Genomic DNA, 72,089 nt, shown 5'->3' on the forward strand with positions numbered 1-72,089 from the left:
CCTGGGACAGCATGTTTTATTCAATTTATAAGTTTTAAATTCATATTTCTCCTACTTAAATTTTTTTCTGTGTAAACATTTCCCTCTAATGTCTAAATTTGTCAGTAGTAGAGCTCTCTATCTTTTGCAACTCCTCCCACAATTATTAGCAGAATTCTAAGCAAATAAAAGACCTGGAATTGTTGAATATGTAGCAAAATGCAATTCTGAATGAGATGCACATTAATGCCACTAAATATCAAGACAGCAAGAATAAAAGTTAAAATTTTTGATAATCAATCAGTGCTATTTCCCCCCACCACATTCCTTGCCCTATTCTCTCCTGTTTTTTGTCTGTTTTTAGTTTCATCTCATTTTTTAAATTTTAAGTTCCAGGATACATGTGCAGGACGTCCAGGTCTGTCACATAAACATGTGACGTGGTGGTTTGCTGTACCTATCAACCCATCACCTAGGTATTAAGCCCAGCATGTATTAGCTATTTTTCCTAATGCTCTCCCTCCCCCTACTCTATCCCCCAACAGGCCCCAGAGTGTATTGTTTTCCTCCCTGTGTCCATCTGTTCTCATTGTGTGGCTCCTACTTACAAGTGAGAACAAGTAGTGTTTGGTTTTCTGTTCCTGCATTCGTTTGCTGAGGATAATGGCTTTTAGCTCCATTCACGACCCTGCAAAGGACAGGATCTCGTTACTTTTTATGGCTGCATAGTATTTCATGGTGTATATGTATATATTCCATGGCGCATCCAGTCTATCACTGATGGGCATTTGGATTGACTCTATGTCTTTGCTTTTGTAAATAGTGCTGCAATCAACATACGTGTCCATGTATCTTTGTAATAGAATGATTTATATACTTTTGGGTATATGCCTAGTAATGCTATTGCTGGGTCAAATAGTATTTCTGGTTCTAGATTTTGAGGAATTGGCACAGCATCTTCCACAATAGTTGAACTAATTTACATTCCCACCAACAGTGTAAAATTGTTCCTATTTCTCTGCAGCATCTGATGTTCACTAGCATCTATTGTTTCTTGACTTTTTCATAATCACCATTCCGACTGGCATGAGATGGTATCTCATTGTGGCTTTGATTTGCATTTCTCTAATGATCAATGATGCTGAGCTTTTTTTCATGTTTGTTGGCTGCATGGCTGTCTGCTTTTGAGAAGTGTCTGTTCATGTCTGTTGCCCACTTTTTAATGGGGTTGTTTTTTCTTGTAAATTTGTTTAAGTTCCCTGTAGATTCTAGATATTAGACCTCTGTCAGATGAATAGTTTGCAAAAAATTTTTTCCACTCTGTAGGTTGCCTGTTTGCTCTGATGAGAGTTTCTTTTGCTGTGCAGAAGCTCTTTAGTTTAATTAGATCCTATTTGTCAATTTTTGCTTTTGTTGAAATTGCTTTTGGCATTTTGTCATGAAATATTTGTCCCTGCCTATGTCCTTAATGGTGTCGCCTAGATTTTCTTTTAGGGTTTTTATAGTTTGGGGTTTTACATTTAAGTTTTTAATCCATTCTGTTAATTTTTGTAAAAGGCGAAAGGAAGGGATTCAGTTTCAAATTTTTACATATAGCTAGCCAGGTTTCCCAGCATCACTTATTAGAAAGGGAATCGTGTCCCCATTGCCTGTTTTTATCAGGTCTGTTGAAGAGCAGATGGTTGTAGATGTGTAGTCTTCTTTCTGAGTTATCTCTGTTAGTCTATGTGTCTGTTACTGTATCAGTACCATGCTGTTTTGGTTATTGTAGCCTTGCAATATAGTTTGAAGTCTGATAACGAGCTTTGTTCTTTTTACTTAGGATTGCCTTGACTATACGGGGTCTTCTTTGATTGCATATGAAATATAATTTTTTTTCTAATTCTGTGAAGAGTGTCAATGGTAGTTCGATGGGAATAGCATTGAATCTGTATATTACTTTAGGCAGTATGGCCATTTTCGCAATATTGATTCTTCCTATCTATGAGCATGGAATGTTTTTCCATTTGTTTGTGTCCTCTCTGATTTCCTTGAGCAGTGGTTGGTAGTTCTCCTTGAGGAGATCCTTCACTTCCCTTGTTGGCTGTATTTCTAGGTATTTTATTCTTTTTGTAGCAATTGTGAATGGGAGTTTATTCATGATTTGGCTCTCTGCTTGTCTCTTCTTGATGTATTGGAATGCTTGTGACATTTGCACATAGATTTTATATCCTGAGACTTTGCCGAAGTTGCTTATCAGCTTAAAAAGCTTTGGGACTGAGACAATGGGGTTTTCTAGATATAAGATCATGCCATCTGCAAATGAAGACAATTTAATTTCTTCTTTTCACATTTGAATACCCTTTGTTTCTTCCTCTTGCCTGATTGCCCTGGCCAGAATTTCCAATACTATGCTGAATAGGAGTGGTGAGAGAGGGCATCCTTGTCTTGTGCCAGTTTCCAAGGGGAATGCTTCCAGCTTTTGCCCATTCTGTATGATATTGGCTGTCTACTCCTTCACTCTTGATGTCAAGGGAGGAATAGAGAACTGAAAAACTCCTTAACAGTTTTTCTAAAATTTTCTTTTTCAAAAAACCTTAAACTCTTAGGGTAATTTAGATGTTTTAAGCATTTGGGATACAGATATATCTGAAATACAGAAGTATATTTTGTACAAAACACACACACAAAGAGAGGCATTCCCAGTTCTATCTAACTTGATGGAGAAACATTCCCATAGCTCATACTAGAAAAAGGAGGGGGAGAGGAGAGAACAGAAGAGTGTGAATAAACAAAATGAACTTTTGCTAAGACCACTCCTGAGGGTCACGTCAAGGCCAGATCCTAAAGAAGGAATGGCTGTATTATTCATAGTCAGATGGAACCACTAACATAGTGTCCTATGTTCAAGGAGCTGCATAAAAGTTGCAAAGATAATAAACGGAAACAAATGGTCAAAGCAAGCAAAGTAATGTTAACCTGGTTGGATAAGGGAATAAACTATAGGCCAAGTAGGCCAACAGGTGGCATTTCAACAACTGAGATTGCATTTATGTTTTTTCACAGGCCAACTGTGGTAGTTTTTAGGGTTGCTTCATAAAAAAGGAAGGTATCTTTATCTCACCTTAGGCCAACAAATGCTTATCTAAGTATTCACTGGAAAAGCATTCTCTAAATTATAACTCAATCAAATCAAACCACCTATATTCATTTGTATTCTTCACAGAATCAGATCAGATGACTCACTAATAAACTAGTACCTCCTCTTCCATGAGGCAAGGATTCCCTCCTATAATATTCTTAACAAATTTTCATCCATTCTCTCCCAAAACAGTGTCAGTGATGGGGAGCTCACTGCCCTATTTGGCTGCAAACATCATGATTCTTCCTCATATTATAACAAAAATTACCTTTCCATAACTTTCCAGTCCAGGGGGCACTTAAGAAAGCAGAGTGCTGACCTGACCTGAATCCACAGCATATTGCACAGAGAAGGCACTCAGTAATTATTTATTAAACAAAGGAACAAATAAGCAGTAATTGACCTCATTTGAGCCTCTAGAGCCACACAGAACAAACTTATTCTTCTACATAATAATCCTTTAAGTAATGGAAAAGAAAGCCATAAATGTTCACCCTCTCCTTCAAATCTGGTTAGACCTTATTGGGGAATGAATCTCAACACTTCAGAATTAAATTTTCTTAGGCACTTCTACTTCCTCCAAGCTTCTTTGCTAAAGAGCTAATAATTTGTGGGCAAACAATTAAGCACCCTTCTAGAAATATGGTTAAATTAAAAAAAATTCTGCAGTACATGATTATACCTCTCTTCAGTTTATCCTTTTTATTAATAAATTATTAATTCAGATTTTTATATATTAGCATATGTAATGGGGAGACAAAAGTATACATTTATATATAAAATATGGGGCCGGGCACAGTGGCTCATGCCTGTAATCCCAGCACTTTGGAAAGCAGAGGCGGCAGGATCACGAGGTCAGGAGACAGAGACCACCCTGGCTAACACAGTGAGACCCCGTCTCTACTAAAAAAAAAAAAAAAAAAATTAGCCAGGCGTGATGCGCATGCCTGTAGTCCCAGCTACTCGGGAGGCTGAGAGGAGAATTGCTTGAACCCAGGAAGCAGAGGGTTGCAGTGAGCCAAGATCAAGCCATTGCACTCCAGCCTGGGCAAAGAACAAGACTCCATCTCAAAATAAAAAAATAAAATAAAATATGAACAAAAATAAAATTATAAATATACATAAATTACATATTAATTATATATTACATAGTATGCTATTATATGAATATTTAAATTATAAATATAAATGTATACAAAATTATATAAATGAGATATTAATCTAAATTCTGTTAACAAAATAAAAATTTTGAATGACTTAAAGTCAGATTCCAAATAATTACAGTAACCTCAACCTCTTAATATTTTTTATTGGTGATGAACATTTTGAATCAGATCCTTTTCAAAGTAAAACAACCCCGAGAATTATTTAAGACATTGATTTTACAGATAAAAACAGGGCTCATGGAGGTTTTCTGACACCAAGATTAAAAATATTCAGTAACAAACTGTAACTCAACTCTAAGTCTCCCGAGTACCTGGCCATTTGTATTCCTCCTCTGATATTAAATACGTATTGAAATGCAAATATACTTGCAAAATAGAATTTGGTAAATAGAAAATGTAGCAGGCCATAGGACTAGTTGCAAGAAGAATGAACAACTGAAAAGTAAGTTATTTATTCATCCTACTTAATGCGAAAATCATGGGAAACAGCAAGTTGTGTAATGTGGCATTTTCAGCAATCATCTCTAAAAAGTTATCATTTGTCTTAGCAGAGTGAGACGAAGCACTATACACAATCATACTGTAGAAAGAGAAGAATTTCTCACCTGCCAATGATGAAAATATAAGCACAGAGATAACAGAAAAGAAGATATTTTGTGAACATCTATAATAAAATATTCAGTAGCAGTGCATTAATCAATACCAATTGGAGATAGTGAGCAAGTAATGCATACTTTATTTAACTGCTTAACATTTGACTCCAACTACCATAGATTCTTACAGTTAAATAAACTTGGTGCACTGCACAGATCATATATATAATATTTCCTTGCATGTGCAGTAGACTGTTTCAAGTTAATGCATTTGCAGGCAACAATCCTTTATATTTTGCTCTTGCTTGTTACAAGCCAATTCTAGGGCATCCATATTCAGCAATCAAAAGGGAGAACAAAATATGGACAATTCTAATCTCCCTCAAAGCAGTTCAGTAAATATTAATGTTTATTAATGAATTTAAAAAGAGAACATTTGCCTGAACTGCTGATTGTTTAATTTTACAGTTTGAGGTGCAAAAAAGGGGCCCCATTCATATCTCTCAGTGCAAGGCTCAAGCACTCATGTACATGTAAGTTCCAACTCCCTCCCCTTTATGCATCCAGGGATTCCTGTGTACTATATGCTTATTGGAGAATGTGCAAGTGTTGGGGGGAGAGGATGGAAAAGAATGAGGTGGGGATGATGGGGAGAGATGGCACCCCACAAGGATGTATTGAAGAGGAATGCCTGCTAAGCAGGAGCTTTGTTTGGGGTTATGTCTCAAATGTGATTACTCAACAAAATATTCTACTCTGTAAATAAAGGCAATCAGGTTCCACTTGCTCTAGTCAATGAAAAAGACTTCCCTTCAAAATTTTGACCCGTGGGTTTAAAAACTCTTTTGATTTTTGGACTCTGCCACTCTATATAAAGCTACCCCAGGGCAGGGATCAGAAGAAGTTACTGTTTCTGTTTCTGTTGGCTATGGTGCAGAAATGGGACATGAAACTGAACCACCTATGAAATGAAAGCTAGGGAGAGGCAGCAAGAATTGAGCTTTCTCCCAGAGATGTGGGGCTTGTAGAGCAATAGCACCACTATCGGTAAAACTAACTGAAATATCTGAGTCCCAGAGATTGAGCCTGGGTCTTCTATTCTTACTGATTCCTAGAACATTTCTAGATATAGCAGTCCTTTAAAGAAGGAGGTTATAGATATTAGTGTCATTTGTCAAATATTTCTGCTTCTGTGCCACTGGCGACATGATAGGACAGTATTTTCTGCCTCTTTTGTGGTGTGGAGGCACCACATGACTAGTTTTGGTCAATGAGATGGAATGAGAGTGATGTGTATCAGTGCTAGGAAAAAAGCATTCATTTGGCAGTGCAGTGCCCTTAGAGTTCTTTTTCTTCCTGCCAAGATGACCAGGAACATCCTAGAATGGATAGACATGTAGGAAAAACAAGGGAGAAAAATTGTGTTATCACTGTAAGACATGGGGGCTCTTTGTTACTGCTGCATGACATAGCCTTCCCTTATTGAGGGATTTTTTTTTTTTTTATTGTAAACTCACTTGAGAGTGCTCCATACCTCAGAAGACTTATGCACCAAGAGACTAACCATTTCTTCGAATTCACACACACAGCCATTTCCTAGATTCAAGGCAACATATTGAGGGCTCAGGACAGCTTTTTAACACGTGTCACCACTCTCCTTAAAAGCACCTACTCTCCTTAATCTTAATTCCAGACTCAGAGTTAGGACTACCCCATGGGTCCAATCTTTCCCTTTGCTCATGGTTACATCATTTCAGGGAACTCACTGTGCCTCCCCACAGTAGGACTTTTTCAGAAACTCCCTTAAACATAATGATGGAGGGGCAGAGCTAGATGGCTGAATAGAAGGCTCCACCAATTGTCCTTCCAACCCTGGGCAAGGACACCAATTTAACAACTACCCACACACAAAAAAGAATTTTCATAAGAGCCAAAAATCAGATGGGCACTCACAGCACCTGGATTTAACTTCATAGCTCAGAAAGAGGCAAAGAAGAGGGTAGAAAAGGCAGTCTTGAATTGTTGATGCCACCCCTCTCCCATCCCCTGATAGTGACCACGTGGCACACAAAGAGAATCTGTCTGCTTGGGGGAAGGAGAGCACAGTGATTGTGAGACAATGCATTGAACTCAGTGCTGAACTGTCACAGCAAAAAGCAAAATGTGGCTGAACTCAGCAGACTCATGTCCACAGAGGGAATATTTAAACTGGCCCTAGCCAGAGGGGTATCACTCATCCTGGCAATCAGAACTTCAGTTCTTGCAAGCCTCACCACCGTGGGATAAAGCACTCTGAGGCTCTAAATAAACTTGAAAGTGTGGGTCAAAGGATCAATTAAGAAAGAAGTTAAAAAATTTCTTGAAACAAATGATAACAGAAACACAACATACCCATACCTATGGGATACAGCAAAAGCAGAACTAAGCGGGAATTTTATAGCTGTAAGTGCCTACATCAAAAAAGAAGAAAACTTCAGATAAACAATCTAATGATGCATCTTAAAGAACTAGAAAAGCAAGAGTAAACCAAACCCAAAAATAGTAGAGGAAAATAAATAATAAAGATCAGAGCAGAAATAAATGAAATTGAAATGAAGAAAACAACAGAAGATCAATGAAACAAAGTTGATTTTTCAAAAAGATTTAAAATATTGACAAACTTTTAGCCAAACTAAGAAAAAAAAGGAGAAGACACAAATACATAAAAGCAGAGTCCCTTCAGTAAGCGGTGCTGGGAAAACTGGATATCCATGTGCAGAAGAATGAAACTAGACTCCTATCTCTTGTCATACACAAAAATCAAATCAAAATGAATTTAAGATGAAAAGAGAGACATTACAACTGATACCACAGAAATTCAAAGGTTCATTAGAGACTACTATAACTACATGCCAATACATTGGAAAATATAGAAGAAATAAATAATTCCTAGACACATACAACCTAACAAAATTGAACCCTGAAAAAATTCGAAACCTGAACAGATGAATAACAAGTAATGAGATCAAAGCTGTAATAAAATGTCTCCCAGCAAATAAAAGTCTGGGATGCAATGGCTTCACTGCTGAATTCTACAAAACATTTAAAGAAGAACTATTATCAATTTTACTCAAACTATTCCAAAAAATAAGGAGGAAGGAATATTTTCAAACTCATTCTACAAGACCAGTCGTACCCTGATATCAAAAACAAAGACCTATCCATAAAAGGAAACTACATGCTAATATCACTGAATATTGATGCAAATATCCTCAACAAAGTACTAGCAAATGAAATTAACAATAAATTAAAAAGATCATTCATCATGACCAAGTGGGTTTTATCCCAGGGTTGTTAGGATGGTTCAGCATATGTAAATCAACTAATGTGATACATCATGTCAACAGAATAAAGGACAAAAATCATATGATCATTTTATTGATGCTGGAAAAGCATTTGATAAAATTCAACATACCTTCATAATAAAAACCCTCAAAAAACTGGGTATAGAAGGAACATACCTCAACATAATAAAAGCCATATATAACAGACCCATAGCTAATATCATACTGAAGTAGGAAAAAAACTGAAAGCCTTTTCTCTAACATTAAGAACATGACAAGGATACCCCCTTTTCATCACTGTTATTCAACATAGTACTAGAAGTTCCAGCTGGAACAATCAGACAAGAGAAAGAAATAAAGGGCATCCAAATTAGAAAGGAAAAAGTCAAATTATCCTTGTTTACATACGATATGATCTTATATTTAGAAAAACCCAAAGTCTCCAGCAGAAAAAAAACTATTAGAACTGATAAATGAATTTAGTAAAGTTGCAGGGTATGAAATCAACACAGAAAAATCAGTAGTATTTCCATATGCCAACAACAAACAATCTGAAAAATAAATCAAGAAAGAAATTCCACTTACAGCTATGAATGAAATTAAAGTTGTAGGAATTATTATGCTAAGAAATGAAAGATCTCTACAAAGGAAATATAAAACATTGATGCAAGAAATCAAAGAAGACACACACAAAAGGGAAAAATATTTCATTATCGTGGATTAGAAGAACGAATATTGTTAAAATATCCATAATACCCAAATAAATCTATAAATTTGATGTGATCCCTATCAAAATGCCAATGGCATTCTTCATTGAAATAGGAAAAAAAAATCATAAAATTTATACCAAACCACAAAAGACCCAGAATAGCCCATCTATTCTAAGCAAAAAGAATAAAATTGGAGGAATCACACTACCTGACATTCAGTTATACCAGAGAGTTATACTAACCAAAACAGTGTGGTATTGGCATAAAAAGAGACATAGATCAGTGGAATAGAATAGAGAGCCTAGAGATAAGTCAATGCATCTACAGTGAACTCTTTTTTGACTAAGTTGCCAAGAACATACAGTAGTGAAAGAAGAGTCCCTTCAGTAAGCGGTGCTGGGAAAACTGGATATCCATGTGCAGAAGAATGAAACTAGACTCCTATCTCTTGTCATATACAAAAATAAAATCAAAATGGATTTAAGACTTAAATCTAAGACCTCGAACTATGAAACTACTAAAAGAAAACAGAGGGGAGAATTTCCAGGACATTGGACAGGGCAAAAATGTCTTCAGTAATACCCCACAAGCACAGGCAATTAAAGCAAAAATGGATATCTGAGGTCACAAGTTTAAAAGCTTCTGCAGAGCAAAGGAAACAATAAACAAAGTGAAGAGACAACCCACAGGATGAGAGAAAATATTTGCAAACTACCCATGTGATAAAGGATTAATAACTAGGATATATAAGTAAAGAAACTCTACAGGAAAAGAAATCTAATAATCTGGTTAAAAATGAGTGAAAGATTTGGAAAGACATTTCTCAAAAGAAGACATACAAATGGCAAACAGGTATATGAAAAGATGCTCAAAATAATTGATCATCAGAGAAATGCAAAGTTAAAACTACAATGAGATATCACCTTACCCCAGTTAAAATGCCTTACATCCAAAAGAGGCAATAACAAATGCTGGTGAGGATGTGGAGAAAAGGGAACCCTTATAGACATTTGGTGAGAATGTATATTAGTGCAACTGAGAGGTGACAACGAGTTAGCAGCCCTCATTCTCGGCACCTCCTCAGCCTGGGCATCCACTCTGGCCGAGCTTGAACAGCCCTTCAGCCTGCCGCTGTACTGTGGGAGCCCCTCTCTGGGCTGGCCAAGGCTGGAACCAGCTCCCTCTGCTTGTGGGGAGGTGTGGAGGGATAGGCGCCCGCGGGAACCGGGGCTATGCCCTGCGCTCACAGGCCAGCATGAGTTCCGGGGGTGCGCAGGTGCAGGCTCCGCAGTCCCCACACTGGGAGCGGCCAGCAGGCACCGCTGGCCCAGGGCAGTGAGGGGCTTGGCACCAGGCCAGCAGTTGCGGAGTTTGCGCCAGGTCCCCCAGGACTGCTGGCGCTGGGCTCAAATTCTCACCATGCCTCAGTTGCCTCCCAGCAGGGCAGCGCTCAGGACCTGCAGTCCGCCGGCCCAAGTCCCCCGACTCCATCGTGAGCTCCCCAGCGCCCCAGCCTCCCTGATGGGCACTGCCCCCTGCTCCTTGGCGCCTGGTCCTATGGACCTCCCAAGGGCTGAGGAGTGCCCGCAGGGCTCGGGACTGGTGGGCAGCTCTGCCTGCAGCACTGGTGTGGGATCCACTGGGTGAGGCCAGCTGGGCTCCTGAGTCTGGTGTGGACTTGGGGAACTTTTATGTCTAGCTAAGGGATCCCAAACGCATGAGTCAGCACTCTGTGTCTAGCTCAGGGTTTGTAAATACACTAATCAGTACTCTGTATCTAGCTAACCTAGTGGGGACTTGGAGTACTTTTATGTCTAGCTCTCTGTGTCTAGCTAAAGGATTGTAAACACACCAATCAACACTCTGTGTCTAGCTCAGGGTTTGTAAATACACCAATCAGCACCCTGTGTCTACCTCAGGGTTTGCAAATATACGAATCAGTACTATGTATCTATCTAACCTAGTGGGGACTTGGAGAACTTTTATGTCTAACTAGAGGTTTGTAAATGCACCAATCAGCACCCTGTCAAAACAAACCAATCAGCTCTCTATAAAACGGACCAATCAGCTCTCTGTAAAATGGACCAGTCAGCAGAATGTGGGTGGGGCCAGATAAGGGAATAAAAGCAGGCTGCCTGAGCCTACTAGCAGACATCCTCTTGGGTCCCCTTCCACACTGTGGAAGCTTTGTTCTTTCACTCTTCGCAATAAATCTTGCTGCTGCTCACTCTTTGGGTACACACTGCTTTTATGAGCTGTAACACTCACTGTGAAGGTCTGCCCCTTCACTTCTGAAGCCAGCGAGACCACGAACCCACTGGGAAGAACGAACAACTCCAGACCATGAACCCACCAAAAGGAAGAAGCTCCAGACACATCTGAACGTCGGAAGGAACAAACTCCAGACACACCATCTCTAAGAATTGTAACACTCACTGCGAGGGTCTGTGGCTTCATTTTTGAAGTCAGCGAGACCAAGAACCCACCAATTCCAGACATACAACCACTATGAAGAACAGCTTGGAAGTATCTCAAAAACCTAAAAATAGAGCTACCATATGATCCAGCAATCCCACTCATAGGTATACATCCAAAAGAAAGGAAATTAATACATGCAAGAGATAGCTTCACTACCAAGTTTATTGCAGCACTACTCACAATGATCAGGAGTTGGGAACAACCTAAGTGATCAGCAGATGAATGGGTAATGCAAAAGTGTTATGTATACACAATAGAGTACTAGCCAGTAATAATAATAAAAATAAAAAGCAAGATCCTGTAATTTGCAACAACATGGATGGAACCAGAGGTTATTATGTTAAGCAAAATAAGCCAGGCACAGAAAGCCAAACTTTGCATGTTCTCACTTGTTTCTGGGAGCTAAAAGTTAAAATAATTACACTCACAGAGACAAAACACAATTGCATTGTTTGTAACATAAAGGATAAGTGCTTGAGGTGATGGGTACCCCCCCCACACCAAAAAATAATAATAATAATAATAATAATACTGATGGATCTCCCTTAGCTCTGCGAGAGCTCTAACTACATTTACAAGAGTTAGTTTCCATCAGTCTAGAGAAAAATACTCTTTTCCCTCATGTAGTGTTCCTACCAGGTAAATGTTAGAAAAACTAAGGGATCTGTACCAATAAAAATTTCTAGTTCAATCATCTATAGCTGTTTTCTCTAGCTATACAAGAACACCTCCTTATGTTCAAGCGAGAAAAAAAATTTATGATAGAATACTTAGTAAAGTTTTAATTATGTATGACCCTACCTTTTTTCTAGTTCATTTTTATGCACAAATTTCACCCTAAACTTGACTAAACATATAAGGATATTAAAGTTGTTTGTAGAGGTATCTGCACATGTGCATGTGTGCATGGTGCATTTTCTGGCTCTTGGTCTTCCCTACACAATGATACCATGCACAATTACGAAATTAAAAGGGTATGAAAAATTGCATATTTTTTTCAAGTCAAGAGGCAGCAAAAACCTGACATGAACTGATACGAGGCTATTTATGGTGTTTTTATCTTAATAAGAAATATGAATATTCATATTTTACTGCAGAAATAGTAATTAATCTAGCTACAGAGCCCACTGGGAACATTGTGTAATATATAGTTCTGAACTGCATTACCTTTTAAGAATCTGAAACCCAGCTGGTCCTAAGTTACAGATAATGGGTTGTAGGCCTCTATATCCTCTGACAACTCGCATCCATCAGGCCGTTTTCACATCAACAGCAGTTATCTATTAAATCTGGTACACCCATTAAATCTGACTACGACTGCATACGTGTACTCTGTAAGTCTGACTATTAAAATTCCTGAGATAATTAATCCACTGCATGTGAGCCCTGATACATCCATTTCACAAGCAGAAGGACTTCAGGTTGTATGGGTATGATAGGCAGAATAATGATCTCCAAAAGATGTCCATGTCCTAATACTCAGAACCTGTAAATATGTTACCTTAAATGGCAAAAGAAACTTCACACATGTGACTAAGGGATTCTGAGATGGAAAATTACCCTGGATTATCCATTGGTCCAATATAATCATAAGGGTCCTTATAGGAGGGAGTCAGGAGAGTCAGGAGAGTCAGTCGGAGAATGAGATGTAAGGACAGAAGCAGAAGTCAGAGAGACAGATTTGAAGATGCTACACAGCTGGCTTTAAATATAAAGGAAGAATTCGCAAGTCAAGGTACGTAGGCAGCCTCTAAGAGCTTGAAAAGGCAGGGAAACAAATTCTTCCCTAGAGCCTCTAGAAAGAACGCAGGCCAGCCAACACCTTCATTTTAGCCCAGTTATACTAGTTTTAGAATTTTGGCCCCTAGAACTGTAAGAGAATAAATTTGTGTTGTTTTAAGCTATTAAATTTGTGATAATTTTTATTAATAGGAAATTAATAGAGTAGAACAGTTAGGATACAAATACCAACATTAACCCTTAAGATTTAGCCAATCTAAGTCAATAACAGACTTTTTCCCCGAGGCATAAAAAAATAGTTCTCTCTAGAATTTACAGGCCCTTCTTCTGATTTGAAAGGGGGAGAAAAAACACATCAGAAACAACATGAAAGTTTCTTCATTCTTTTCTTTTCTTGACTGGAAACTTGAAAATCAAGGTTTACATGAAATCAGAAATGTTTTACACTTTTTATTACTTGATAATTCAATCTATAGTCATAATACTATAGAGGATCTAATAATTCAGAAGCTCAAGGATAATTATATTAGAATACTGAAAATCACAAATAAATATAGGAAATACAATAAAGGCACTATTATACTATCTTCTAACAACTGTAAATGGTTTACAATTGTCTCAGGTAATACTTCTATGATTACAAAATAAAACCACAGCTCTTTCTGTTTTAGATTCTCCGTAAATTCTGAGAATATTATACTTAAACAGTATGATATTCCAGATAGCTTCGGCCATGGGGAATAGGTGTCTCGTTTATGTGTTCATCCATGCAAGTCTCTGTGGTTGCCTGAACCATTGCTTTGTTTCAGCTCCTGGTTTCTACAAATATCTGACGAAGGAAAGGCTGATGTCTCAGAATTATGATAGTTTGTAAGAACTCATTCTCCCAGGATTCAAAAGCAAGTTTTTTAAAAAAATCTCCCATAGATTTTAAACAACTGTATTTAAAACTACACAAAAGGAAAATGATTTGGTTAATACAATTCACTTTAATCTTCCAACTTTCTTCATCATTCAGCTTACAATTGGTAATTTGAGGGGAATTGTCTTCTTTCTTAAAAAATAAAAAGAACTCTCAGGCTTAGTGAGCAAAAGCAACAAGACATGGAAGTCACAAACTTGATCTACCTCTTGGTATTCTCTCTGATTTCTATGTCCTGGGTTGCTTCGTTCCCTTCAGCACTGACAAACCCAGCTAGTATTCCAAAGGGGAGCTTTGTTAGATGCTATATTCAGCTGCTCAGGCTACGATAACAAAGTACCACAGACTTGGTGGCTTAAACAAGAAAATTTTATTTTTCACAGTTCCGAAGACGTCTAAGAGGTTAAGGTGTCAACAGGTCTGGTTTCTCCTGAGGCCTCTCTCCTTGGCTAACAGATGGTCACTTTCTATGTTTTTTCTGTGCATACACATCCCTCTTTGTATGTCCAAATTTCCTCTTCTTATAAGAACACCAATCAGATTAGAATAGGGCCCATCTTAATGGCCTATTTTACCTTAACCATCTCTTTAAAGACTCCAAATATAGTCACACTCTGAGGTACTAGGGGTAAGAGCTTCAACATAGGAATTTGGGGAGGGTGGCACAATTCTGCCGCTAACGGATGCTGAAGCAGAAACGGAAAAAGAAAGTAAAAATGGGTCAAAGAGATAAAACAATTCAACTTAGACAAATGTAAATTATTTTCATTGTTGCTTAATTGTTTTTCCCTAACTGGCCCTTAAAACCTGGCTTATCCCATACTCCTGACACAGAGAAAAGAGAATTTCAATATCTTAGCTTCCAAGGGTCAGTTCAGAGACACCAGCTTCACACCATAAATCTTTCTTCACAAATCCCAGGAGGCCTCACACAGAGAGTATCTCTAGGACCTAGCAGCATTTCAGTCACTGTGATGCCTCCATAATCCAAGAATCCAAGAAGGATTCTAACACTAATGCCCAATAAATGTCCTCCCACCATTAATTTCTGGTTTCAGGGACAAGTCTCTCTCCTAAGTAAACAGCAGGTCTATAAGGACTTTATCCTCAGGGTGTGACTCAGCCTACTTTGTGGAGAAATGTGTCTTATTGCAATACCAGGCTGGGTAATACAGCAAAAATCCCTTAATCATACAACAAAAAGTATGCATATCAGAGAATTGTACAGGTGCAGACACAAGCACAAGCAAGGCAGCAGCTTGACTGTCATCATAATAATTCAAATACAAAAACTGAAAATTCACTATTACGAGAATGTGCTGTAAAACTAGTCGCTATGAAGTAGAATTCAACATAAGATGGCTCTCTTCAAATCTATTCCAAAACCTTTAGTTACAGAGAAAACCATTAGAAAGTGGTGACTTCATGCCAGAATTCTAAGTTCATTTCTAACTTCCTCAACTGGAGTTATGGTGAGATCATTATATATAGACAATGAGAATCCATAATTCATAATCACAGCAGGTTCCTGCCAATGCCATCATGTGTTTGTTATTTGGTTTATTTGTATCACCTTACATGATATTTGACAGCGCATTTAAATAATACAAAACATAATATTTGCAAATATCATTTTCTTTAGTTATTTCTTTATAACATCAAAATAATCAAAACACCAATATTAAACAATGTTCCCTTTTGTCTGTTTCTCTTTAGCGTGTTCAAAAGAAACAAAGGAAAAATCTCTTTTTAAATTATAAAGATTCTCCTAATCAATTAGGTATAAAACTGTAAACATAATATAATGAACAAATTTCTGTAGGCATTAAACTCTGTTTTTTAAAATCTCACACTTAATAGGTTTTTTTTTTTTTTTCTTTGAGACGGAGGTTTGCTGGACTTCAGTGGCGCAATATCGGCTCACTGCAACCTCCGCCTTCCAGTTTCAAGTGATTCTCCTGCCTCAGTCTCCCGAGTAGCTGGGATTACAGGCGCCACCACCATACCCAGCTAATTTTTGGATTTTAGTAGAGGCGGGGTTTCACCACATTGACCAGGCTGGTCTTGAACTCTTGACCTCATGATCTGCCCTCCTCGGCCTCCCAAAGTGCTGGGAATACAGGCATGAGCCTCTGTGCCCAGCCGCTTAATAGAATTTATATAGATTTTTAGAACAAAGAAGACATCCAAATGGGACTGAAAAAAAAAATGTCTAAAATATTGTGAATTTTTCAGTGATAATTTTCTTAAACTCAGCCTATATCCATGCCATAGAATTAGAGAATCCCAAGAGCTGGAAAGCAACTTAGTTCCAGTCTAATCTCAACACAATAGGAAAATCCCTACTATGGAATCCCTAATACATTTTATTCTGCAGCTACCTGAATGTCACCAGTGCTGCAGAGCTTGCTTATTTACAAGCAACCTGCTACATCACTAGAAGATAAATATTAGGAAGAAAAATAATTTTTGTTGAATACTTACTATATGCTACAGTAGGCTTCAAACATATTTCAGTTTTGCAAGTCAGAAAGAGATATTTGATGACAACGTGAGAAATAAAGACTTTCAAGTTCAGTTAGGAGACTAATTCCAAAGCACACATGATGAAGAATGTTTGAACCAAGTATATTAACAAGAGAGATAAAAAGTGTGTGGTAGATATGGAAGGCAGTTTAAATAGAATTAGCAGGATTTGGTGGGGTTTCCATTCAGTACAAAATAACTCTGAGCAATTTTACTTTTAAAAACATGTCTGAGTTTGAGAGAATTGCTCTGGATATCCAACTAACTCCAGCCATAAGTTAACAACAATGACTGTAATAATTACACTAGACAACATTTATTGAATGTCTATTACACGCCAAGCACTCTTCTAATCACCTTTTGTGTGTTTTAAAATTGAATCCTCACAACAACTCTATGAGATAAGTCTATTATATCCTTTGTAGGCCAAGGGAATTGACATACTGAGAGGTAAATAACTTTTGAGACTACTCAATAAGTGGTAAAGTCAGAATTCAAAGCTAGGTAATCGAATTCTGCAGTCTAAGCTATAGCTGAGGACCAGGGTGAAGGAGGCTATTTCAGACAGACAAGGATAAAAAATAAAGATTGTACTGAAGAATACATTTAATTCTCATTTCCCCTCCTCTCTATATTTTTTATTCTTTTTTCTCTCCAGTTCATTGTCTGTCAGGACACAGAATGACAGTCTCTTTCTTACGCATCTGAATGACTGGTTTATATCTAAAGACTTCTCCTTAGGGAAGACTGTCTCAAAAGAAACATTACAATGTATTTTCATGAGAATGCAACAGGCATAAGTGATTATATGCTGTGAAGACTTAATAATTTCAAAGCAAAATGCTATCATTCAAATGAAGTTTTTTTAAATATTGTTAGACATTAACATTTAAGTGATAGATTTCTGATGCTCTTATTTTTTCCATTTGTTCATTATGATTTAAGTTATTTAGGTTTGGGTTATTAAGACATATACTTCTAAGAAATACTGCACTTATTCAAATAAATATATTCATTGTTCCCATGGTACTTCATAAAAGTCAAAGAATTATTGAGATATAAATGATCTTATAGATTATCAAATGTTCCCTAGTTATGTGGCAAACAAAGAACTGAGCAGTTATATATCAAGGGCTTTGTGCAAATTTCCAAAGAACAGCAGAGGTAGAACAAGAACCTAGACCCTTCAACCAGCAACCTGTGTTGAGAAAGGAGTCTTAAAATGTCATCTATAATGTTCTTGGCCAAGTGCTTTCCCTGCCCATGCTTCAACATCCCTGGTTAGGAACTTTTCACCTTCCATAGGGGTAAAGTGCCAGCCTAATAAAATAGGCTCCAGGTGGACCTTTCTAACCTCTCTGGCAAACTACTCACCTTTTGAGTTCTGATTGTCCATTTCAGCAAGCACTTATTAGATACCTATAAAGATAACAGAAATGTATGGGGATGAAAACTGTGCTCCTGCTTTGGGTACTTGATGAAACAGATGTATAATGTGGTGTGTAAAGTGCTATACTGGGTCCATGTGGAAATTATTATAGCAGTGACTAGAGGTTTAGAAAGCTCCCCCAGTCCCCTGGGTTAGTATTTGAGAGTGAAATCTTCCCTCTTGTTTATTCCTTCTAATTAAGGGACTTGACCTTAGACCAGTGAGGCTGTGTTTATGACTTAAGTTGGGTAACATTGAGGAATGTGAGATGAGGACAGATGTTTCCCAAGGAATCTCTGAATAAAGGAAAGTCAAGATCTTCCCCCAATGTAATGGAACTTCCATTTCAATCCCATTTAAGTCCCTTCCCAATATCTATCAGAATTATAACTGATGATAATGAAAAATCCTGAATGAAAGCTGCCTATAAATGTACAATCCTGGATTTCCTAAAGTACTAAGACAAAATTCAGAGAAATGAAAAAGTCATAGGTTACAGAAGTTGCTTGTATGTCTTGGCAAAAGGTCTAGACAAGATTCAAAAACTAACATATGTTTAATGTTTGTATTTTAGCAGATTCAGGCAATAGACTTCCAACTACTAAAAATGTCTTGCCATACGCTATATAAAAAGCCAAGTTTTTGTAATCAGTTGAGCTGGATTTTAATCCCAGATCTACCTACAACTATTATATAACCTTGGGATAGTTTTTAAATCTATCTAAACCCCAAGTTTTATTCTTATCTGTAAAATGAAAATAATAATATAAAAATCACCCATTGTTTTAAGATTAAAATAAGTAGTATATGTAAAATTGCTGACACTGGGGTGGTAAATTAAAATTATTTCTTTTTTTGTTTCCCCAACCCCTCCTCCCTTGCTTCAATGGTGAAAGATCTTACTTATGTTTGCTTTTGACTTAACCAATACAGAAGATAACTTCATTCCTAGAATGTACAACCTCCAACACACAACAAGGATCATGCATCCTTGTAACGACACACCACTAACCAGAGACACACATTGCAAGGAAGATTTACAAAATTCAGGTCATGGTCCTCTGCCCCTAGAGGCTCAGATCCTGATCCCTAGGGCCTCCTCCAGCCAGCATTAGCAGTAAATATAAGGCTTTTCACAACTACCTTAGAACTTAAGGTCCAGCAGCACGTATCAGGCTAACGCTAACCTCAGAAAGTGTTACAGCGTCTCTATTCATTTCCATTACACGTTTCTCTTGGAAAACTCATGGTTAGTCAAATACATCTTGCTCTGATTCTGGATACCCTTATTGAACACACAGCAGCTCCCTCAAGTATCCACATCCATGAAATACTATGGGCACCCCTCTCCACCTCGTTAACTGAGCCTGTCACTGATCATCTTCCTCTCAAAACCTTCCATTATGCTTTCTGGAGGACTTATTCTATGGTCATTATTTACACTTTAGTGAATGTTGCTTTCACCTTCTGGGCTTATATGCAACCTGGGGGCTCTGCTTCACAACAGCATTGCTAAGTGGAAGCTGCTTCTCCATATCCATGTCTCTCTTTGGGAAATGGTTGTAGAGGCTCTTTTCTCTCCTCCTGGGTTCCTATGCAGGTCCACATAGGAATGTGTGACCCTAAGAAGAGTTATTTAATCTTGGCAAGACTCAGATTCCTCATTTGTGACGTGGAAAAGATTATGGTAGCTATCTCTGAGATTACTCTTACAATGCAATGAAATCATGTATGTAAAGCAATTTGATCAACAAATGACATTTAGTAAGTACTCAAATTATGGCTATTATTCTCATCATTCAGATTATCTTTGTCATTATAATTACCATCTAATCTTTCATTGCTTTTTAAAGGCATAGTTTTGGCATAGCTGTAATATATTTGTATATCTCTAAATTCCCCAGGGGAAAATACTCAATATACAGAAGGAATTGAATCATTTAATCTCCTTATTTTCAGATATTTTCCAATAGCAACAACCAATTCTTGTATTCTCTGGATACCAACTGGGTGTTCAACAATTCAGTTCAATTTGGCATTAGCTACCTGGAATTAGCATAGACCCTATAGACTAAGGGTTCAGTCCTGCAAGACTGCTTTCGCCACTCAGATTCCAGTCAAAAATCCCAGGTCTCTCAAAAATCCTGGACCTTCTGCATGTCTGAACAGCTGCCTATACTTATGGGGTTCACACAAGCCCCACCCCCTCAAGTTCACTAATTTTCTAGAATGGTTCACAGAACTCAGGAAGGCACTTTAGTTACATTTACTGGTTTATTATAAAGAATACAAATGAAAAACCACATAAAGAGGTACATAGGACAAGGTCCAAAAAGATCTCTCTCGAGTGCATTAGCTTCTGTCCTGTGGAGTTAGGGTGCATCACCCTCCCAACACATGAACACATTCACAAATATGAGAGCACTCTGAATCCCATCATTTAGAGGATTTTATGGAGGTATCATCATGTAGTCAGGACCTGTTATTAACACAATCTCCAGCTTTGCTCTCCTCCAAGAAGTTAGAGAGGGATAGGGCTGAAAGTTCTAGGCTTTATAGCTGAATTATAGCTTTGAAGCCTGGGGCTTTCAGCCCTACCCCTCTCTGACCAGCCCCTATCCTGAAGTTATTGAGGGTCCCACCAAGAGTTACCTAATTAGAACAAAAGATGCTCCTATAACCTGGGAAATTCCAAGGGACTTAGGAGCTCTGTGTCAGGAATGAGGGACAGAGACAAAATATTAGAAAAAAAAGACATTCCTATCACCCCTATCACAAGGGTCTTAGGAGATCTATGTTAGGAACTGGAAACGAGGACCAAATATGTATTTCTTATTATGCCAGATTTATGAAAGCCATAGGGAGGGATCCAGAGGAAGTTCCACAGGATTTTTGCAAAATATTATAAACTTTATTTATGAAGGAAAGGAAGAAAATAATATGCTTCAGTTGGGATAAAAGTGTTTATCACCAGAGAATGCATGTGATGTGGTAGAGGAAAATGTCTAACTCTCTTTCTGGGGGTTGCAAATACGATTAAATTTACCATCATCTTATAAAGCCAGAAGACAAGTACATTAGTGAAATGATGACAGGTATACCCTGCCCTGGGATTTATGCTCTATGATACAATCTTCCCATGAAAAACATACTGAAAAACAATAGATAAAAGCAGCAATCAGAGCACAGTGTGTGCTTGGAGAACAGGTAAGCAAACAAAACAGCAGCCTTAGTGGAGTGGGTTTTGTTTCAGCCTCCTTAGGCGTCCCGTGCCATCGTGTCCAGCTGAAAGCCTTTCACATGATCCACCCTGACTGTGGTGTGTGCATCTGCTAGTGTGTTTGCATGTCAGTTTTTTTCCAAGCTCAACACTTTATTAGTAACTTTATCTAATTATTTCCTTGATCATAACAACATTTATCATGCTCAAGTGGAGAAAACTCTAAAAATGAATTAGCAAAAAGTCTACCAGAATGTCTGTTGCAGAATAAAACTCCATTAAAACAAAACAAGACAAAATAAAACAGCTAGAGAATCATTAAACTTAAACTGGATCTGGAAAATAGCAGGTAAATGAAATGAATTCACTGAGACTATGAGGTAACTAAGCGGAAAGACAAGACATCCAGTGCAATCTACTTCGCTACTCCACAGTGGTCAACAGAAAAATGCCAAGGTGAATTTTATTATTAAAAATCATCAATAGCCCAAAGGGTACAATTTTATATTCAGTATTAACTGAGTTTTATAGACTATGCATCTTCATTTGGTTTATTTCAGAATCATTTTTAAAATTTTCAACTAATCTAAGTTATAAGCATCTTGAAGGTAGGAACTGTTACCCTTATTATTAAGAACTATAATAATACCCTTATTATTTAATGTGTCCTGCATGCACAAAAGGCTACATTAAAAAATGCTCTTTATTTCATACAGTCAACAGAGAGGAAAAAATATAACATATAACATGTGGCTTTTTAGAGATTCTCAGGGCTACTATGTATTATAACATATACCGAAAAGTTCCACATCCTGGGAAAGCCCTTTCTTCTAACCCAAGGAAGCTGAGATTAGTTGGTCATCCTATAAGACGATGAGGTGTATATTATTATTCAACACTCTATTCACTTGCTGACCTTTAAAAAATGGTTCTTTATTGCCCTTAAGCATCCAGTTTTGTAATTTGCTTTTCTGTAAATTAATTTTAGGTATCTTCCCACTGGATCCTAAAAAATTAATGTTAAGAAAAAAGAATTCAAAAAATTTAGGTATCTAATATTCTGAGAAAGATTCATTGTACATGTGTTTAACCCCTGATAGAATTCTGCCTTGTTCAAAATGTTCAGTTTTATTTCAGATGACTTTTCTAATCATTTTCCTCCACAGAATTTTAGAGCTATAAAGAAGAAACGAGTAAGTTCCATCATTTCGAGTCAAATTTAGGTATTTACATAACACAGAATATGTTTCAAAAAGTGCCAAGCTCTGTCTTCCCAAGAAAGAACTTACAAATTAAGATATTCCCTTCAAAAACACCATTAACCACACTTGATAAAATAAATCTATTTCCATAGCTTCTACAGCCAATCATAAAGATGGAGGAGTTTAGGTTAAATAGCCCCCCGGTAACAGACACTGTGAGGCTAGGAAATTAGAAATGTATTAACATTCCATTGCAGAAAAAAAAATGTTTGGTCAACCAAGTATGCAAACAATATTTATGTCAATGTTGTTACAAAATTACATGATTATTAATGATTATTGCTTATAAGCAGTTTTTTCTTCCTAATTTTGATGTCTAAAGTTGATCGTCAAGTTCCTTTAGCTACCATTCATCAGATTTAAGATTTCAGTAGCTTGACATAAAATCTTTTTTTTTTTTTTTTTTTTTGAGACGGAGTCTCGCTCTGTCACCCAGGCTGGAGTGCTGTGGCCGGATCTCAGCTCACTGCAAGCTCCGCATCCCGGGTTCACGCCATTCTGCCTCAGCCTCCCCAGTAGCCGGGACTACAGGCGCCGCCACCTCGCCCGGCTAGTTTTTTGTATTTTTTAGTAGAGACGGGGTTTCACCGTGTTAGCCAGGATGGTCTCGATCTCCTGACCTCGTGATCCGCCCGTCTCGGCCTCCCAAAGTGCTGGGATTACAGTCTAGAGCCACCATGCCCAGCGACATAAAATCTTAAAACATAGAAAAGTGCTAAATTTTAAAGTACTTTATCCAAAATATTCAAAATTGAATTGAATATTTGCCATTTTTTCTGGTCATTCCCACCCAAAGGGTCCTGGAAAAATAGTTATCTCAAAGTCAGGCATCTTAAGATTTGAGTTTCCAACCTCTGAGTATAGAATCATTATCACCTGCCAATATTCTAATTCTTTACTATATTGATAACATGATCTTTGCCAGTTACTGAAGGTAAATTTTAGTAGCTTTGGTGGTTCAAAAGGGAAATTATGACCAATAAGCATGCTAACTAGCTCAATCGTTAAAGTCATAACATTAGTAACTGACCAATATACATTTTAAGAATGCAGGTTCTAAAGCCTGATTGCCTAGGTTGGAATCTTGCTTTGATGACTTACATTCTGTATGACATTGGAAAGTGAATTAAACTCTCTATACCTATTCCTCTTACCTGTAAAATAGGGCTGGCCGAGCACAGTGGCTCACGCCTCTAATCTCAGTACTTTGAGAGGCTGAGGCTGTCGGATCATGAGTAAGGAGATTGAGACCATCATGGCTAACATGGTAAAACTCCATCTCTACTAAAAACACAAAAAATTAGCCAGGCATGGTGGCATGCGCCTGTAGTCCCAAGTACTTGGGAGGCTGAGGCAAGAGAATCGCTTGAACCCAGGAGTTGGAGGTTGTAGTGAGGCAAGATTGCGCCACTTCACTCCAGCCTGGACAACAGAGTGAGACTTCATCTAAAAAAAAAAAAAAAAAAAAAAAAAAAAAAAAAACAGATGAGGGCTAATAGCAGGTCTTATCTCAAAGGGTACTGTGAGGGATACTTTAGTTAATACCTATAAAACTCTTAGAAGGATTCATAGTAGGCTCTTGGCAAACGTTTTATTATTTGTTATTATCATTATTATGTTTATGAAATATTTCAAGTTTTGTCTTAATGATTAAATTATATTTTCTTAGTAGTGAAAAGAGAGCAGGTTGATTACAAAAATTAGTTAAAATGTATGTTTTTCATTAGAAAAGTAATACAAACTTCAGTTACAGTTTGGTTAAGGATTAAATATTTATATATTTAATGCACCTTAGTCATGGTAGACACTGAAAATCAGAAAAAGATCACTGTATTAATATTCCAAAACTAGTACAGTTAACTATCTTAAAGTTAGGATTTTAAAATTCCAGTGTGAGTAGATAATTTATAGGAATCAAATGTCCAAGTCAATTTAAAATTCACCTTCACATAGAAATTATTCATATTTTACAAATTTTCCAGTTTAGAATCAATTCTGCTAAAACAAGCAAACAAAAACACATCTACATATAAAACACTGTTTTTAAATTCAGATATGCACCAGAAGTCAACAGATTAGAAGGATTTTTCAGATTATGCTGAATAGTTCTGACTACCTACCTTTTCCTATAGAATATATTTACCAATTAAAAGTAATGGCAAAAACCGCGATTACTTTTGCACCAACCTAATAATTCCTTTTTATAATGACATAAGCATGGAGAATATCTTCTGAGTGTAAATTATTTGGAAGAAAGATGGGCAGATATTCTTGAAGAAAACGATGTTACTTGATGCATATACTAAAATATGGGGCTAATTGGCCCTTTTCTCTCAAAAGCAAATAAATTAGTTGATCACATTTAGTATTTATTGAGTAGATAAGTGCACTTACGTTTTCATGAAATCTTTTAAAAATAGTAAGAGGACTTTGCTAAAAGATAGTGACATAGTTCGGGTATTTGTCCTTGTCCAAATCTCATGTTGAAATGTAATCCCTCAATGCTGGAGGTGGGACCTGGTGCAGGGTGGGGGAGTAGATTATAGGGGCAGATCCCACATGGCTTCGTGCTGTCCTCGCGATAGTGAGTTCTCAGGAGATATGGTCATTTAAAAGTGTGGTACCTTCCCCTCACCCTCTCTTGCTCTAGCTTCTGCCATGTGAGAAAACTGCTCCCCCTTCACCTTCCGCCATGATTATAAGCTTCCTAGACAGCCTACAGAACCATGAGTCAATTAAACCTCTTTTCTTAAAAATTACCCATCTCCAGTCTCAGGTATTTCTTTTGTTTTGTTTTGAAGTGGAGTCTTGCTGTGTCACCCAGGCTAGAGTGCAGTGGTTTGATCCTGGCTCACTGCAACCTCTGCCTCCCAGCTTCAAGCAATTCCCCGGCTTCAGTCTCCCAAGTAGCTGAGACCATAGGTGTGCACCACCATGCCAGGTTAGTTTTTGTATTTTTAGTAGAAATGGGGTTTCACCACATTGGCCAGGCTGATCTCAAACTTCTGACCTCAAGTGATCTGCCCGCCTCGGCCTCCCGAAGTGTTGGGATTACAGGCGTGGTCCAATATAGGTATTACCTTTTCCCCTGGTGTTTCTGTCAGGTGAACTGGGACTGAGAACCCTCAGGAAAAAAAGCCACTGATTAGGCAGGTGACAATGAAAAATTATTACTGGGAAAATTCCAACTAATAAGAATTAATAATACTCAGGGATAATGTTAAAGGTTGAGAGGAAATTACATACATACACACTTTGGTAATTATATCAGTCACCTATTCCAACAGTACACTCCTAAAAAAGCCCATCCAAAACCCAATGGCTTACAACACAGGGATGTATTCCCACACTCATGTGTCTGAGGATCAATAGTGATTCCAATGAAGAGGGCTGGGCTCAGCCAAGTGGACAGCTGTGCTTCAGGCTGTGGGTCAGTTAGCCTTTGTCCTAGGCTATGGGCTGGACTCAGATCTATATTACATACATGATCTACCTGAGGGTCTTATAAGGGTCTATAGAGCATAAAATAGGGCAGAAACTTCTAAAGTCCCTGCTTGGGTCATATCTGCTAACATTTCATTGGTCAAAGCAAATAATATGACCAACCCCAACATCAATGGAGCAGGTCAACATACTCCTGGGTCTTGCCAGCCTCCTACCTGGGTCTTGCCAGCCTCCCTTACTCTAGGGGCTGGTCCGTGATTTCCATATCTTTGACAAATTGCTAGAATTCTCTGGAATCATAGTATTGACAACAAACTGGTTCAAAGCCAAGTCTCCTTTTCAAATCACCAAACTTAACCTCATGATTCCAACTGATGGCAACTCCTGGGATACCAAAGCTGGGTTATGATAAACCTCTTCCCCTCAGTGCTTGTTGTCTTCTCTCAATAGGCCTGTTGCTGAGTTGCCAGAGTACTTGGTGGCTGAGGACTTGTGGGTTAGAAGATTATAATTTGGTCTCCAAATTTGGGACAAGGTACACCTGGAAATGTATTACCTTCTTAGGCACTTTCTTAACCAACTTGGAATTTCATTTTCTTTACATGTACCTAATTATGGTAAAGTTAATATGTAAAATTATATATTTGTCTTTGTACTGTTTGGATTAAGGTGAGTGAGTAGGCAGCTGTGAGACTTTAGGCTTTAAGTCACTGGCTAAAGATCACAAGTTAATCAAAAGAAAGATGAAGTAAAGCCAGATTCTTTTCACTTTCATTTCATTGAGCCTCTACCCCTGCATTTCTCTGCAGATCAGTATAATCTGTTAAGGACTGAATGTCTGTGTCTCCCCTGATATTTATATGTTAAAATTCTAACCCCCAATATGATAGTATTTTGATGTTGATCCTTTGAGAGGTAATAAGATCATGAGTGGGATTAGTGCCCTTGTATAAGGGATTCTGAAGAACTCTCTCACTGTCATCCTGCCCTATGAGGAAGCAATGAGAAATCAGCGGTCTGCAACCCAGAAGAGGGTCCTCACTAGTAGGCAACCATGTTGACACCCTAATCTCAGACTTTCAGTCTCCAAAACTGTAAGAAATACATTTCTGTTGTTTATGAGACACCCAGACTATGCTACTTTGTAATAGCAGCCCAAACTAAGAGTTTGCTATGGTTAAATCTGAAAAGTTGCCTATTTCCCTCACAAGTGTTACTTACTTAGCTCATTCAATGAAACACAAGAGATTAAAGATCTGTTTATCAACTTTTTAATCACCTAATAAAATATATAGTCTTTAATATCTTATTATATTCATTGGTGTGCATTTGAATGAATAAAATTAAGTATTTAATCTTAGTCTCCTGTTCCTTTATTGTTCCTCTCTGTAACATGAATTTTCATCTTCACTGACTTGTTTCCGCAAATATAACAAATGCCTTCATGCCTGCAAAGATTTTCTAATTTTAAATAAGATAAATCATTAGACTTAAAAGTCTATACTCTGATATATTTCATTAGTTAATTTATTCATGTAACAGCTACTGTCACTTTTTATGAATAAGCTTATGCTGGGCAACCAGAGAGGTAACATTGAACACTGAGATAATGGCTTTTAGTCTTAGAATCAGAGTCCCATCTATTTGATGAGATATCCTCAATACTGATCCAATTTGAAAAACTTATAATATTATTATGTTTATACATGTATGATTACATTTATACATTTTGATATCTGGACATCCTATTTGTCTCTTGTAGTTTAACTGACATTCAGTATTACCTACAGACATTCTATCACCCTGATCAAGTTTTGTTTTAACTGTACTAGAAAAAGCAATTCATTTCACTTCTTACCACTGTCATATTGAAATATTGTCTTTATCTGAAGTATCTTTAATAAAGCTAAAGGACCAATTATATGTGGAAAAATATGCTCATAAATACATTAGTCACAACATTTTATTCTGAATGCTTAACCTATTTTTTCATCCATGGAAGATCAGAAAATCTGATGACTATTACTCCTCTTAAATTAAAAAAAAATATGTTTAAAATAGTCTTTGAAAATGTCTGTTCTTAGCCAGGTGTGGTAGAGGGCCCAGGTAACCACAACTACTCGGGAGGCTGGGAAATGGAGGTTGCAGTGAACCAAGATCGTGCCATTGCACTCCAGCCTGGGTGATACAGCGAGACTACATCTCAAAAAAAAAAAAAAAAGAAAAGAAAAGAAAAAAGAAAGTGTCTGCTCCTCTGGGGAGTCACTAAAATTCATATGTACCCTATTAGGAACAAATGTGAAAAACAAATAAAAATTTCAATCTGTATGGTTTTTATAACAGAAATGCTTAACATAGATCAACCTTCTTTTATTTTCTACCTTCATATAATCTAACCACTGTGGTTTTAGAGCTTGATATTTTTCCCTTATAATAAATATTTCTTATAATACTGAATAAATAATTGCTGGGGCTAAGTTTATATATACTTGTAAAATAAGCAATTGCATTATGAACTATAGAAGTATTTCTCTCATTCTTATTTTCATTTTTAAGTTCTTAAAGCAAACATTGATACTTTTGCATCCTCAATTATTACATTATATAATATGAAGTTAAACAAATGAAATTCTTTACATGTCACCAATTTCTTCTACAAAAATGGAAATTTTAATGTCTCAACCTAACAGTTTCTCTTCTTCTTCTTCAACCTATCTGCTTCTCTTCCTTCATGGCCAGGGACTGTACTTTATTTGTATTTGAATAAGCTGAATGCCCACAAGTATCTTTCTGCACCTGAAAAACTAGATTTGGCTCGAGGTTTCTTTCTACATCCTCCAGTGCCTTTGGCAAGACTATAACTATCCAGAATGGGTAACTCTAGCGGTAACTTCAACTTGCTACCAAAGAATCCTTGTGGGGATAAAATGAGAAAATATATTTGAAATCCTGAATGCAGTTCCTGTCACATAGTAAGGCTGTAATATATTAGTACTTATTACTAATATTGTTATTACAAAAATAGGGGCATATGCCAGGTATAAGTGACAACTTATATGGAGTTCTACCAAGAGTGATAAGAGGAATATATTAGCTAAGGCTTCCAGGAAATATCTCAAAAGACTGAAGAGTTTTCATGGTTACATGGGCTAAGGATTAGTGGAGAAGGGCTATAGCACATAGCTGATCAGACTAGAATGCAAAGAGAGGCCCTATAGATGAAGGGGAAAGGATTGACTTAGATTTCAAAGCAGCCAATCCTGTTTATACAACAGATTCACACTTTCAACAGTTCTTGGTACATTTGGAAAGAAACACCTGTGAGTCTCATATGATCATTCCTTATCTGTAATAAACAGAGTGGTGTTAGGATTCACTGAAACGCTCTCATCCTTTGACCTAGCACCATATGCATCCAGAGAGAGATCTTATGTTTGTCTCTCCAGATTTCAAATATAATTTGTTAATATTCCTATACACCTTAAAAATCATGCAGTGTAAATTGTGCATTAGATTAAAAGAATTGTTCAATGCTACATTTTCAATAAATTTTTTTTCCTCATACTATTATGCCATTTACTTTGAGGTCCTCTAAATTGGTCTTAAGGGTGAGGAATTAAAGACAAATTATTTCTGAGAAGGATCCTTCAATCACTGAAACATTTCTTGTCACATTAAAACAGACCAAAAAGGGAATAATTTAATTTTAAAAAATGAATTTTCATAGCACTTACTATGTGCCAGGACTATGCTAAGTACAGTGGGTGTAGGAGTTTGATAAGACTATGTATAAAAAGTACTACATGCCAGGACTATACTGTGCTAAGTAAATATTCTTCTAAATAGTCTTGTACTATGCTAAGTACAGTCTTGGCACATAGTAATTTTTGTATACTTTGTGGGCTATCATTATTCCCATTTTACAGATGCAGAAACTGAAGGTTATCCCAATTTAGGTAATATGCCCAATGTCCTACTGTGAGTAAATAAAAGAACCAGATTTAATCCTAGGTTTGTCTGGCTTTTGGTTCTGGGATTGAGCAACTGATACGAGTGAGCAGCTGGGAGCTCTGTTACCAACCTGCACATTTACCACAGCTGAACTTTAGCTTAGGCTAAAAGTATTCACCAAGGAATAGCTATGTAAGCATTCAAAATTCCCCCATTCTTCATTCTGTGTGAACAATAAAAACATGTTAGTTTTATTTGTACATTTGTCATCTTGAAATGTGCCATAAGTGAAAGCAGATATGACACTGGGTCATTTCCAGGAAATGTAAGAGTATATAATTTACATACATTTATGTATTTATTTTATAGCTTGGCATTAGTAACTCAGATAAATTAGACATGTTTTATTTAAACAAACGAATCCCAGATTTCAGTAAAAACTGAACAAAATCCAAATTACTAAACCTGCTAATAGTTAAATATTGTCTCTTTAAAGTCAGAGGCTATTTCTCATTCATATGTGTATTCATACATCTGGCACAAGCCCTAAGGAATGGCACTTGATAAAGGTCATTGAGTTTAGTTTATTTAAAGGAATGCTGAAGAGACATGCATGAAATGTGGGTGTTTGGGCTCTAAAGGCTTTAACAAAATACACCACAATGAACAGACTTGCCAAAAGCAGTTAAAGATTGAAATTGAAGCTGTGTTTTTAAACATCCCGCATTCTTAGTTTACTTGATTAGAAATAATAACATATAACTTTGTGTTTACCTACTGTGTGCTAGAGAATATGCTAAATGAGGTTTATATGGAATATGGCATTTACTTTTCATTCTCATTTTACCGATAAGAAAGTTTAAGTTCAGAGTTTTAGTAACATGGCCAGTGAGTAGTGAAGACAGAATTTTTAAAACCCAGCAACTTTGCTATTTATTATTAACTACTCTAAATTTATGCCATAAAGCCTTTTTAGAAGCATCAATAATCTATATGTTTTCTCACTTATAAAATTACAGAGTGCTTTATTATAGTTCTGTTCATCCATAGCTAAAATCTGTATTTGTCTGGCATCATAAAAATACCTGACTATCACAAGGGACTTGTCTTAAAGATTTCCCTTAAGTGGTTATATTGTTACCTTTTTTTCTATTTCTCTATTTGTATAATAGTTTAATAACAGAGATAGGAGAGAAAAGGAAAGAAGTGAGGAAATGTTTCTATTATCAAAGTATTTCTTCAATTACCAGCTTTCTTCTTCACAACTACATAAATGACATTTTAATACCCTAATTAATATCCATTTTTAACTCTATGCCATGTTTTTATTGTCATCCTCTCATTAAAAATCTAATGAGCATTAGCATACTGACAAGGATAATAAATGCCAACAATTCATATTCAGTTATTAAAGCTAATGGTTTTCCCATTGGAATGTAATATATGCTTCAAGCTTTTTTGACAAAAGCTCAATGATACTTTTATCTCCCGTCGACCAATTGCACATTTAATTTAATACCTATTAAATGCAAACAGCAACCCAGAAATTACATTAGAGTTGTTACCCGAGCCATCCAGAGCCAGCAACTAGCAAGTGAAGATTAGGTAAAGGACTAATGTTAGTCACAGAACAGAAATGATAAGCAAACTCCTGCCTCAGCAAAGTGGCTTATTTAAAAAGAAGAAATAAGTCATATGACAGGCTCTAAGTACAACAGCAGGACAGAAATTGCTGCTTCTCACACAATGCAGAAAAAAATATTCTTCAAAACACTCTTGTTTCTATGAACCCTTCCAATTAGCAAATCTTAGCTCTAAATTCTATTTTGTCTAGTTTTCCAAAAACTACAACTTTTTTCCCTTGGCAATACCTGTTCTCCAAGTTGTTAGCTTGACACTTTCTTTTAAAAGGAAGAGGATGGTTTAAAAAAATAAGTATTAAAAACTGCAGAAATTGATTTGGACAAAATAGAAAGCCTTTGTGTCTAAGAGCTTGTTGGACCTGAAATTAGGAAAGGTGTCATGAATATATTACTTAATGACATAGATATATATTCTCTCTCTGAAAGGTGAATTATGCTAAATCTAAACCATGTCACATAACCATTTAAATACTACAATATAGCCATTGGTTTGGAGTTTGCACATCCAAACTGTACAAAGTATAAATTCTGTATTGATTTTAAATTCATTTTATACTTTTTCTTCAAAATGTTTTGTTTCCTTTGAAATGAGCAATATCATCATCAATAAAGCCTAAATGTCCCTTTTAGACTAATGATTTAAAAATACCAAGGAAACCTCAAAATTCTTTTTCTAAATATTTTAAACATCTCCTGATTTTACAAATCAATATATACAAGTATAAGAATATGAATTCAGGAAAAGTAAGATTTTGTTAACTTTTTTATTTCAAAAGAATCAATGTATCAAACAAAAATCACTATTATCACAAGTATGAGACACTAGTCAAAGAATTAAGATTGCTAAAATTTGAGGTAAGTAAATTTAGAGGTGAAGGTTATTAAGACAATGTAGTCAGATCTCTAGCCTTTTTCACACATCTTATAATGCCAAGATTGCAAGGCCCTGACTACTCTTTTACCCAATCCATTACTCAGAGTTGTTATGCAGCCGATAACTGTAAGAGATGAAATAATGTCTTCTTTTCCACAACTCTGACAAAGAACAGGCTTGCTTACTCTTGCTACAGAAGTGGTGGATTCCCCAATCCCTGTATTCCTCAGTTGCAATACAAACCGACTTGAGTGCAGATCAGACATCTCAACCAATTGCATTGCCCCCGTGGGCTCGCAGCTGAAGGGGAACCAGAACAAATACATTGATGCTCATGTGCCATATGTAATCAATTCTTTGGTCTCTGACCCTAGAGTCTCATATCTTCCACTGGCACCCAGGAAACATTAGTAATCTTATTTAGCAGCTTCTAAAAAGGACAAGATCAAATGTAAGACCTGACGAAGGTAAGGTTAATTAACCTCTCTAAGCTTCACTTTCCTCATCTGTAAAAAAACGAGACAGAATAATGCCTATCTTGAGAATGTTTAAGAGGATTAGATGATACTGTGCCTATGAAGTTTCTAGTACAAAGAAAATGCTCAGCAAACATTTGCTTCTCCTGAAGTACTGCCACATAAGGGAATATTTAAAACCATGTCAGAAGGTTTATTAAGTTTATTCTAGGCATTTAAAAATTCCTCACATTTATTGAAATCTACCTTTCAGTCCTTAGAAAATTTTTGTAGAAATATAACACAGAATTGCCTTATGACACTATACTGAACTCCACTTGATCTCATTGTAGTATTTATTTAATATACAGCTAATTTCTATTTGTTAATATTTTATTTTAAAATTTTTATCCCATCCTAAACTATATTCGTATGTAGTTTTCTATTTTTCTGCTATTAGGTTTCATATAATAAACTGAAGATTCTCCGTTAATTCTATATATTTTAGAAGACTTAAACATCAGAATTATCTCATGTTTCTAAAACGTACATTAGGGAGAACCCTAATCTTCTAAATCTTTCTGAGATGAGCACTTTTATAGGAGACAGTTCTTAGACAAATTTTTCAATGTCCTTCACTGTTACTGGTCTAGTCTGGATTTCTATAAAGACAAACATTGCCAGTTGCTTAACACACATTCCCTTTCTCACTATCACTACAGAGGCTGAAAAGGATATATATTTTTCTACCCTCTCTTGCAGTTCAATGGGGCCATGCTGTCCCAGTTACAGTTGATACACTGAAAAGGAAAGTCTGATGTTTGTAATGGCAGATTGAAGGTAGCTGAAGGAGAACCTCCTCTCACTAGCTGCTTTATTGACCTTATTACTGGCCCATTACCATAGCTCCAGCCTTGCCTTTCCACCTTCACTGCCAAAGGAAGCTTCAGGATGAATGTCCACCAACTCCACCACCATGTGCTAGGCTCCAGGGAAGCCCTCGGGTCTTTCATTTGCTACCTGCTTCATCAACGCCTCACTCCCAGTCTTTGCTGGTCTGACATCAGTGGTTCATTCCTCTCTTGTGGAAACCTAGATATTTACTTTTTATGGTATTTTCCTTTACCTCAGTCCAAGCTTATCATCACTATACTTTTCACAAATTACTCAAGGCTTCACTATACTTTCTGTATATTCCTCAGAATCACTTCTGTTTAAAGCACAGACAGCGATTTTAATACACACATGTGCATGTGCATGTGCACATATGACTTTCGGTCATTTCAATAGGATTAGAGGAAATATAAATTGTTACAAATAACTAGACTGAAACAAAGATGCTCACCACATATTCTGTAAGATCTGGATAATATCAACCTCAAAAGGTTAAAAAAGATCAAAGGGGTCAATGATAATCTGGGGTCACTGAAACTGCTCGAAAACTATTTACAGAGATTTACACTCAAGGTAATCTCAGTTTGCCAGAAAACTAAGGATGTTTCCCATGAGAAAAACACACTGTGGAAGAAGTAACAGGCCCCATTAGATGACCTCATTGAACCTGAAGAATAATAGAGAAAGAAATAAAAAATAAGCTGAAGATTTCAGTCTTACAGCACACTTTACAGAAATGAGCAAGTTTAGTGGGAGGAGAAACCTGAAGTGAGACATAAAAGGCAATTTTTAAAGGCTTTTAGAGTTTTGTGTTTCATATGAAGACAATACTAAGAGAGAAAATACCCTGTTGATGGATGGAGACACAGGACCAAACTCGTGGTCTAGCACTACAGACCTGAGAGGAAGTCATCAACCCAGATGTATCCTCTGAAGCCGGCCGAGTAGACTGCTTCTCTGAGAGGAGAGAGCAGAGAGGGACATAAGACCAAGACATGACTTCACAGTTAGAATCTCAAGGCAGAGTATTAAGCATAAAAGAAACCTGGAACATTAACACTATTCACTTTTCTTTAAATTGTCATTTGTGGTCATAAATGAAATTTTATCCTCTCCATTTTCATTCCATTTTTTTCAAATTAACTCTTGCTTTGTTGTTCTATGACCATATTTACAACGGTCCACAATAACTTCATGAAATTTCAAGATTTTAGTGATATTTTCTGTTACACGGAAACTGAAATTTTTATCAATTGTTTTCAGTTCCATGACATTCATAACAAAATTATATAAAATTCAAAGCTGACCTTTTCTACTAACTGCAATCTAAGCTACCTACTTTAACATGCAATATCATTAGCTAGTTTGTGATACTTGGGACAATTTTTAATCTAATTTTTGATGTTTCCAGCCAAATCCATTTAATTAATTTGGTTAAGAAAATTTCATGAGACCTTTCCTATACAGGTATTTTACTAAAAATCAATATCCTCAAATACATTTTCTTCACTTATCAATGATAATATTCTGTCATCCAAATACTTTGTTTAAATAATGATTTACTCTTGCTAGCCACCTTTTCTCAACTCTTCTGAGATTTTAGAAGACAACAATCACAATATTATTTTGAATATGTTATGTCCTATTAAAGAAACCAGATAAAATTTAAAAATATATTTACATATATAGATGGAAAAAATCAATAAGTAAGCAATATAGTTTAAAGAAAATTAGAGTATAATTGTGACAGGAAAATACATTTTTAAGTCAAAGAAAATCCTCTTTTATCAATCCAAAATGAACACACCTTAAGTACATCCCAGAGAATTCTGGCTGAGATGATTGTGTTCAAAAGCCCAATATGTTTGTAAAATCTATATGCCTTCAGCAAAAATAGAACAGAGAAAAGACTTGGCATTAAAGAATGACTAAAGCACTCTAAGGTCACGCTGCTAAAACCAATGCCTAGAATTGAAACTCTCTCCTTGAAATCTCAAAATCAAATTACTGCACTTCATAGCAACAGGCTCAGAAGAAATCATTCAGTAGGGAAACACAAGACAAATCTCCCCAAAGGCAGGCTAGGATTTAAAATAAAGTGCTGAAAAAGTAAGAAATCCAACTCCATCAGCCAGGAGCAGGGGGGAGTGGGGGGAGGGGGGAAGATTACCTCCTGAAACAATGAAAGGAAACATACCAGTTGTACTTAAAAGAAAGCAAAAAGTAAGTTTTATATCAGTGACATGGAAAAATTTTTTAATAAAAGGAGATGGATACTTGCTGTTGTGAGGATTTTAGGAAAAATAAATCCTTAAGCAAACAAAATATGCTGAAGATGTGTGATCATCTACCCTTAATTCTACTGGCCTTTGTCATGCGTGTATCATGAGAAAAAACAGTTTTCATGTAATGTGGGAATATGTCCAGCACTATGCTACATACTGGGCTATAATGATGCCCTTTAAGTGCATCAGAGTTCAGAGAAGGGGACAGTTAAATAATTTTGCTTGGTCTAATCATGCTACAGTAATAGGAGGTGGCATAGAAATTAGCAAATGGGACCAGCCGAGTTGTTGGAAAAAGCTGTTTAGACTGGGAAGCAGAAGTTAGGGTGAGAAAGAGCAGAAGGTAATTAGGTGAAAAGGGGGTAATTAGTCAAGAAAGAGGACACAGCCCAGGAAGATCCAGAAGCAAGAGACCACAGAAGGCTCACCAGAGTGGAAAGAGTTCAGCATTTCTAGGGAGCAGAAATTGTTGGAGAGTAGTTTTTAAAAATGAAAAAACAGTCCTCTGGAAGTGACATTCCTGTGCTTTGCAGAATTTTCAAACTGTCACATCCATTATTTTTGTGTTGGTAAAAATGCAGCCAATATTATTTAGCATTGGGACCTTTTTAAATATATTCTGAAAACAGACATTCAAGACAACCTGAAAATATTTGATTCAGGCAAAAGGTAATAAAGAAATTTTTTAAAAAAGAAAAAATGGATGTGTGCTATAAGCATAGTTAATCAATGAGAAACCAAAATAAAAATGAAAAAATAATTGCCCACTCAAGTCCCATCAAGAACCAGAGTAAAGGAAAGACAAGTATACAAATTAAATTTGTGAACGTAAATTTTGTGAATAAAATTAATTTAGGAGAAGGAAATTTTCATAACTAAGATTTTAATATTTATATAGATATAGATAATATAGTTAAATGAAAGTGCCTCAAGAAAAATAAGTAAAGGCATATATAACAGAGGAAAGGGTCCTGACAAGAAATATCAAGAAACAGAAATAATACATAAATATGTTATTTGGGTTTATATTAGTGATGAGTTAGTTATCACCTATTAAATGCAGGTCCGTTCTTTATCATCAGCTTATTTTCTGAGCTCTTACTTGTGCCCAAGTACTTTTTCTTCATAAACTAATTTAATTTTTAAAATAACTCTCTGCTATAAAATTACTATACCAGTGTTATAGATAAATAAAATGAGGCTTAAAGAAGCTATATAAGTAGCATCAGCTCACCCAGGTGTTTCTGACACCTAAGTCCGTGTAAGGTACTTATCCCTGCTATTAAGGAATGCATGACTGAGAAGAGAAACTAACAAGATTATCTGAAGGTTTGGCCTAAATACTTATATAAAACATTCCAGAAAGAGAAAAGAACATACATGTTCAGGAAGTCTTTTGGGGACATTCTTGACTGATTAGTTCAATTTATCATTCTTTGCTAAGACCTGGATTTAATTCTTGCTCAATCCAATCATCTTCACAGTTCACAGATTCTAACCCCGGTCAGCTGTCTTATACATATATACTATATCCACGAGAGAAGCTGGGTGACAGAGTGAATGCCAATGAGTGAATACTAAGCAGCAATTTTTCCATTTCAGTTCACAGCCCTGGAGGGAGGTCAAAAGCCTTGGTGTACAGAGATAACTGTGGCAATCATGATCACCAGTTCACCTTAGATGAACATTAAGGTTCCTAGTTCTCAACCCTCACCATGTATTATAATGTAATCGTCTTGTGGTTTCCTAAGACATATCAAAAGATTCTGATTCAATTAATCTAGTGTGGCCCAAGCACTGATATTTTTAAAATCTCCCCATGATGTTAAATTGCATCCAGGGTTGAGAACCACTGAAGCAAGCCAATCAAGATAGTTATATTGCCATTGCTAATGATTGCTTTAGGAATAAACATGAGGTTCAATTGGCCAATGGAACATGAGAGAAAGTATTCTGGAGCAATTCTGGGAAATTTTTCCTAGCTTTGGAAACAGAAACCAATGGAAAGATGCACTCCTCTTCTTTTGAACATTATCATGTCTGGAATTAATCTTTGGAATATATACCAGGCATCTTGTGACCTTAACAGAAACCAAATTTAAGATAGAGTCAATGTTGAGGACACCAGAATGGAAAAATGAAAGGAAACAGCGTCCTGATGACATTATTGATGTCTGAGATCCATCATGCCTTCAGACTTCCAATCATGAGAAGGAAGAGGTTTTCTTGTTTAATACTTTTTGAATCAGAGTTATCTATTGTTGTTACCCAAATCTCCCTTACTGATTTAGCACATGACAATAATCATTATATGTTATATTTCTGTGACCAAATAATTCTAAAAGTATATTAAAAGCTTACTTCAGTTTTTAATATTATTGCTCGAGATTAATTATGTCATTGTTACCTACAGATTTCTAGCCATTTGAATTTAGAAATGTGTCAGAATTTCTTCTATTTAGAAATTTCCTCACAATTCAGGACCTAAAAATTAGAGATAAGTCATTTTGTTTCTGAGTTTATTCTACTATGCTTATGTAGCCCAGTCTAATTTCTAAAGCTATCATGACTACAAGTAGTTCTAAGAATCTCCTAACAATAAATAATCTTGCCTCATCATCATTCATTTCTTTAGGTAGTTGGTCAACAAACACTTATTAAGCATTTTCTACAGACCAGAAACTACGATCCTGCTGGGATATATAGATTTTAAAACATGTTACCTGCTCTCAAGAAGATCCCAGTCTAGTAAGAGAAACAATATAGAACAGATCGTTAAAATACCACTTGATTAAATTATCTTGGAGACTAGTAAGATGATTTTTGAAAAAAAAAAAAAAAAAAAGTCAAGTTCAGTTTTTAAGCAGAGAAACAAATCTTATTAATTCATACTTTTATTAAATTTCCAAATATTTTTGTATATTAAAATAACTACAATATCTCCTAGGGTAACAGGAGAATTATAAAAAGTGAAAATGAAGTAGTCAAAAGGAATAAAAACAGAAATAAGATACCTCAATTGTAAAGCTAAGAATCTAATTTTAAAACAATATAAAAATCCTGAAACTGTGATATATGGATTTTTTAAAAACATTGAGGGAAGTTGTTCCTAAAACTTAATGTTTTACACAACTGTTTTATTTGAAGTAGAGGGCATTAATGAAACTGCCTATTCAGAAAGTCATAAATAAGAGCAAAATATCCTTCTATCCTTAGGTATTAATTTTCCACATCAATCATCTTTGTTCTGTCAGAAAGCTAGCATTGCTCTATAATATTTTCCAATTTCCCAGAAAACTTGGTTTGCATAATATGACTTCAGGAACAACTGTCAAAAAGAAAACCAATTTGATTACACCCTAGATTTCTAAGACTGACTAAACAAGCACTTTATAGAAAGAGCTCAATTTATAAATCTCGGATGTTTTCCACAAAATATTGACCATGGGAAAGAAATAATAAACCGTATTTGGTTTTTAGATGCAGGTACTCTTTGATATGCAATTTTAGATCCTAATATAGGAATCAAAAATCCTCTTCTGTCAGCTCATAAAAACATGTCATCAGACACTTGAGTAGGATATATGTTTTAACAGCAAGTAATATCCCAAATATCCTGCTCAATTTCAAAGTTCTACATGATTCTAAAAAATCACATCTTGGGTATACATCTGTTTGATTATTCTAATCATGAAAAATACTCTAATAGTTGTAAATTAAATTGATTGGTTGCCATTTCAAAAAGTTATTGTATTTACAAAACACTTTTGCCTAAGGAGTATGTGTCCTCATAGTAAATTTGATTATTAAATGTTACCTGATATTCTTTTGTGGGAATGTGATCCACCAAGCACAAATTCTTTTCCTGAAATACATTCTACTTCCTAAAATTATAAGTCTGAACGTTTAGAAAGACCAGAAAAGGACTTATACTTTGGACCTGATAAAGATGATTTGCAATTATCCCAGTCTATCTTCTGAGTGCCCAGATTGATATTCAGGTCTTGAAGAATCCAGCACAGCTGCAAGCTAGACTATTGAAGTTGTCCTAAATTTCCTTTATCTGGAAGATTCAATTAAGGTTTATGACAAATCCATTAAATGCAGGAAATAAACTTCATTCTGGAGCTTTCAAAAAAGGAACAGAGGATAAGCTAGGTAAGGAAGCCTTGGTCATGCCTGACACTAGTCAGATTTCATTGTCAGGTGATGGTCTTAGGAGGTATATGGACTCAAGCACTGATTGACAGCTCATTCGTGGACCTTTCAGTGTGGGTATATTACAAATGCTAGAGCTCCCAACAATGATGGATATAACTCTATCACCAAATTACTACTCATGAGTTCTGTATATTTTCGATCTTTCAAAGTAGGAACACGTAGTAGTTTCCTTTATGCTGCACAGAGACTACGTGTGCTATTAATTTTCATGATAGAAAGAAAATAGAATTTGCCCTGTGTTTGCCTTTGAAGATTCTTGATGTCAACTAATTCACATTTTAAAAGCTTTTGACACTCAATAATATTTTGTCATAAATATTTTCCTATGAAACCAAAGTTTTGATATATTTAGTCTTATCAAAAAAATATATTTAATAGCCCATGAAACTTTATCTCTGGTGAATAAACCATTTTAAGTATACAGTCTGCCTTTGAAGTGTAAAAACAGCTCAAACATTATCCCTCCAACACATTTATGTACACACACACACATTTGTTGCCAAGGAACTCTAAGAGTCTAGAATTAAAACTATGGAGCTAACAGATCTTCAAATGTTCCCTTTGAACACTGAAGCTGGCCAAAGAAAATTACTTTGATTTTTATATTGTTTATAAATTCATATTTATAAAAAAAATACTTGCCAAAAAAATCAAAGTAGTTTTATACTTTATTATGTTCGTCTTTTTGGTGTCCCTGTGACATTTGTAGAATTGATTTATAGAAAATGAATCATAAGAAGAGAAAGTTAAAAATTCTTTAAGAAGTTAAATAAACTAAGACTCATACTATCTGAATAATGGTCAACACTGCCATCAACAGCTAATGACTTCTACACACATACTACATCCAACTATTCAGGAGGCTGAGGCAGGAGAATGGCGTGAACCCGGGAGGCGGAGCTTGCAGTGAGCCCAGATGGCGCCGCTGCACTCCAGTCTGGGCGACAAGGTGGAGACTCCCTCTCAAAAAAATAAAATTAAATTAAATTAAATAAATAAATAAATAAATAAATAAAAAGTAAACTGAAAGATAGAGACTTCTCTGATACCCCAGCTTGAAAAAGCAAGCACAAAATGCTCCATTTCTTGAAAAGTTTAGAATATCGAGATTTTTCTAGGCATACACAGGAAAACTTGTTATTTTCCAGTGATGGTTACATATAATATGACTTGTAAACTAAATTTGAACCAAATGACCAAATGAATAATTAAAAAGTGAGAAAGAGAAAATAAGTGAATGAAAAAGAAGCCAAGAATGGGGCTGGATATCCAACTTTAACATCTAATTCCCTTGTTAATTAATGAATTGATTAAAAACTTTGCATATGTTCATTTTATATTTGTATGAAAGTCATGATTTTGCTCTTTTGAAAATTATTCTCTGGCAGTTTTGGAGGACCCACTGAGCTGCTCAAGATGCCTAAGGTATTCATTAATCTGCATTGTTCAAACTCTTTTTTAACATTGTCTTAGCCAGGAATGCATTTTCCTGGCTCTAAGAGTGAATACCAAGAACCAGTAGAATATTAAAGTTACTGACTCTAGTTTTTCATCTGATCGTGAATTTATTGTGGGTTTTTTGCTGTTTCTGATTTGCAAAAGGATGTTAATTTTTCCGCAATGCTGGTAGCATAGATTGAGAATTTGGTGACCTCTGTCAAGTTCATAATAGAAATTCTATTCTTTCAGCTGAAAGATGACAGAAGCTGGTGGTTAGATGTTTTTGTTTATCTACTGGCCAGTTCGTGAGTGCAAATTAATTAAGAAAATATTTAGTGACCATTGGCAAGGAGAACAACTCTGAAATACAGATTGATGAACTTCAGACCTGTAGTTGACATCATAGATCAAAACCTGTTTGCCCCTATGTGCCCATAAATGAGATAAGCTTTTAACTTTGAGAGGTATTAATAAATTTGATTGTAAAGCACCTTATTCAAAAAAAAGAAAGATTCATCCACTCAGTTTTTCTATTTCAAAGTCTACATTCACGTAAGTGAATCTCTGGACAAATCAGTTCGGTTTATTAACTTTGGCTTAAGGGAAAACAACGTCTTTTCTCTGACTTATGATTGTACATGGTAAAATAACATTTACATTTGTTTTCATAAGGTTTAGATTAACTTATTATTCTTATTAACTGATCAAATAAGCTAAGATTACTCCTTTGTAATGTTTAAGTTAATAAAAATATAAATTTGTGTTTAATAAATTGAACCATAACCAAATTTTTATATCAATAGTAATTATACCTTGTAGTATGACAGTTTAAACATAACTTCCACAATCCTAAACCAAAAACTTATGACTAATATTTAATTAAATTAATAAGTAATGCTTGGATATCCAGATAATTTCTACATAAGATAGAATACTAAAACACTAACTTAACTCTATATAATTTTACTTATTATATTCTGTAGAGTAGATATATGTTTGTGTCTTATTGATGAACATGTTTCTTTTTTACCACTGTAAGATGTGAAAGGGATGTTTGCAGCTGTAGAAAGTTATGTCATGTATATTTATAAACTTTGCTGGTTTGCTAGAATGCTTGTATATCAAAGTTTCAACTAGGCATCAACCCCTGCCCACCACCACAGCTTTTTCTTTGAAATAAAATATTAGATACATTGGTGAAAAGTTATCAATATAGGTTGTTGAGACAATAATAGAAGTAAATACTGACATAGAAATGTCCCTGTGTATGTGATTTTGTTTTTCCAAGAGACTACATTCTTCCTAGCACATCTCAGTTTGTTCCAGAATATGAAAGATCATAGTGAAAGGCAAAAGTTGAGGGAGTGTAAAAAGTAGTAGCGTTTTAATTTTAAACAAGTGAATTTTATTTACCTTGGTTTATAATACCTGAATCCGAAATAAAACCATAAAATGTGTTAAAATTTTGACAAATTCACTCAGTTTTAATGAGCTTAATCAAAAGATAATAAATACAGATTAGGTGACTCATGAAAATTTATTTCCAAGTATTATATTAAAGCAAAATAAGACTTTGGTTTTCTCTGTAAAGTAATGAATTGGTGTTAGAGTCCTTAACAAGGCAGAGTAAAGGGATTTTTTAACTTTCCTTGTAACCTACCTAGATAGCAGTGATTCTATATTTTACCATCACAATATTTTGTGTTTTATGTTATTATGATAAACTTTTTATTTAAAAATTCAAAAAGCAAAGTTATTTATTTTTCAGCGACCTCAGTTACATACAATTCTGTTATATTCTTCTAGTTATATTTTGAAATATTTTACAGTCACTCTGACTAATTAGATAAATAAGCTGTTATTTCTCAGGCATCCATGATTCTATATTAATCAAATAATCAGGTATTTTTATTAGGCCTTTTTATGTTTGCCTTATAAGAATCAGATCTAAAATCTAAAACAGATCAACAAATAAATAAAGTGCCAGGATATCCTCTACACCTAAAAGCAATCTCATGAGATTTCCCAGAAAGCCACTGGAGAAGCAAAAATATTTAATCTTTCATCATATGAAATGAGAAATACTAGAATTAGCATTTTTTTGTATGGAGTATGCTCCCTATTTCTTAACTAGCTCAATTATTTTTAACACCTACTATGGAAATATCAAACCAGAACAGATGCTCAACATTCAATGGGTCAAATTTATATAGGCAGATGTTATTAGCATAAATATTTCAAAAAGCATATATTTTATAGGTAGAAGCTTGATATTCATCAATGTCCCCACTGTTAATCAGGTTTTAGATTTCTTCAAACCTAATTGAACAGAGTAATAAGTAATGAGATCAAAGTCATAATAAAAAGTCTCCCTGTAAAGAAAAGCCCAGGACTCAGTGGCTTCACAGTTGAATTCTACCAAACATTTAAAGAACTAATACCAATCTTACTTAAACTATTCCAAAAAATAGAGAAGGGAATACTTCCATAATCATTCTATGAGGCCAGTGTTACCCTAATACCAAAACCAGACAATAATACAGCAGAAAAATAAAAACCCTACAGACCAGTATATCTGGTGAATATTGATTTTTTTTAAATCCTCATCAAAATACTGGCACTTAATTCAACAACACATTAAAAATATCATTCATTATAACCAAATGGGATTTATCCCAGGGATACAAGGATAGTTCAACACATGCAAATCAATCAGTGTGATACATCATATCAACAGAATGAAGAACGAAGATCATATAATCATTTCAATTGATGCTGAAAAAACACTTGATAAAATTCAACTTCCCTTTATGGTAAAAACCCTCAAATAATTGAAGATAGAGGTAACCTACCTCAACATAATAAAATCCATATACAACAGACCCACAGCTACTATCACACCAAATAAGAAAAATCTGAGAGCTTTTTAATCTAAGATTTGGAACATGACAAAGATGCCCAGTTTTACTACTGTTATTCAGCACAGTACTGGAAGTCATAGAGCAATCAGACAAGAAAAAGAAATAAAGGGCATCCAAATTGGAAAGGAAAGTCAAATTATCCTTGTTTGCAGATGATATGATCTTATGTTTGGAAAACCCTAAAGACTCCACACAAAAAAAACTTTTAGAACTGATAAACTAATTCAGTAAATTTGCAGGACACAAAATCAACATACAAAAAAGTCAGTAGCATTTCTGACAACAGCATACAATCTGGAGGAAAAAAAAAAAAAAACTTTAAAAGTAATCCTATTTATAATATCTAAAAAAAAATAAGTACCTAGAAATTATCTTAACCAAAGTAGTGAAAGATTCCTATAACTTTAAAACACTGATGAAAGAACTTGAAAAGGACACCAAAAATTGGAGATGTTCCATGTTCATGCATTCAAAGAATTATTATTGTCAAAATATTTCTACTACCCAAAGTGATCTACAGATTCAATGCAATCCCTGTCAAAATACAAATGACACTCTTCACAGAAATAGAAAAAAGAATTCTGAAATTTATATGGCATCACAAGAGACCCAAAGTAGCCAAAGCTATCCTGAGGAAAGAGAACAAAAGAGGAGGAATCACATTACCTGACTTCAAATTATCCTACAGAGCTATAGTAACCAAAAGAGCATGGTACTGGCATAAAAACAGACACACAGACCAATGAAACAGAATAGAGAACCCAGAAACAAATCCTCATACCTACAGTGAACTCATTTTCTGCAAAGGTGCCAAGAACATACACTGGGGAAAAGACAGTCTCTTTAATAAATGGTACTGGGAAAACTGGATATGTATAGACAGAAAAATAAAACTAGACCTCTCGAACCATACACAAAAATCAAATCAAAATGGATTAAAAACTTAAATCTAAGACCTCAGCTGTGAAACTACTAGAACAAAACTTCAGGAACGTCTCCAAAACATCGGTCTGGGCAAACATTTATTGAGTAATACCCAATAATTATAGGCAACCAAAGCAAAAATGGACAAATGAGATCACATCAAGTTAAAAAAGCTTTGGCACAGCAAAGGAAACAATCAACAAAGTGAAGAAACAATCCACAGAATGAGAGAAAATAGTTGCGATCTACCCATCTGACAAGGGATTAATAACCAGAATATATAAGGAGTTCAAGCAACTCCATTTAAAAAAAATAATAATAATAATTCAATCAAAAAATGGGCAAAAGATTTAAATAGACATCTCTCAAAAGAAAACATACAAATGGCAAAGAATCATTTGCAAAAGTGCTCACATAATTGATCATCAGAGAAATGCAAATCAAAACTACAATGAGGTATCATCTTACCCCAATCAAAATGGCTTATATCCAAAGGATTGATAATAATAAATGCTAGTGAGGATGTAGAGAAAAGGGAAAACTTGTACGATGTTGGAGGGAATGTAAATTAGTACAACCACTATAGAGAATGGTTTGGAGGCTCCTCAAAAAAACTAAAAATAGAGCTACTGTGTGATCCAGCAATCCCACTGCTGACCATAGCAATACACTGCTACGTATCCAAAATAAACCAAATCAGTATATCAAACACATATCTGCACCCCCATGTTTGTTGTAACCCTCTTCATAATAGTCAAGATTTGGAAGCAACCTAAGTTTCAATATTAGTTAGGGCTCCTAGAGGGACAGAACTACTAGGCAGGCAGGCAGGCAGGCAGGCAGAGACAGACAGACAGACAGACAGATAGATAGGAGTTTATTAAGTATTAATTTACATGATTACAAGGTCCCACAGTAGGCTGTTTGCAAGCTTGAGAAGCAAGGAGAGCCAGTCCAAGTCTCAAAACTGAAGAACTTGGAGTCCAATGTTTGAGGGCAGGATTCATCCAGCACAAGAGAATATGTTGGCTGGGAGGCTAGGCCAGTCTCAGCTTTTCACGATTTTCTGCCTGGCAGCTGATTAGATTGTGCCCACCAGATTAAGGGTGGGTCTGCCTTCCCCAGCCCACTGTCTCAAATGTTAAATCTCTTTTGGCAGCACCCTCACAGACATACCCAGGATCAATACTTTGCATCCTTCAATCCAATCAAGTTGACACTTAACATTAACCATCACAAGTCCACCCCTTGTCAACTTGAATCCACACACATCTCCTGAGATCATACATAATCTTCAAATAAAGATAATAATAGGTCATAATTACACCTAACATAATAGAACTATCCTTCATACAACCGGAAATGCACCAATCCTCAATCCAAATACTATTACATAAAGTTAACAATACTTAAAGGCTGATATGAAGTCAATAAATCTTATGTCATGTGATAAAGGAAAAGGAAATAAAATGAAGATATTTTCTTAGTAAAAGCGTATATATACACAAACATGTTTCTAACAAAAGAAGGAGGAAATACTCCTGACTATTACAGTTCTCATTTCTGCAACTGGTCACATGGCCGTAGCTGGTATTAGTGACTTTCTTCTACTACCCATTCTGTATTCCCTTTGCCTTCAGCAAGCAACTCAGCAGGTCATGGTTTATTTCCTTGCGGAGTGACCCAAACCTCCATTCCTGAGGTGTCTGGGTCAAATCCTGCCTGGATTGGGCTGTTCTAGTTTCCCATTGACTAAGAAATGTCCTAATGGATCTCCTGTATTCCATGTATGCTCTTCTTTACCTCCAATTTCATCTTGATAGTCTGGGTCAATCACCACAGCCAACACTGTAACTCCCTTCTTGGCCTGTTGACTTAAATGTAAAAGGAGCCCAAAGTGTCCAGGTGGCAACCTTAACATCCAGTTTAATGGAATCATTGCTGTGTCTCCTGATGGCAGTGTTCCTCCCTCTGGAACTAAGACCTCTAGGCCAGGAGAACGTAATGTCATGGTAATAGGAAGCAAAAATGTTGCTACTGGATCACTAGGGGTGATGGTGAGTGGTGCCACTTCCATCCCTTGATCCTTGGACCTGTCCTGGCTATGGGAGAAATAGTACCATATATTGGACGCTGATTTAAAGCATACCCAGCCTTCTGGAGAACTTTGTCCCAGCCCTGCAAAGTATTGTCACCTAGTTGGCATTGTAATTGTATTTCAAACGGCCATTCCACAGTTTTATCAATACAGCTTCTTCAGGATGATGGGGAACATGGTAAGACCAGTGGATTCCATGAGTATGAGCCCACTGCCTCACTTCTTCAGCCATAAAGTGAGTGCCTTGGTCAGAAGCAATGATGTGTGGAACACCAGGATGGTGGATAATGCATTCCGTGAATCCACGGATGGTAGTCTGGCAGAAGCATTGCATTCAGGAGAGGCAAACCAATATCTGGAGTAAGTATCTACTACAGTGAGGACAAACCTCTGCCCTTTCCATGATGGAAGAGGTCAAATATAATCAATCTGTCACCAGGTAGCTGGCTGATCACTCCTAGGAATGGTGTCATATCAAGAACTCAGTGTTGATCTCTGCTGCTGGCAAATTGAGCACTCAGCAGTTTCCGTAGCCAGGTCAGCCTTTGTGAGTGGAAGTCCGTGTTGCTGAGCCAACATATAACCTCCATCCCTGCCACCATGACCACTTTGTTCATAGGCCCATTGGATGATAACAGGTGTGGCTAGGGAAAGCCTGAGCAGTGTCCACAGAACAGGTAATCCTATCCACTTGATTATTAAAATCCTCCTATGCTGAGGTCACCCATTAGTAAGCACTCACATGGGATACAAATGTATTCAACATTTTTGACCACTCAGACAGGTCCGTCCACATACCTCTTCCCCAAATTTCTTTTTCATCAATTTTCCAATCATGCTTCTTCCAAGTCCCTGACCATCCAGCCAAGCCATTGGCTACAGCCCACAAATCAGTATATAATCGCATATCTGGCCACTTCTCTTTCCATGCAAAGTGCACAACCAGGTACACTGCTCAAAGTTCTGCCCACTGGGAAGGTTTCCCTTCACTGCTGTCCTTCAGGGGTGTCCTAGAAAAAACAGCTGTCTACTTTAGGGTGGTGCCTGCGTATTGTGCATAACCATCTGTGAACCAGGCCCCGGTCTTCTCTTCCTCTGACAACTTGTCATAGGGAACTTCCCATGAGGCTACTGGTGCAGGTTAGGAGAGAGAAGGTAGGGTTGCAGGAGTGGAGACCATGGGCATTTGAGCCACTTCTTCATGTAACTTACTTATGCCTTCAAGACCTGCTCAAGCCCAATCACATATATATCACTTCCATTTGATGATGGAATGCTGCTGTGCATGACCCACTTTATGGCTAGATAGGTCAGAAAGCACCGAGTTCATGATAGGCAGTTCAGGTCACATGGTGACTTGATGACCCATAGTCAAACACTCAGTTTCCATCAAAGCCCAGTAACAGGCCAAGAGGTGTCTCTCAAAAGGAGAGTAGTTATCTGCAGAAGATGGCAGGACCTTGCTCTAAAATCCTAGAGGTCTTTGCTGTGATTCACCTATGGGGGCCTGTCAGAGACTCCAAACAGCATCTCTATCTGCCACCGATACCCCAAGCACCATTGAATCTGCTGGGTCATATGGCCCAAGTGTCAGAGCAACTTGCACAGTAGCCTGGACCTGTTGTAGAGCCTTCTCCTGTTCTGGATCTCACTCAAAACTGGCAGCCTTTCAGGTCACTTGATAAACGGGCCAGAGTAACACACCCAAATGAGAAATCTGTTGCCTCCAAAATCCAAATAGGTCCATGAGGCATTGTGCCTCTTTCTTGGTAGTGGGGGGGGGGGTGGGGGGGGTCAAATGCAGCAACCTATCCTTCACCTTAGAAGGAATATCTCAACATGCCCCAAACCATTGGATCCCTAGAAATTTTACTGATGTAGAAAGTCTCTGAATTTTAGCCATATTTATTACCAATTCTCTGGCACACAAATGTCTCACCAATATATCCAGTGTGTTTGCTACCTCTTACTCACTGGATCCAATGAGTATAACATCATCAATGTAATGAACCAGTGTGATATGTTATGGAAAGGAAAAGTGATCAAGGTCTGTCCAAATAAGATTATGACACAAAGCCAGAGAGTTGATATGCCCCTAAGGTAGGAAAGTAAAGATATATTGATGACCCTGCCAGCCAAAGGCAAATTTCTTCTGGTGGGCCTTACGGACAGGAATGGAGAAAAAGGCATTTGCCAAATCAGTGGCTGTATACCAGGTACCAGAAGATGTGCTAATTTGCTCAAGCAATGAAACCACATCTGGTGCAGCAGCTGCAATTGGAGTCACCACTTGGTTAAGCTAACAATAATCCACTGTCATTCTCCAAGATCCATCTGTCTTCTACACAGGCAAAATGGGAGAGTTGAATGGGGGTGTGGTGGGAATCACCACCCCTGCATCTTTCAAGTTCTTGATGGTAGCACTAATCACTGCAATCCCTCCAGGGATGCAACACTGTTATTTATTTACATTTTTCTAGGTAGAGGCAGCTCTAATGGTTTCCATTTTACCTTCCCACCATAATAGCCTTCACCCAACCAGTCAGGGAGCCAATGTAGGGGTTCTGCCAGCTGCAAAGTATGTCTACACCAATTATGCATTCTAACACTGAGGAAATGACCACAGGATGAGTCCAGGGACACACTGGACCCACTGTAAGTCAGACCTGAACTAAAACTCCATCAATTACCTGACCTCCATAAGCCCCTACTTTAACTAGAGGACCATAATGACATTGTGGGTCCCCTGGAATCAATGTCAGTTCAGAGCCAGTATTCAGTAGTCCCTGACAGGTCTGATCATTTCCCTTGCTCCAATGCACGGTTACTCTGGTCAGCCTCCTTGGGGAAGGATGAGAGAAACATTCACTACATAAATTGTCAGTAATGTAGTGGGGCCCTTCCCCAAGGGGAACCGGCCTCTTCACTCAGGGAGTTCTGGGTCTGTAAACTGGCTCAAGTCTGGAAATTTATTGACAGGCCATGATTCTCTATTTTTATAATTCAAATTAGTCTTTTGTCCATTTGACCTAGAAGTTTTCTCCTTATATAAATTAAGTAGGAATGCAGGAGGCTTTCTATCAATTTCATTTCTAGGAACACTGCGATTAATTAGCTAATACCAGAGCGCTACATGAGTCAGACTATTCTGATTGTTGCTTTGTCTTTGCTGTCCATTATGGTGGCTATGCCCACCTTGCCTTTGACAGCTGAGTGCCTCCACTTGGCCCCTGCCACCTCGCGATCCAATTATTCCCTCTGTATTTAAATTTTGTAGTTGAGTGACTCCAGTTCCCACCTTAGATCCAACATACAGAGAACAACAATTACAGGGCTCTTCAAAGATGCAGGTTCTGCCCTCAGAAATCTATTTTGCCAGGCATTGGTCAAAGGTATATCTTCTGGACCCTCCCAGCTGGAATGAGTAGGTCTAAAGTGACTAATCCACTCCACTATTCTAATCTCCCTAAGCCTTTGGATCACTTCCTTTACATTAAATCAAGGGAGATCAGGCATTTCCAGCTCACTCACGGTAGGCCACCTTTTAATCCATATTTCAATTAGCCAAGCAAATAAACTATTAGAACCTTTTTTAACTCCCTGAGCTGCAACATTAAATGAAGAGTCCCTACTTAGTTGGCCCAGATCAATCAATTCAGCTTGATCCAACTCTATGTTCTTCCACCATTATCCCATACCCTTAATATCCATTGCCATGCCTATTCTCCATACTTCTGTTTATATAAATTAGAGAACTCAAGCAGTTCAAGTGCAACATACCTCCTCATTGGTCACACTCTCAACCTCACCTCTAGGGGCCCACTGGGACTTTAGTCTAGTTATAGGTCTAGAAGCAAACAGGAGTGTTGCAGTGGTTCCTGAGGATAATCAACATTATCTTGCCTGAGAACTGCCTCAGGGGAAGCCATCACTGTTGTCTCAGGCAGCACAGGGTTTATCTCCTCAGACAAAGGTGGAAAGGCTGATGGCAACATCAGTCAGGGAGGGAATATTACCACTACTGGGGATGGGGAAGCTGTTCCTTCTGGCAAAAAAAGGTTCATAGAGTTTACAAACTCAGTGTCCCCAGCTGCATGAGGATCCTCCCACATGTCCCCATTCCAACTTGCAGAGTACCATTCTTTCCCAATCAATGTCCTCATTTTAACAATAGACACCTGGTGAGGCTGTGCATGCATCTTTTGTTACAAGTCAGCCACTTGCATGATAAGAGCATTTCAGCTCTTTCTCTATAGGAGATAAGACTCCCACTCAGGGCAATCTTAGCAGATTTGAGGCTCAATATCTGCTTCTGAAGCCAGAGACAGAATCCCTGAATTCATCATTTTCTTTCATCACTTTGTGCACTGAACTTAGGAGCAACCAACCAGCTTCATTATGTTCCGTGGTTCTCTACATATGGTCAAAGGTATAGAGTCACTAAACTCACTGCCTCTCGCAAGCAGTGAATCAGGAATGTCAAGAGCATTTATTCTGCATAATTCTCTAAACAGTTCACACTGTTTAGAGAAAAAAACAAACAGTTTAGAGAAAAAAACAAACAGTTTTTTTGAATTTTCTGTCTGAAAGGTCACATATCTCTTTTTTTCCAGGATTGGTCTCTGGTGCCTTATTTAGCTCCTTTGGTGAACTGGATGTTCTTAATATTTGTATATATTCCTCCGTGTCTGGACATTGAAGAGTTAAGTATTTACTGTAGTCTGCCCAGTCTGAGCTTTTTGTACCCATCCATCTTGAAAAGGCTTTCCAGGCACTCAAAATGACTTGGGTGTTGTTATCTAAGCTGTATCTGCTTTAGGGGACACCTCAAGTCCAGTAACACTGTGGTTCCTGAAGACTCACAGAAGTACCAACTTGATGATCTTGAACAAGATCCAGATGAATTCTCTGGATTACCAGGCAAAGACTCTTCTTCACTTCCCTTACTTTCCCCAAAACAAATGGAATCTCTGTTCTGAGCCACCTAAAGCTGAAGGTGGAGTGATAGAAGCACCCCTGTGACTGACACCACTATCACTGTGCTGGGTCAGACCTAAAGCCAGCACACCACTGGGTCTTTCCCAAGGCCCTCTGTAACTACTGCCTGACTACTGCCTATGTTAACTCAAGGCCCTGGGGCTCTACAATCAGTAAGTGGCAAATCCAGCCAGTCTTGTGCCCTTCCCTTTAGAGTGGCAAGTTCCCCTATGCCCTGGTGGATCCAGAGCTGTGACCAGGAGCCAGAGCCTAGAGTCAAAAACCTTAGAAGTCTACCTGGTATTGTATTATACTGCAACTGAACTGGTACTCAAACCACAAGATGCAGTTCTTCACATTCTTCCCTCCCCTTTCCCAAGGTAGAGGAGCCTCACCTATGGCCACTGCCACCATGGGCCCACAAGGAATATTTCCAGACTATCACTGATGTTTCCTTAAGGCCCAAGGGCTCTTCAGTCAGCTTGTGGTGATTGCTGCCTGACCTGGAACTCATCCTTCAGGGAAGTAGGCTTCCCTCTGGCCTAGGGTAGGTCCAGAAATGCCATGCAAGAGCCAAGTCTTAGAATCAGGGACCCCAAGAGCCAGCTTGGTGCTCTACCCCTCTATGGCTGTGCTGGTACCTAAAATGTAAGACAGAGTCCCCTTTATTTTTCCCTCCACTTTTCTCAAGTAGAAAGAGTCTCACCTGTAGCAACCACAGCTGAGAATGTACTGAGTCTCACTCGAAGCTATAAAGTTTCAAGAGCCTTGTCCAAGGCCCTCAATGTAGCACCTGTGTATTGCTCTGGTTACTCAGTGCCCAGGGTCTCTTCAGTTAGAGGTCATGAATGCTGCCAAGACTGGGTGCTTCTCTTCAGGGCAGTGGGCTCCCTGCTGGCTGAGGGTGTGCCTAGAAATGTTCTCCAGGAGCTAGTGACTGAAAAGGGGCCTCATGACTCTTTCTGGTGCCCTATCCTCTGTGGCTGAGCTTGTTATCTAAGATGCAAGTCAAAGTCTTCTACACTCTTCCCTCTCTTCTCCTCAAGCAGAGGGAAGGGGTCTCTTTTGGAGTTTCAAGTTTTGCAGCCTGGAGTTACAGGGGGATGTGAGCACTCCCTTTGCCACCTCAGCTGGTGTCTCAGCAGGTAACATGCCCCCCACCAGTCCACTGACTGTGGGCCCAGCTCAGCACCAGGACTCACCTAGGAGTTGCAGTCCTTGTGGCCTAGACTGCCTTTCAATTCTATTTATCATCCCATAGCACTTTAGCCAACAGTGGTGAGGCTTGTGGGAACTCAACTTCTGACCACTGGAATTAGCAATTTCTCTCTGGCTAGGGCTGGTTTAAATGATCCTTCTTTGGGTGGATGTCAAATGGCTTTGGTCTAGTTTTGCTTTCCATTAAAACAGGGTAACACTGAGTTCAATGCCTCACAATTACTGTGCTCTCCCTCTCCCCAGAACACAGAAACACTCTCCACATCATACACTTCCACTTGTGGGGCAGAAGAGTAGTGGCAGTGGCAGTGGCAGTGATTGAAGACTATCTTTCCTCTCTATTCAGTGCCTCTTTCAGTGATATGCAGTCAAAACCAGGTACTGTGAGTGTTCACCTGATTTTGGGTTCTTACGAAGGTGCTTTTTTGTGTATGCAGATAGTTGTTAAATTGGTGTCCCAGCAGGGGAGATGATTGGTGAAGCCTCTATTTCACCGTCTTGTTCCACCTCCTTCCTATTTAAACTTTAACTTGGATTTTTTAAAGGCCAAATATTTAATTATTTCATAAGTAGTAATTTTTTTAAACTATGTAAAATCTAGCAACATCTATAATACCTAAAATCTAATTTATCAATTGATGCTATTTTGCACCTCTAATGGCTCATCTAACACCCTGACCCTGCATTCTCTCAAGCCTACTACAGATGTCACATAGCTCTCACTTGTCACATCAAACCTCTTCACATTCTTAGGGATTCATTTCTGAGCTAAGAGGCTCAATTTTGGTAAGTTTTAACACTGGTTCCTCTCTCTGGCCTTTTCTCTTCAGTTCCCATCCCACCTGCACTGCCTTTAACAGGCAATGTGCAACACAATAGTACAAGATACGCCTCTGAATCATGGTCCCTGTGGTTAGATCTCAGAGTTGGCATCAGATATACCAGATACAATACGTCATTGCAATCCCCATGTCCACTGTTGACCCTTTTGAACTCACTCATGCTGGGCCTTTTTGGAATGTTGCTTAGATATAAGCTATCAAGACCTCATCCGTAGAGAGCCTGGCATCCCTTACATGTCTGACTGGATTGTGTACACAGCCTACCTGGTCTGGCTAAACTCACAACCTCCAGAGCCCAAGCAGTGACATCCACTGCCTCAGGCAAACATCATCATGTCATTTCAAATACAGAACAATTTCTGAATCTGAAGTACATGACATTTCAAAGCTGGCATTGTTCTGGAAATATACTTCACAATAAAGCAAAAGGACACTGTGAAAGGGAAAGGCAATTTTCTCCAACCAAAGGGAAAAGTAACTTCTCACTGATAAAATTGCTGACATCTAAAACTATTAACGCAAAAAAAAAAAAAAAAAAGAATTAAAGTCAGGGTGAGAAGAATGAGGGTTTAGTCCTTATTCTGCCCCTTGCCAGCCATGAAATGTCAGGCAATCATTTAACCTCACTAGTCTCAGTTTCATTATCTGCCTAAGAAGTCAGCTGGGAGAATTTTTGAATAAGATAATGTATGTGAAAATATAGGTATAAAAGTTAATGTGTCAAATTAATGTAAAGTATTACACATTAACACAATTATTGTTAGACCCCTCAGTCAGGAAAGAAAATTCATGATTTGCAAAATTTGCTCTAAGAATTTGAAAAGCTGGCCACTTATGAAACAAATTCTGCTCATTTAAAATCAGAATAACATTTAGCCAAAAAATGTGCATTTCTTCCCTCTATACCTTCAAACCATCCCCAGCATAAGGTTTGAAATATCAGGGTTAGAATAGGCAATAGAAGAGATACTCGGACCATAATTCATGCACACTTTAGAATGAAATGATCAGAAGGAACAGGTGATTTGATCCAGTAACCCAGGTTAACCTTGAATTTTAAATCTCCTCTGCAATGTCAAAGTAGTCATTTAGTCTGAACTTGAACATAGTTAACAAGTAACTCATTACCTCAACAAGGGCTACTCTATGTTTTCCTTAATTTGAGATGAACTATAATAAAAAGTCGTTATGATGTATATGAGTCGGGGGTAAGAGAGGAGGGATGGAGAAATATCTGGCCAAGAAAATCAGTAATAACATACACTTTTAAGTTATTTGGCTGCATTAATGAAAAGAAGCCCAAGTGGATTTTGTGGAGACTGAGAAAAGCGATAATATGATGGCATCATACAGGTAATGCACATTTTTGTGTAGAGGTTCAATGATGTGCTACTAAGGAGATACTTAACCCTGAAGTGTATGTATTGTGTTTTTTTTTTTTAATGTCATAGCATAAATTAACATTTTTAAAAAGCCAATCTAAGCCCTCAAGTTAATTTGTTTCCAATGTCTCCTTTTCCCCAACTTCAACATCTTACAATTTCTAATATTCCTTTTGTGATATATTTTTTGAGTTTATTTTGCCATTTGAGCTACTATTCTTTGGGCACACTTCAGATTCTGTCACTTAAATTGTGGTGTTCAGCATGAAACAAAACAGTTCAAGATTAATATAACTAGTAAATATTTTGATTTTCCACCTTAGGTAGCCAAACATTTTTGTTAATGCAGCCTAGGGTTGTATTACGTGCCTGTTTGTGTCTACATCACACTTTTAACTCATATTGCTTTCTGGCAATTAAAACTCTTTCTCATATATCATTTTTATATATCCTGTATACAGTAGTTGATCATTTGAGTGTTGGGATATGTATTCAGGGCCCTAAATGCATTCTTGATGATATTTCACTGTCAGATATTGTCCTATCTTAGAACAGCACAGATGCTGGGGTTTAAAGAGAAGGAAAGGGGTGCAAGTGTGGCCATGCTCCACTGGTCATTTAATAGCTATTCTTTTTCTTCTATCTTATTCTATTCACAAGTTTTATGACTTGGAATTTTATACCCATATCCAAGTAGTTAGCAATTATAGCTACATTTTTGAGCATTTACCACACACTAGTGCTTTGTTAACTGCTTTACCTGATTTATCCCACTAATTGTATTAGGTAGATACATTTATTTACTATAGCCATTTTAAAGATGAGGAAACTGAGACAGATTCAGTACCTTGCCCAAAGTCATACTCTAATAAGTGGTGGGAGCAGGATTTGAGCCCAGATAGTCTGAGACCAGCACTCTAATTGTGGCAACTATATTATACCATGTTGCCTTTGTCAGTCATTAGAAAATAAACAAAATGACCAGGTGCGGTGGCTCACTTCTGTAATCCCAACACTTTGGGAGGCCTGTAACCCCAGAACTTTGGGATCACAAGGTCAGGAGTTTAAGACCAGCCTGGCCAACTTAATGAAATCCCGTCTCTACTAAAAATACAAAAAATTAGCTAGACGTGGTGGTGGGCACCTGCAATCCCAGCTACTCGGGAGGCTGAGGCAGGAGAATTGCTTGAACCCAGGAAGCAGAGGTTGCAGTGAGCCAAGATCGTGCCACTGCACTCCAGTCTAGGTGACAGATTGAGACACCATCTCAATAAATAAATAAATAAATAAGATGAGATGAGGTAAGACAAGACAAGACAAGACAAGATTAAGGACAGAAGGTATACCTTTATGGAAATTGCCCAACGACACTCATGTACTAATTATCTCCAGGTATTGTTTTTTACTCACTCACCTAATATCACTAACATTTAGCTAATCAGCTACCATCTTAACCCGAAGCTATCTTGAAATATTTGGTCAATGCCTTGCTTTTGCCCAAATACATGGTTTGGTGCATTCCTCTGATCTAATGATCTAATAACTCCATCAGAGAAGGAAAGTTGATTCCTTTCATGTTTTTTCTTAGTAAACACATACCGGCCCTAGGAATTATTGCCTCCATTGCTAGCTGCTCACTATTCATTTCTTTCATCTTTAATTTAAAAATATTATCTAGAGTAACTTATTTTCCAAGACTACAGTTTATGGCAAACTTGTTATTCCTTAAGAAAAATTAAGGAGAATTCACCTGTCTTCATTCTTCCAATATTGCTCTCATTCTTCACAATGAAGAATTTTGAAGAAAAGATCAAAAGGTCTAACCAGTCTGTCTCAATTTTTTTTTGTGCTTTAGAGCACTAAGTGCTGGGGCATGTGGCTAATTTTGTGTCAGCAGTACACAGATTGTGTTTTGAAGTGATAAATATATGGCAATAAAAACTGTAGAGTTCACGTTTACAAAATAATGAAAAGTAAATTGTTCTTCCATCTGAAGTAAATTGATGAAATGCCTTTCTATAAAACCTGTGCTTGAAAGTAAGTGCTTATGGCACATTCCAACTATTGATTTCTGCAAGTTAATAATTTCTAGCAGTGGTATGCCATCCTTAGATGGCTGGTAAAACATCTGTCAACCTGTGTCATGTTTTAAAAAGTCAGTCAGTAGGTCAATAAAATTTGTGAATGTCTTTGGTATGCAGACCATTCTAGAGGGCACAGTGGGGAAATGTAAAATAAATAAATGTATGAATTCATTCAGAGACCAATGAATCTCAATGACAGTTCTCTACCGCAGAAAAATAGAAAGTAAAATTTAGGGCAATTTATTGCCCCTTTTGCAACAGATACAAAGTTTTCCTGAAATGGCAAGTTATTTTAAATCTATATGTTTGCAGTTATATTTTTCCCTGCTAATAGAAAAAACATGTTTTTAAAAATGCTTTTATAGTAATGATATATCCTACCTGTTGAGCTTTAAGCTCCGTCTTCAGGCATGAGGGTGTTTATTAGATAACCCAAGGAGTAGCAAGATGTCCACGAAATCTTAGAATGAGGTGGACCTTACCCTTCAAGTCAGAAGAAGAGTAGAGTAGGTAGGTTACCCAGTACAATACTTTAGGTACTCAGCTCAGAAGCAGAGGCAGGGAGAGGAAAAGAGGCCACTCCTAAAGCAACATTTGGTAGCAGGATCCCGAGAATCCAAGGAATCCTGGTCATCGTTATTTAAAGGCAATCCCTAGCAAACACAGTATCCTTGCACAGGCAGATGTAAAACAAGAACAGTGAAATTGCAACCTTTGAACAATGCAAGGAGGGAGATCAAGATCTGAACACAGCAGACCATTCTCTGAACCAGACCTGAATGAGTGGTCTCAGTTAAATTATTCTCAATGTAACAAACTATTCTCTGAATGGAATCTTAAGAAGAAAAAATTGGATGTGAGTCATCAGAATCCAGTCTGTAAAGTTCTTCTTAACATGGCTTCTGGTTGTCTTCATGTTTTTAAGAAATCCTTCAGATGTGGAATAAAAAGACATATGAATCAGGTGGCTAAAACTAGTATTACTATGGTGCTCTGGGTCCTAATGGAATATTGCTGGCTTAACGTAACTTTTTTCTCTCTCTGTGGAGATTACAGGCCCAAAGACACCAAGACAGAATATAAAAACTAAGGGTATTCTTTTGCACCTCATCTGTATGCCTCTTAGTAGAACCTCCATAATACTACATGAATTAAGTGAATGAGCAGATAATTAGACATAAGTATTTTCATACTCTAACTCAGCTTTTATATGACCTCTATTTCAAAAACTACCAAGGAAACTTGTTAAAAATGCATCAGACCCCAGACCTAGACCTACCAAAACAGGATTTCCAGGGTAACAGCCCAGGAATCCACATTTGAATTAAGTTTTTCAAGTGGTTCTCACACACACTGAAGTTTAAAAAAAAAAAAAACACTTCAGAAAAAGCAAATATGAGATACTACGCAAATAATTCACTGGATTCAGACTAAGTTCTGCTATGCACTTGCCCTGTGACCTTGAGCAAGTTTCACTACCTCTCTATGCCTCAGCTCTCTCATCCACAAAGCAATGTGCAGAGTGGTAAAATCACAAGGGTACTGTGAAGAGCACATTAGATCATGTGCATGAAACACACAGAAGCATGCCTGCCACCTGCTTAGTGCAAAGGAAATGAGAGCATTGTAATTAGCAAATGCCACATAGAGTTAATGACAGAGGAGAGAATATTTTGGCACCTTTGTTCCCATCAAGAAATGATAATCACCAATCATAACCATTAACAGTTAAACATTATTATTATTAAATACTAACTATGTGCTAAACAGAGTCCAGAATAGGTACTTTACATGGGATAACATATTTGCAATGAATTTAGCATTGTATCTCTTGCATAGAGAAGAAAACTGTAGCTCAACATGGTGATGAAAACTCCTCAAATCTTCAAAGGTGGAGAATGCCAGAGTTCTCCTTTACACTCAGTTCTGAGGCTCTAAGCCAATGACCTGCCTCTGAATCCCAAACCTTTACTGTGTAATAAGTATCCTAGGTTTTAAAAATACATTATTTTTTTCATGTGAAGAATAAAAGGGATTTTTCCCTTAAAACTCTCAAGGGTGAGATTTTTGAGTGTGACAACCAATTTTAAAATGGGTACTTATTATCTTTTAACAGTCTTATTTATAGTCAGGGAGAACATCTTGAACAGGAATCTCACTATCAATGCTGTCTTGATTAAGATCTTAGAAAGACTATTCAACATAAAAGACTTGTTAACAACTGAAATTTATTACCTGAGAATTTCCTTTACAGGCTATTTTTCATAAACAAGACATCAGGGCGATATGCTGGTCAATAATATTTATTGAGCATCTGTTAAATGGCCGTGAGTGGGAAGACATGTCTGTTCAGTATTTTGTAGTTAGACTTCACAGTCCTGTTGGTCCAGTAAAAAGCTTTTCTCACTTAATAACTTAGCATTTGTTTACAAAACTCTCTTTATTTCAAGTCCAGTAGTCTACACTTTCTACAATTAATTCTGTTTCTTCTCTTTTCATCCATAAAGCAGTAAGCGACTCCCACTTTGCAATCTTCCAGTTTTCTCTCATGTTAGTATTCGTAACTTTTGTTACTTTGAATTAAAAAAAAAAAATTTTTGTTGGTTTAGGGTTCAAAATATTTAAATAATAAAAAGAAATCAATACTCGTGGTAGGCAAATGAAGGCTACCAATCTAAATAAGTGACTTCTTCGTACATCAGTCCTCTCCAGGATAAGGTGAATCACTCTATGCATATTTTAGGGCTCTTGATAGTATACCCAGTTTCCAGCTCTTTCCTTGTCTTAAAAATTCTGGTTGAATGATTTCTTGGGAAAGAGAGTTCTATTTTGTTTCTCCCATTAGCTTAATTGGTTCCAAGAAAAATACTGAATATGTAATAAGGTTGGAATTAGCTGGAAGGTGAGTTGGCATCAAGGACATCACTCAACAATGGGGTCCCCAGGTGGTAATTTCGTTAGTAGGGAGCATAACTTCCCTATGACAAAAGTTGACTGAAGATGGCACAGAAAGGGTTCAGAATGAATGCTGATGCTGCTTCCCCTTGTGACATCTCCTTTACCCAAGCTTTTCTCACTGTGCACAATGCACTAGTCAGAACCTTTCTCATTGAAGGCACACCTTAAGAACAGAGCTAAGCGTGCTGCCTGATGGACCTGCTGATCTGGAGCCCCAAGGTTTCCTTTTGGCTTTCAATTTCTATCCTATTAGATGTGAATGCTGAAGCAACACCTCAGGAGCTATGGCTCTCATTAGAATGTGCCAAAGAGCAGCAGTAAAAAAAAAGAGCTTTCATTTGAACTTCCAACCTGACAAATCTAATTTGCAAAACAAGTGAACCTAAGGGAATGCAGAGTCTCCCTGGTCAGAATGCATGTTCCACCCGAGTCATTATTCCAGGTTACAGCCTGACAGCCCGTGAAAGCCTTAACAAGGCAAACTAACCTTTAGTAATCAGTTTATATTCTGAAAGTACCTCTGCTAAAGAGGCTTGCTCTGGAAGAAAAACACATGATTGTATGTTTTACTAATTGAAAATTGCATTCATTCATGCTACACGTATTTATTGAGAACCTACGTGATATCAGGCAGAGCTGTGTGAAGCACTGTAGGGCAAAGGTAGGACAACCCCATGGTGATAGATGACCATAAACCTGCCCTCAGAATTGACACATTTCATGGGAAAGACAAATCACCTATGCTACAAGTTACAACAGCAAAATCTGATGACTTTTACTACAGGAAAGTGTAGAAGACCATGAGTGTATACTGGAAGGATCTCATTCTGTTTTAGCATCAGGGATGACTTCTGGAGAAAGTGATGTTTGATCCAATCTCTGTGGGATAAGTAGAGGTTACCCAACACGTTAGACCCTCTTCTGCATCATTTCAGATGATCTCAGCCTCACCCTGCTCTTGTTTCAGCTGCCACAATATTAACCAGCTCTTGGCAGGTTCTGACCAACTTCATGCAGTCACAACTTTTTTTTTTTTTTTTTTTTTTTTTATACTTTAAGTTCTAGGGTACATGTGCATAACGTGCAGGTTTGTTACATATGTATACTTGTGCCATGTTGGTGTGCTGCACCCATCAACTCGTCAGCACCCATCAATTCGTCATTTATATCAGGTATAACTCCCAATGCAATCCCTCCCCCCTCCCCCCTCCCCAAGATAGGCCCCGATGTGTGATGTTCCCCTTCCCAAGTCCAAGTGATGTCATTGTTCAGTTCCCACCTATGCTCAATTCTACCAGAGGTACAAGGAGGAGCTGGTACCATTCCTTCTGAAACTATTCCAATCAATAGAAAAAGAGGGAATCCTCCCTAACTCATTTTATGAGGCCAACATCATCCTGATACCAAAGCCTGGCAGAGACACAACAAAAAAAGAGAATTTTAGACCAATATCCCTGATGAACATCGATGCAAAAATCCTCAATAAAATACTGGCAAACCGGATTCAGCAGCACATCAAAAAGCTTATCCACCATGATCAAGTGGGCTTCATCCCTGGGATGCAAGGCTGGTTCAACATTCGCAAATCAATAAACGTAATCCAGCATATAAACAGAACCAAAGTCAAGAACCACATGATTATCTCAATAGATGCAGAAAAGGCTTTTGACAAAATTCAACAGCCCTTCATGCTAACAACGCTCAATAAATTCGGTATTGATGGAACGTACCTCAAAATAATAAGAGCTATTTATGACAAACCCACAGCCAATATCATACTGAATGGGCAAAAACTGGAAAAATTCCCTTTGAAAACTGACACAAGACAGGGATGCCCTCTCTCACCACTCCTATTCAACATAGTGTTGGAAGTTCTGGCTAGGGCAATCAGGCAAGAGAAAGAAATCAAGGGTATCCAGTTAGGAAAAGAAGAAGTCAAATTGTCCCTGTTTGCAGATGACATGATTGTATATTTAGAAAACCCCATTGTCTCAGCCCAAAATCTCCTTAAGCTGATAAGCAACTTCAGCAAAGTCTCAGGATACAAAATTAATGTGCAAAAATCACAAGCATTCTTACACACCAGTAACAGACAAACAGAGAGCCAAATCATGAATGAACTTCCATTCACAATTGCTTCAAAGAGAATAAAATACCTAGGAATCCAACTTACAAGGGATGTAAAGGACCTCTTCAAGGAGAACTACAAACCACTGCTCAGTGAAATCAAAGAGGACACAAACAAATGGAAGAACATACCATGCTCATGGATAGGAAGAATCAATATCGTGAAAATGGCCATACTGCCCAAGGTTATTTATAAATTCAATGCCATCCTCATTAAACTACCAATGAGTTTCTTCACAGAATTGGAAAAAATGGCTTTAAAGTTCATATGGAACCAAAAAAGAGCCCGCATTGCCAAGACAATCCTAAGTCATAAGAACAAAGCTGGAGGCATCACGCTACCTGACTTCAAACTATACTACAAGGCTACAGTAACCAAAACAGCATGATACTGGTACCAAAACAGAGATATAGACCAATGGAACAGAACAGAGTCCTCAGAAATAATAGCACACATCTACAGCCATCTGATCTTTGACAAACCTGAGAGAAACAAGAAATGGGGAAAGGATTCCCTATTTAATAAATGGTGCTGGGAAAATTGGCTAGCCATAAGTAGAAAGCTGAAACTGGATCCTTTCCTTACTCCTTATACGAAAATTAATTCAAGATGGATTAGAGACTTAAATGTTAGACCTAATACCATAAAAACCCTAGAAGAAAACCTAGGTAGTACCATTCAGGACATAGGCATGGGCAAGGACTTCATGTCAAAAACACCAGTCACAACTTTAAACCTTGCATGTCTCTCAACTCCCACATTGGCGCTGCCCTGCTGATCCCTCAGAACTCACTCGGTGACCACATACGTACCACCCGAAGTGGGGGGATTCAGTAGCACGTGGATTGAACCTTTGACCAGTGAGAGAGGAGGGACTGATAAAATCATCATTTACATTATAATAGAAACCATGGAAATGTAGGTGATGTTCCAGAGACAGCATATAGAGGGGGAGAAAAGAGGAACACTCCACATCCTCATTTGCACTGGAACCTAGCTCTCTATGAAGTATTGTTCCTATAGTGCCATTGAGGAGAGGCCATTGGTCCCACACATCCCTGCACCTTGGGGTTCACCAGAGATTCAGAATCATCCATGTTCCTTGTTTCCTCTTCTAGACTATTAACACTCCTACCTTTTATTAAAATTCCTGTTACTCCAAGTCTTTTTTTGTTGTTGTTTACTATAACATGCTATAGCCCTCATTACTGCTGTCTTCTACTCATGCCCTGGGCTTTTCCCCTCTTTTACCAAAAAGTTTCCAGTTAGGTTCTCTCCAGCTCTCCTCCTTTCATGCCAATTCTGATATTATCCTCAGAGACTTTAAGGCACAACACCATGACCACTTGGTTTCTTGACAGGCACAATGAGAGGTGTTGTGCCTCTCATTCCCGTAAGTCTACCATGAATCTGGCTATCATCTGCAAAATTATGGATTCTAGCATTTCTTTGAAGTTTTCTATATTTCTCTTTCCTTAGCTACCTTTCCCCTTGAATCACATTAGCACTTTCTCTTTCTTCCTGTCATTCTGCCTACTCCTGTTTTCTATTCCTTATCCTGTTTGTGTTTCATCATTTTCAATACCCTCAACTTTCTTGACCTTTTATTCTTTTCCAAAACATATCTAGTAAAAATCCAAAACCATATGAATTCAAACAGGCATCTCTTGCTTGCCTGCCCTCAATACTGCTGAAGGAAACCACGAAACAGACAGTGGGTTAGAATGAAGTCACTCTTAATTTGTGGTCACCAACTCACCTGAGCACTCAACACTGTCTTTAAATCTGACTACATCTCTTTAGGTATCATTTTTCCCACCATCCTTAGTGCCATCAAATCTCAACTTTTCCTACCTCTCACTTTAATCTCAGCAAATGATCTCTCTCAGCAAATGATCTCTCATGCTGCCTCACAGAGAAAATACACACGGTCATATAAACTCTCTTGGCTTCCCATCATAAAACAGAACATCTGCAAGTCTTAGCCAGAGCAATCAGGTAAAAGAAAGAAATGAAAGGCATTCAAATAAGAAAAGTCAAAGTCAAACTATCTATCTTAACCTACTATATGATTCTATACCTAGAAACCTGTAAAGATGCTGGCAGCCAAAACACTCCTGGAACTAATAAATGACTTAAGTTTCAGGATACAAAATCAGTGTATAAAAATCAGTAGCATTTCTATACACCAATAACGTGCAAGTTGAAAGCCAAAAAGAATATCTTAAGAACATTCATACACAGTGACTTGAAAAGAAAGGTTCTGCTCTCCTAGCACATCCCTCCAAACATACTCACATCATTGCTCCTCCAACTTTTCTCAGAACCATTTTAGTCCATTCGGGCTGCCATAACAAAATACCATAGACTGGGTGACTTATAAACAATGGAAATTTCTTTCTCATCATTCTGGAGACTGAGGAATTCCAGATCAGGGCACCAACAGACTTGGTGTCTTGTGAGAACCTGCATTCTGGCTCACAGATGGCACTTTGGAGCTGTGTTCCTCACCAGGTGGAAGGGCTGAGAAGAGGTCTCACTGGGGTCTCTTTCATAAGGGCACTAATCTCATTCAAGAGGGTTCACTCTTGCAACATAATCATCTGAAAAAGGCCCCTTTTTAAATACGATCACCTTGGGGGTTAACATTTCCACGTATGAATTTGTGGGCAACAAACATTCACACCAGAGCAAGAATATACACTATAAATAATTCCTGTGATATCCTCTATCTGCCACCTGTACCTCTCTAATAAATCCTTGTTAGGAGCCTTTACATATCCTTAAGTATTTCAGATCTTTAAAACAAAACAAAACGAAACAAAACCTTCCTCAAAGAATCTCCTTATTTGTCTTCTTAGAAAGGTTTAGCCTTCTTCATCCGTTTCTTCATTTCCTATTAGCTTTTTTTTTTTTTTTTTTTTTTTTTTTTTTTTTTTTTATTATATTGTAAGTTCTAGGGTACATGTGCATAACGTGCAGGTTTGTTACATATGTAAACTTATGCCATGTTGGTGTGCTGCACCCATCAACTCGTCAGCACCCATTAATTCATCATTTATATCATGTATAACTCCCCAATGCACTCCCTCCCTCCTCCCCCCTCCCCATAATAGGCCCCAGTGTGTGATGTTCCCCTTCCCGAGTCCAAGTGATCTCATTGTTCAGTTCCCACCTATGAGTGAGAACATGCGGTGTTTGGTTTTCTCTTCTTGTGATAGTTTGCTAAGAATGATGGTTTCCAGCTGCATCCATGTCCCTACAAAGAACGCAAACTCATCCTTTTTTATGGCTGCATAGTATTCCATGGTGTATATGTGCCACATTTTCTTAATCCAGTCTGTCACAGATGGACATTTGGGTTGATTCCAAGTCTTTGCTATTGTGAATAGTGCCGCAATAAACATACGTGTGCATGTGTCTTTGTAGTAGAATAATTTATAATCCTTTGGGTATATACCCAGTAGTGGGATGGCTGAGTCATATGGTACATCTAGTTCTAGATCCTTGAGGAATTGCCATACTGTTTTCCATAATGGTTGAACTAGTTGACAATCCCACCAACAGTGTAAAAGTGTTCCTATTTCTCCACATCCTCTCCAACACCTGTTGTTTCCTGACTTCTTAATGATTGCCATTCTAACTGGTGTGAGATGGTATCTCATTGTGGTTTTGATTTGCATTTCTCTGATGGCGAGTGATGATGAGCATTTTTTCATGTGTCTGTTGGCTGTATGAAACCAGTAACAGACAAGCAGAGAGCCAAATCAGGAATGAACTTCCATTCACAATTGCTTCAAAGAGAATAAAATACCTAGGAATCCAGCTTACAAGGGATGTAAAGGACCTCTTCAAGGAGAACTACAAACCACTGCTCAGTGAAATAAAAGAGGACACAAACAAATGGAAGAACATACCATGCTCATGGATAGGAAGAATCAATATCGTGAAAATGGCCATACTCCCCAAGGTTATTTATAGATTCAATGCCATCCCCATCAAGCTACCAATGAGTTTCTTCACAGAATTGGAAAAAACTGCTTTAAAGTTCATATGGAACCAAAAAAGAGCCCGCATTGCCAAGACAATCCTAAGTCAAAAGGACAAAGCTGGAGGCGTCACGCTACCTGACTTCAAACTATACTACAAGGCTACAGTAACCAAAACAGCATGGTACTGGTACCAAAACAGAGATATAGACTAATGGAACAGAACAGAGTCCTCAGAAATAATACCGCACATCTACAGCCATCTGATCTTTGACAAACCTGAGAGAAACAAGAAATGGGGAAAGGATTCCCTATTTAATAAATGGTGCTGGGACAACTGGCTAGCCATAAGTAGAAAGCTGAAACTGGATCCTTTCCTTACCCCTTATACGAAGATTAATTCAAGATGGATTAGAGACTTAAATGTTAGACCTAATACCATAAAAACCCTAGAAGAAAATCTAGGTAGTACCATTCAGGACATAGGCATGGGCAAGGACTTCATGTCTAAAACACCAAAAGCAACGGCAGCAAAAGCCAAAATTGACAAATGGGATCTCATTAAACTAAAGAGCTTTTGCACAGCAAAAGAAACTACCATCAGAGTCAACAGGCAACCTACAGAATGGGAGAAAAATTTTGCAACCTACTCATCTGACAAAGGGCTAATATCCAGAATCTATAAAGAACTCAAACAAATATACGAGAAAAAAACAAACAACCCCATCAAAAAGTGGGGAAAGGATATGAACAGACATTCCTATTAGCTTTTAACTCACCAACCACTAACCGAAAACCTGATGTATGCCCTGAGTACTCCAAAATCCCTGCATAAACAAACACTTCTGCTCTCTACATGGGCATGTTGTCTTCAAACATGGTATTATTTTGTCTGATTGCCTTTTTCATTGTATCCGTTTTCTTCTATTGAGTTTTTCACTAAATATGTGAGAAATTTTATCACGACTTCAACTTTTACTTATTTATTCCTGATCGGCAGGAAGCACAGGGTTATCCATGCCAAAAGCAAACAGGCTAAATGGATTTTTTCTAGTTGGTGCTGTTATGCCACATACAGTCCCCTGCACTAGACCTCCAGGTGAAACCCTGAACAATAATGTTAGCCCATTAAAAAGGTGGCAGTTAAGTTAAAAACCACCGCGCTGAGTGACTCAGAACAACTGGAAAAACCAATTCGCCTTTGACAGAGTAGTGGCAACCAGCCTTGCCCTAGGGCAGTTCAAGCCTTTATTTCCTCAGGTTTCAACAGCTCTTTATGAGGACAGATAGCTTTTTTTTTTTTTTTTTTTTTTTTTTTTCACAAAACAACATGCTTTATTGAATCAAATTACAAAATGTGCACACATTTTAAGATAATAAGATCTCATCTCCAAGATCCTTGGTGCTGTGCATTCATGTGTCAGAATCACCCACAAAGGACCTGACCCTATCTCCAGAGCTTCGTTTTCAACTGGCTTTGACTGGAGCATATCTATCTATCTATCTATCTATCTATCTATCTATCTATCTATCTATCATCAATCAATCATTATCTATCTATCTATCATTATCTATCTGTCGAGGACAGATAGCTTTTACTGCTTAGTCTTTAACTTGCCAACAATTTAATGTTAACTCATGACCTACCAAAAAGAAGCAATAGGAAACTTCACCTAGGTAGAAGGTCCCCTTGATAAAACAACTCAGGTCAAATAGCTCTGAAACTTCCATTCCTAAGATAGAATAGAGGCACTTTTTCTAGTTTCCCTTTGTCATCAGCCTGCTACAATATAATGCCATATTTAATAAATACATCTCTCACTCTGCTCTAAGGAACTGCCCCACTGGGAACACTACTCCATCTTATTTAAAATGCTACAATCGTTCCTCTTTGTTGATTCTTAACCAGGGATATATTGAGAATCTCTTGAGGAAGTTTTTAAAATATGGATGACTAGGCACTGCATCTAAATATTTTGTTTCAGTAAGACTGGGATGAAGTCTGAGTTATATGTAGTCTACCAGGTTTCCCAAGGGATTCTGCTAGAAATATTGCAAGTTTTTGTTTGAGTGCTTCAAGTGTGCCAGGTGCAGTGTGAAAAGCTTTTCACACATTGTCTTATTTATTTTTCACAGAAACTTTATTTGTGGTCAGCAGTGTTGATTCACTAAACAATATACTTTCTCCACTCTTCTTTTTAAGCAAAACTCTGACTTTATTCAGATATTCATCCTCTACCATAAAGCCAAGTAATAAGGTTCTTATTGATCTAACATAAAAATGATAGTCTCGGCCGGGCGCGGTGGCTCAAGCCTGTAATCCCAGCACTTTGGGAGGCCGAGATGGGCGGATCACGAGGTCAGGAGATCGAGACCATCCTGGCTAACACGTTGAAACCCCGTCTCTACTAAAAAAAAAAATACAAAAAACTAGCCGGAGACGTGGCGGGCGCCTGTAGTCCCAGCTACTCCGGAGGCTGAGGCAGGAGAATGGCGTAAGCCCGGGAGGCAGAGCTTGCAGTGAGCTGAGATCCGGCCACTGCACTCCAGCCTGGGCGACAGAGCCAGACTCCATCTCAAAAAAAAAAAAAAAAAAAAAAAAAAATGGCAGTCTCTTTCTATTGGCCAGTGATTAGTGATTATGTACTGCCATGAGATGTTATTCTAGCCCATAGGGGTAAGGGAAGACCTGCTAGGAGACCTGAGGTAAAGGGGCCTCCATTCCTAACAGTAAAACATATATAGGTAATTTCTTCTCCTTCTGAATGTTATGTCTGCCTCTAATTCCTGCAACAACTACAGCTATCATGAGGTCAAGAGTGAAGCTTGCCTGAGGTCAATGCCAACACAAAGAATGGCAGAATGGAAAGTGTGTACAGGTGTTCCTGGACTTATGATAGGGTTATGTCTCGATAAACCCATCATAAAGTCGAAAAATTTAAGGTGAATTATAAGAATTAATCAGGGTTCTTAGTTTCAAGCAACATAAAACAATTCTAGCTAAGTTAAGGACAAAGATAATTTGTTAAAATCATTTAGAAAATTAGGCTTGAAGCTATACAACTAGTAACAAAATCCCAAACCACACAGCAGAACTGGAGTATGGAGTAAATTGCTGCTACTATCTCTGAGAAACTCAACCTTGCTACAGTTACCTCCGCTGCCACTTCAGGGCTGGGAACCTCATTTGCAACCACCATCCCTTTGCTTCTATCACTGATTCTGAAGAATGGCATAGTGCATCTATTTGGCAGTGTCGAGGCCTTCAGTCTGTAGTTCAGGAGCAAGGAATGTTTTGAAGGCAAGTTACCAGGAATTTCAGGTTTCAGCTTTGTTACTGGTCTTTGCCCCAACCAAGATCTCATAAGATGAGGAATCCTAAATTCCTCAAAACGTAGCCAGGGGTTTCAGATGCTGAGAAGTCAGAAATAATGATGAAAACCCACTACAAGTGAGAAGAAGCTGAGTCTTAGGAGATGTTTTTAAATCAATAGAAGAAAACTCATTATACTCTACCATTTTTGTATATGATCAAAGCATTATTTAATGTAAATGAATAAATTCATTGAAAATTGAAAACTAACCAGTTGTTAATCCCATTCTCAGGCATGTTTGTTTTCTATTGCTGCTCTAACAAATTACCTGAAAGTAGTGGTTTTAAACAACACAGATTTATTATCTACAGTTCTGGAGGTCAGTTCTAAAACCAAGTTGCTGGCATTCCTCCTGCAGGCTCTCAGGGATATTTCATTGCCTTGCCTTTTCCAGCTTCTAGAGGCTGCCTGCATGACTTGGCTCATGGCCCCTTCCAGCAATGGCATCGCTTTGTCCTCTGCATCTATTGTTCCATCTCCTTCTCAAACTCTTACCCTCTAGCCTTTCCGTTATAAAACTCTTGAGATTGCATTGAGCCTACCTGGCTAATCCAGGATAATCTTTTCTTGGCAAGACTGTTAATTTAAACACATCCACAAAGTCCTTTTTTTTTTTTTTTTTTTTTTTTTAACCATATAAGGTAAGATTCACAGGTTCTGGGGAGTAATACCCAGACATCTTTGGGGTCCATTAATCAGCCTACCATACCTGGTAATAGCAGTAACTCCTTCCCATATTATGATTCTTATGCAAATCAATGTCTCATTGGAGGAACTGGCCTCTCTGAGTAACAGTCATCCTTTCTTCATCTCACCTTGTCCAATAGATGACATATTCAAATAGAGTGATTTGAGGAGAGCTTAGTAAAGGGACTATTTATGAAAGTATGGATCAGGTATAAGGACTACGAGAGAGAATGCTGTGCCAAGGACTAGTACTCCAGGTTGCTGTGGACTCCCTAGGCCTGCAGGTAAACCGTTATCATAACTGAAGCAAAGACAAGCAAAGCAATTGACAAGAGGTGTCCTAATATTGAGGAGTGCAGCCAGTGTCTTTGATCTAATTGGCCAAAAGAAAGGACTTCAATATCACTTGGCTCCAGGAGATCTGGACACTGGAAAATATCTAAGACTTTAGGTTCTCTTCTCTACTGGGCATTTGCCTATTTCACATTGGCTTTTAGACTTTTCTGTCTCTTGCATGACCTGAGGGATGTCCAGAGATCAGCATCTCCCAGTATACCCTTGTCACCTTCCTCAATCACAAATCACTTTCACTTATTGCCTATGGAAAAAACCATTAATGAAATATTTTAAAGATGGGTAGATAGTATGCCTGGCAGTTTGGATATGGCAAATGTATCACATAATACTATTCAAGTCTATAGCTGATAACATAATTTTGGCTTATCTACAAACCAAATAAATTTAGAGCCAGAAGAAAACTAAGATACCATGCTATCTAATGCATTATTTTAGACCTAAATAATTAGAGACCCAAAAGTATATGGCTATGTG

This window comes from Rhinopithecus roxellana, chromosome 5, assembly GCF_007565055.1.
Source record: "Rhinopithecus roxellana isolate Shanxi Qingling chromosome 5, ASM756505v1, whole genome shotgun sequence".
NCBI classification, from domain to species: Eukaryota; Metazoa; Chordata; class Mammalia; order Primates; family Cercopithecidae; genus Rhinopithecus; species Rhinopithecus roxellana.